Source organism: Manacus candei, unplaced genomic scaffold, assembly GCF_025592945.1.
Source record: "Manacus candei isolate 608988 ecotype Guabito, Panama unplaced genomic scaffold, ASM2559294v1 h1tg000016l, whole genome shotgun sequence".
NCBI classification, from domain to species: Eukaryota; Metazoa; Chordata; class Aves; order Passeriformes; family Pipridae; genus Manacus; species Manacus candei.
Genome location: NW_026138064.1, coordinates 9,102,963 through 9,164,646, shown reverse-complemented (window position 1 = coordinate 9,164,646; position 61,684 = coordinate 9,102,963). Strand labels below are relative to the sequence as shown.

At 42.0% G+C, this 61,684-nt stretch overlaps 1 protein-coding gene across 1 annotated transcript; it reads left to right on the top strand.

The window, feature by feature from the left end:
- The first annotated feature begins 24,834 nt into the window (after positions 1–24,834).
- Positions 24,835–53,641, top strand: PCSK1 (proprotein convertase subtilisin/kexin type 1). Its single transcript, XM_051782516.1, has 14 exons — positions 24,835–25,179; positions 26,616–26,720; positions 30,074–30,184; positions 31,990–32,136; positions 32,594–32,670; positions 34,740–34,828; positions 38,898–39,070; positions 41,233–41,445; positions 42,497–42,597; positions 43,541–43,774; positions 45,101–45,258; positions 46,691–46,824; positions 48,631–48,792; positions 50,872–53,641. Exons 1-14 carry the CDS (start codon positions 24,997–24,999, stop codon positions 51,232–51,234), a joined length of 2,250 nt encoding a protein of 749 aa, XP_051638476.1. The 5' UTR covers positions 24,835–24,996; the 3' UTR covers positions 51,235–53,641.
- The last annotated feature ends 8,043 nt before the right edge of the window (positions 53,642–61,684 follow it).

Genomic DNA, 61,684 nt, shown 5'->3' with positions numbered 1-61,684 from the left:
GTACAGTCTTGGGCCAGGGGGTTGGTTTGAAAGCATGATCAGACTACTTGGGAGAACAACATTCACAGAACAGCTTTTTTTGGAGTCAAATCAAATATAACATTGATATGTAACTTGTTGACCATTAACAAATGGCTTATAAGAAAATGATTCTTTATTACATACCATGTGAGAAGACATATGTCTTTTTTATTGATATTTTGCACAGCCAGGGAATGCAGTCACCATCTAAATGAATTACTGACTATATCCTCTTGGATATGGGGAGTTAAAACAATTTGGTTTTCATGAATAACCCTTTTCCAATAGGATTACCTGACATTACACAACCACAGCATCAGAGTGCACTCACTACACTGCACACTTTTTCCAATACATTTGATCTTCACAGTAACTTTGTGACTATGCAGAACTCTTTATAAATATTTAATTCAAGTTATTCTACAGCACAAGAGCCAGGGAAGAGTGAGAAAGTGACTCACTGTTTCTTAATCAGAGATGAGTGACAAGGCAAATCTGGCGTTGCAGTGGGAGACTGCTTTTGGTGCTAATTAAATCATCCAAGGATAGATCCCATGTGAGCCTATGGATCTCATCCTGGCTCAAGCAGGTGGCTACCCAGGCTGTAGTGGTGTGCACTGAGCATCTGTCACCTCCCTGCTACTGTTCTGGAGCAAAATGCACAATTAGTCTCGTTCTTTGCAAGCAAGGCATTTTGATGCAGACCTCCTACCTTCCAGGCACATGGTTCCACAATTGCAACCAACAGCCACTGTGTTCCTATTCGTTCAGGGAACAAAAATACATTTAATTTTAAAAAAATAAAATCCGGATAGAAAAAAATATTTCTTCTACCATCAGAGTATATGTGAGAAAACAAGGCATGACTGGTCTACTCTAAACAAATAAAAATAATTATAGCAGTAAAATAATGGTAAAAAAAAGTAGGAGTAATTTCATCATAATTTCAAAAGTAGTGAATATTTAATCTTTCAAGAGCTTTAGCCATGACATCGTGGATGGAAATAAGAAATTAAAATTGATCAGACACTAAAATAACTGATTTCTCATTAAACCCTTTGTGCAAGGTACAGCCATTCCTGTGCCCCTCTGGTACAATTTAATTGACTTCTGTTTGTGCTCACATTTTTCTGAAATTTGTTTTCACTGATTTGGTGGCCGATAGCAAATTTATCATATTTGGTTAACTGCAGGAAGGCTTTGAAATAATACCAAGGATGAGCTTTGCTTTTTGAGTTTAGCTGGTTAAATGGGAGCAGTTACTGTGAGTTCCTGGAGAGAAAATGGTAAAAAGACATTTAAATGGCACTTTCCAGCTGGATCTTCTTTGAGGGTTGTTTGTCCACAACCTTCCAGATTGGGGAAGCTCACCCAGAAACAGGCTTGTGCTCATGGGTGTAGGTCTGTTCTCTCTTTGGCTGTGCAGGTCTGTGTGCCTATGTTTGTGTTCTACAGGGGTAAAGGAGGGATCTGAGCTGCCACTGGCATAATCCTGCAGCGGCAGTGCATCAGCTCCTCCACCCACATAAGCTGCAGGAATTTCTTTGCACACAATCCCGGCAAGGGTGGACTTGTACCATGTACTCATGGTCACCTGGATTTTTCCAGGTTTTGTGTAACAGGTGGATTGTCCTCAGGATATGGGGCTTTATGTGCCTTTTGGATGTACGTGGCACTGCTGTGCTCCCACTAGAGGTCACCAAACTCTTCATGAGGGTTCCCATCCCATCCCATCCCATCCCATCCCATCCCATCCCATCCCATCCCATCCCATCCCATCGCCTGGATGAGAAGGTTACAGGCCACATTCACTCGAGCCAGATACAGAGGTGGCTAAGTGGTCTATGAAACTGCTTGGAAAACTTACTATTCATTTTTAATGTAAGTAAGAATTCCTTTTTTAAACAAACAAGCAAACAAAAAACCCAAACATGTCTTCAAATGGCAGCTGGTCAGGGAGTGCTGCAGGACATATCAGGGACAGCAAACTGTGCCCTCTCAATGCTGTATTTTGTGAATTGTTCTTTAAACATTCTTGAAAATGACTTCAAGATGATTTTAGCTATATTTTTTCCCAGAGTTTGTGAAAGTTTCCACTCTGTAGCACAAAAAAGATTTTATTGAAAAATTGCTATGCAAAGGATATCTGAAAAATGACTAATCATCATTGTGTCAGTCTCCTTGACTTCTCTTCATTACATGGCACTTATTTTTTCCTGCATATGAAGGTTTTTCCTCTACTTTACATACCCTGGTAGTAAATTCTGCCTTCAAGCAAAAGTTTGAGCAACAGCCCAGGAGATAAATGAATCTATGGTAAGGTGTACCTTGCTAGAGTAACCATATGTTTCTATTTTTGGATAGCTACATTTTGAGTTGCAGCACCACCCTGGAAGTGATGACTGTTGGGTGACAATTATCATTATGAATTGCTTTTGCAGGTCTTCCAAGCCTGCAATGTGCTATCAAATGATGGGGAAACACTGAAGGGCAAATTCTAGATTAATTCCCACTTTAATTTTAAATTAATAGTGTCTTCATTTCATGGAACTGCACACTAAATGAACCTCCACAATTTCATGAAAAAAAAGCCCCGTTGTTTCCGTTTCTTGTTGATCCTGCTGTCATTTGTCCTGCACCTGCACCAAGAGACAATTTTAATATCTTCTAAAATCCTTATTTAGTTTGATGCTGTAATATCACCCAGGCTCATTATGTACAGCTGCATGACATTGCTATATGCTGCAATGGAACCTTGAAATGGCTACAAAAATCAGAAAAACGTTGTCCATTTTGAGTGCGTTGAAAACACAAATATTTTTAACTCTTCAGGAGGCAGAGGAGCCTGAGCAGCAACAAAAAAAAAGGCAAAATTGCCTGGGCTGTTTTACAGTCAAGGTACTGCTGTTTTATTCCCTGAATAAATGGGAATAAATGCCAAAGGAGGGAAAAAAGGCATTATAAATAGTTGCTGGCAAATGAGAAGGCTGTTGTGCTCAATGCCAGTTTTATGATACGAGGTGAAGCTGGTATGTCACTCCCATAACTTACATGGACACAGACTTTTGCCATTCAATTTTTATTTTTTTTCGTTTATCAGAAGGCATAATTACCCCCCTGAAAGTATGGATCCACCTTCTTTTCCTACCACTTAGTCTCTCTGGCATTTTTGGTTTTTCTAGTGCATATGGTCCATCTGGGCACTTCTCTGGTCCTTATTAATCTTGTGGTTGAGTGCTCACAAGGTTTATAGATTTTTTTCAGTGCATATCTCTTCTTGTCCTTGGCAATTAGAGACCGAGGGAGTCAAAGCACCAGGTCACAGCCACACTGACGCTGTACAGCACAACCAGCAGCAGTATCAAGGCAAGGTGTATGTTATTTTCCAGCTGCAGGGTCAAGTCCATGCTGAAGCTCAACTTTCTTTTCAAGCCAGGCTGCTTGGAAAGAACCATGATATTTAAGAGATCTCAAAAACAGGGTGGAGAAGAAAATCTGTGCATATTTCACCCATAAAATTTACCAACTTTTCTGAGCAAAGTGTTGTATCTTAGGACTAGCACTGCCTAATAGTATTTCCATAAATACATTTTAAAAAAAAAGCATTTCTCCATTTTGAAATATATATTTACTTTATAGGGGAGGTGTTTAGTTCATGTCAGAGATGAAGATTTGAGCTTTCTGAGCTCAGAGTGGCTTTCCCACCACCTACTATGAGGGTAGAAGAGGGCCTTGTCCCAGCTGGAGCACCTACCTGCTACTTCCTTTCACAAGAAAATAGCAGAAGCAGATATCTGAAGAGCATAGAAGTCTTTTATTGTGTGTAGAAATACAGAATATTTCACTTATCTTGACAGCCTTGAAGGTTAAGTTTTCCAACAAGAAATTGTCACTGGTCATGAGGCAGTGGGATTACTAACAAATTGCATGTGGGTAGCCCACACTCTAAACCAATAACTTTTATTTTATATATATGAAAATATATATATATATACACAGACATATATATATCTGTACACACACATATATATACACGAGCCCCCGGCCGAGCCGGCCATGCCAGGCAGGCTCCCCAGCGGCCGCCCCGGAGGAGGGGAGCAGAGAGGAGGTACTTCGGAGTGCACAGAGGTTTGCCAGTCCAATTTGGGCGGGGGGTAAGGGGGGGGAGGGTGAGAGAGGGGGGAGAGGGATGGGGGGGTGTCTGGCGGGCCATCCTGAAGGAGGGGAGAAGGGGGGAGGATCTCCGGAGTGCACAGAGGTCTGCCAGTCCAATTGGGGGGGGGGGGGGAAGGGGGGAAGAGGGGGAGGGGAGGGAGGAGGGGAAGGGAAGGGGGGGAGGCCAAGAAGGGAGGGGAGGGGGGAAAGGAGGGGTAGGGAGGGGGGAAGGGGGGCGAGAAGGGGATGGGACCTCGCTGCCACCGTCCAGGCTTGCTCAGCCCTGGCAGATGAACCTTAGGATTAAAGGGTGGGTTCAGTTCCGCGCATACTGCATCTCACCTAAAAAATCCATTGCGCAGGCTTGAAGGCTTTACCCACATTCACAAAGCCCTGTAGTGATGGGCGAGGGTCGAAACGGCAGGTGAAAGGTGCACTGGGAGCCGCAGACCCAACCCTGCATGCAAGCGGTTCAGGATATTGGTCATTTGAGACTGACCGGAGATGGCAGTCTCTTGGGGCAGCACCCTGAATGACCAAGCAGCCTTTTCAAGGACAGCACTGCTTGCTCCACTCGGAGAGGGGCCTAGAAAAGGTGACCTGAACAAAGCTCATCTCCACCTTCACCCGGTTGGTTAACCGCAGGCCAACGGGCATCTTCTTCCAATGCGGTCACACAAAGATCAAAAGACAAAGGCACACACCTGCCTTCAAAGGTGTACCTAAATTAACTCTTGCATGCTGGAACATCAGAACCATGCTCGATTCTGCTGATAGCGGACATTCTGAGCGTCGGTCTGCCCTAATTGCCCATGAACTGCCTCATCTCAACATCGACATTGCTGCTCTCAGTGAAGTTTGCCTTCACGAGGAAGGCAGCCTCAGAGAACATGGTGCCAGTTACACATTCTTTTGGTCAGGTAAACCCAGAAACGAAAGGCATCTCTCAGGAGTTGGCTTCATGATCAAAAACTCTGTTGTCCCTAAACTCAAAAATCTGCCGACAGGTCACTCTGACCCCATTATCTCCCTACGCCTTCCACTATACAACAAGCGACATGTTGTCCTCTTTAGTATATATGCCCCAACTCTGCAAGCTGACCCTGCTGAAAAAGATATATTTTACACCGACCTGAGCCGCCTTACCCAAAAGGTACCTGCAGATGATAAGATCATTATCCTTGGTGATTTCAACGCCAGAGTAGGTAAGAATTTTGAAGCCTGGAAAGGAATATTAGGCAAGCATGGTGTTGGAAACTGCAACAATAATGGTCAACTTCTGCTAAAATTCTGTGCGGAGCAACAGCTCACCATCACTAATACTATCTTTCAGCAGAAAAACAGTCTGAAGACAACCTGGATACACCCCAGATCCAAGCATTGGCACCTCATTGATTATATCTTGGTGCGACAGAGAGATGTTCGCGATGCCCACCACACCCGCGTGATGCCCAGTGCAGAATGCCAAACAGACCATCGGCTGGTGCGCTGTAAACTCAACTTCAATCTCAAATTCAAACCTAAAAGGGGCAGCATCCCAAGGAGGAGACTCCAAGTTAACAATCTCCAATCAGCCACAGTAAGAGAGATATTCTTCAATCTAGGTTTGAAAACCATTCCACAGATTCTGCAGATTCCTCTCCTGAAACAATTTGGCACCGTATTAAAAACAGCATCCTGCAATCCTCTGAAGAATCCTTAGAATTCTCCCTCAAGAAGAACAAGGACTGGTTTGATGAAAACAATCAAGAGATCCAGGAACTGTTGAGGAAGAAGAGAACCACCCACCAAGCACACCTTGCACTGCCATCCTGTCACGCAAGAAAAACAGCCTTTCGTCTCGCATGCAGCAAGCTCCAACAGAAACTCCGTGACATCCAGAACAAGTGGTGGATTGATCTTGCTGAGAAAACTCAATTATGTGCAGATACAGGTGACCACAAAGGTTTCTATGAGGCCCTGAAAACAGCATACGGGCTACTACCAAGTCCAAAGCCCTCTACTCTGTGCTGATGGTCAAACGCTTCTAACAGATAAAACCTCCATTCTGAATCGATGGTCTGAACATTTTCAGACTCTTTTCAGTCCCAACTGTGTAGTCCAAGACTCAGCAATTCAGTCCATCCCACAACAAATGGTGAAATACGAATCGGATATTGCCCCCAATTTAGGAAAACCCTCAAGGCCATACAGCAGGTGAAAATTGGCAAGGCAGCTGGGGTTGCTGGAATTCCACCTGAAGTCTGGAAACATGGGGGCCTTGCACTCCATGCTAAATTTCATGAGTTTGTGGTGCGCTGTTGGGAACTCGGTGAACTACCATCAGACCTTTGTGATGCAGTCATCATCACTTTGTATAAGAAGAAAGGTACTAAATCAGACTGTTCAAATTACCGTGGTATTACTCTGCTCTCCACTGCTGGCAAAATCCTGGCAAGAATACTCTTGAACAGACTAATACCCGCTATAGCAGAAGGAATTCTACCTGAAAACCAGTGTGGTTTCAGAGCCAACAGGAGTACCACAGACATGGTGTTTGTTCTCAGACAACTGCAAGAGAAGTGTAGGGAACAGAACAAAGGTCTCTATGGAACCTTTGTCGACTTCACCAAGGCTTTTGATACTGTGAGCAGAAAAGGTCTGTGGTAGATTTTGGAACATTTAGGTTGTCCCCCCAAGTTCCTTAAAATGATCATCTCACTCCACAAGGATCAGCACGGCCAAGTCAGATATGGCAATGCACTTTCTGAGCCCTTTCTAATAAAGAATGGCATGAAACAAGGCTGTGTTCTTGCACCAACCCTATTCACAACCTTTTTCAGCATGATGTTCCAAAGGGCCACAGCAGACCTCGATGATCAGGACAGTATCTACATCCGATACCGTACTGATGAAAGCCTATTCAACCTACGGCGACTGAAGGCCCACACCAAGACCTTAAACCATCTTGTCCGGGAGCTGCTTTATGCTGATGACGCCGCCCTTGTCGCCCACACAGAAGCAGCTCTGCAGCGTTTAACATCCTGCTTTGCTGAGGCTGCTGAGCTCTTTGGGCTGGAAGTCAGCTTAAAGAAGACAGAAGTTTTCTATCAACCAGCACCTCAGGAAGTCTTCCATCATCCCCACATCACCATTGGTCAATCAGAGCTCAAATCAGTCCAGCAGTTTAATTACCTAGGTAGCCTCATCTCCTCGGATGGTAAGATTGACGGAGAGACAGACAACAGGTTAGCAGAGGCATATAGTGCCTTCGGAAAGCTTCATAAAAGAGTTTGGTGAAATAAACACTTGAAGAAAAGTACAAAGATCAGTGTTTACAGAGCCATTGTGCTGTCTACTCTTTTATATGGATCTGAATCATGGGTCATCTACCGCCACCACCTGTGACTCCTAGAACACTTCCATCAATGCTGCCTCCGTACAATCCTAAACATCCACTGGTCAGATTATGTGACCAATACATCTGTTCTTGAACAAGCAGCAGTCACAAGTATTGAGGCCATGTTGCTGAGAACACAGCTGCGTTGGGCAGGGCACATCTCCAGGATGAAGGACCACCGCCTCCCTAAGATCTTGCTTTATGGTGAACTTGCCACCGGCTGCTGCATGAGAGGAGCCCCGAAGAGAAGATACAAGGACTCCCTGAAACAACATCTCAGCCTTGGCCATATTGATCATCCTAACTGGTCTACTCTGGCCTCCAATCAGGAAGTCTGGAGACACACCATCTATAATGCTGCTGATGCTTTTGAGAAAGCACACAGGATCACTCTTGAGGAGAAAAGACAACAGAGAAAGAATCGTGCCTTGCAGAGTATACCACCTAAGGAGTCTTTCTGCTGTGCCTTTTGCAACCTGACGTGCCTGTCTTGTATTGGCCTTTTTAGCCACCAGCGCGCTTGCAACAAACGTGGGTAGAGCCCTCCCCAAATCTTCGTTCGCAAAGCCCAGCCATGATGATATATATATATATGGTTGCTGCTCTGCAAAGACACCAGCCACACTGTGCAGCATCATTTATTGCTTTTGCAGTGGAGGCAAAGATGACATTAATAAATGACAAAGAAGCAGATTTCAGTTGTGTCCCAGTGGATAGAAACGGCAAGATGGGCAGTGTAGGGTATGGGCTTTGGCAAATCAGTTTAATTTTCCCTGCTTCTTTATTCTTGAATGATGGATTAAAAAATATAGATCTTTTGTAAAATGCCCTGTAATATCAATTACTAGTATTGCTATAAAATGCACCATGAGAAACGTGACTGCTGTGTCTATGGCCCTTTCTTTTGCCTAGGACATTCACAATAACTTTCATTCCAAATAATGCTGCCTGTTTTAAAGGCTATTTAAAATCTTCTTTTTCTCATTCTCTGTAACAATCATAATTTCAAAATGCTTCTTCTCTTACAACAGAGCATTGAAGTGCTCTGTGCATCAAAGATATTATTGACATATTCACTGGGATATTTTTAGCATAATGGGAAAAATAAATTCTTGAGAAAGGTCAGTTCTTTCACAGTGCTAATTAAATTTCTGCAGAAGGAGATTATATCATGATGGTGACATGCAGGCTCTCCAGAACATCACATAGCAGCTTGAAGCAGGTAGCCTTTGGTAGCTGGGGTGAGAGGGGCTGGCAGGGATGGACATAAATGCTTGACAGATCACCTCTGAGTCATGTAGCAGCAGATTTCCTTCTCTGATGTTTTCATTTCACAAGACAGGGCAAGCAGATGGATCTCTTAAAAAGAGATTTCCTATTAACTGAATGCAGCTCTGGGTACATCCTCTTTAGCAGTAGAATGTGATGATGATGAAGGGATTTGCACAAGGTGATGGTTGTCCATCGCAGCCATCAGGATGCTGTGCTGTCCCAGTGTGCTGCTAACAAACCTTTCAAAAAAACCCCTGAGGGTCTGTGGATTTAGAATGGAGATAAGGAAGAAGGTTTTTTACAATGAGAGTGGTGAGGCACTGGCACAGGTTGTCTAGAGAAGCTATGGATAACCCCCCTCTGAAAAACACTGGAGGTCAGGTTGGACAGGGCTTTGACCAACCTGCTCTAGTAGAAGGTGTAGCTGCCAGTGGCAGGCAGAGGGGAACTGGATGATCTTTAAAGTCCCTTCCAACCCAAACCATCCAGTGATTCTATAACTCTAAGATTCTATTACTTGATGCTTCTGTGCTTCTACAGTTCTATGATTCTCTGATTTTGGAGGAGGAAAATCTAATCTAGGGCCAGATTTTGCGCAAAATGATGTCAACATGACCAGAGAGAGGTGGGACTTAGCATATCTACCTTATTTTATCTCCTGCCCTTAACAAAGCTTAAAGAAGATTTTGAAGGGAATCCTAGAAATTGGGATGCAAAGGTACCTAAATAATAATCCAAGCTGGATTTATGTTCAGCAAAGGAAAGCCCACATTCCTGCCCCTATGTCTGTCACCAGCCAGGCCGTGTCCATGGTTCCTGTGTCCCTCTGCTCACTGTGGCAGAGGGAGTAGGTTGTGAGAGTGGCCTGGGAGACTGAGGTCATCTCAGGTGTGAGCTGACTCAGATCTCTGACTTTCCCTCCCTTGTCAAGGAGCTGTAGCAGTGAACTCTGTCAGTAGCTGTACAACAGGTCTCATCCCCCTCCTCCACCACTTTGCCTGAGTAAACTGGGAGGGAAACTTACAAAATAAGCTTGCCCATGTAAATGTAGTCTGTCATTCAGGTTATGTCAAAGCTTTCTGTGTATCATAACAAATGGTGTGTCTTCTGCAAATTTAATCATCTCTGAATTTTTCAGTAGATAAAAATGCTTTTTTTTCCCCTCCAAAGTTGAATATATTGCTGCTGTTTTCTGGACATTTGTTCACTTTTATTTGGTATCAGCAAAATGCACTGTAGAGCATAGGGTATTAAAGTTCTGAGCAATGGTAGATTGTTGTTTGTCAGTAAATAGCCACCTACTCCTTTCTTTCGAGGGCAAAGATAACTTTGTCCAAGTGGAAAAATTGAGAACATGTTAAGTAAGGTGTTTCAATGCTTGAAAACTAACTTCTAAAGAATATGAGCAATGAAAACTACTCTGGATTGCCTCTGTTAACACACTGCCTGGATGAGGCAAGGCAATGCCCAGAGTATCTGCATCAGGAGATGATCTGTCTGCTGCAGAAGACTGAGAGGAGCAGGCGCACAGCAAAGCCAGCAGCTTCGCAGTCACCAGCACTGGGGCTCAGTCACCCGCAGCCTGACTAGTCATGCCAGGCTTTTCGTGTCTGTACCCCTGTCACATCTCAAAACTTCACCCAGACACCCTGCCACCCTTGCACCCACTGGTGACTGCTGCCACATCCATCCTGTGGTCCTGCTGCGGCCAGCACAGCTCTCTTCATCACTCCTGGCCAGGGACAAGCAGAGGCTTATTTTTCCGAACATGTTCACTGATCCCCTGCAGAGTAGTTTAGCAAAACCTTTGTGGCTGAAGACAGTTTTGGTTGGTTACCAGTTGATGGCACAGGGGCTGTTCCCCCTTCCAGTCAAGAGACTGTCACTTCCTAGCAAGTGTGAACCCATCTTCACGCTTCCATGAGCAGACAGTGCAAGTTGCCTGGTTTGTGTCTGTTCAGTGGGGGATCCATCCTGAGGGGTGAAACTGTCACCGTCTTTCAAGACACAGATTTTAATACAAACCTACACAAAGCATTTTAGTTCTGAACTGAATGACTGCTTTGAACAGAGAAATTAAGAGGATGAAGGAGGGGGGAGAGGGTAGCCTGTGTATCCTGTTGTCATACGCTTCCCAGGGTGGGTGTGATGACTCCATGAGCAAATGAGTCTGTACAAGAAAACCAACAGAATCAAACCAGGTGCTACAGTCATGGACCGAGAAATGGGAGGTTATAGCTGGGGATCCCACAGGGATTGCCTAGGACTTCATTTGGGAAGATTAGATTTAGGATCATTAATTGCTTATGAAACCCTTGAACACATTATGTTTAAATTCAGATTAATTGCCCCAATCTGCAATTAATTTCAAAGCTTCTGATAGCACTTCCTCACTGACACAGACATGAAGGAGGCTTCTGAAGAAAATGTCTGTGGCTGAGCTTTCACCCCACAAATGATGAAGCAACACTCCCAGAATCACGTCATTGGCCTCTGTCCCCTCTAGACATCTTTTCCTAGGCAGGCTTTTCAGGTTGGATGTGCAGGAGAATTGCAGCCCAGCGTTTCTGAGAATGTTTCATGGCAGTGATAATTACATGGTGAAATGCAAACTAACAAGCTGCATCTATTTAGTATTAAGGATTAATGATCTCAGCTTTAGTCTTTGCTTCCCTGCAGGGTGGCAAATCTCACCAAAATCATGCTTCAGTAAATACAAAAAGTGTCATACACAGCCTAGGCAGAGTGTTTATATAGGAATAAGGTTCTTACTCTCCTCACCCATCATCTGGGACCAGACCTAATACTCTGTAGCTTCTGTTGCCTGAGGCAAAACAAAGATGCAAACTTACAGAGTCATGGAATCACAGCATGTTTTGGATTGGAAGGGACCTTAACGACTATCTAGTTCCAAACCCCCACCATGGGCAGGGACACCTTTCACTAGACCAGGTTGCTCAAAGCCTCATCCAGCCTGACCTTGAACATTTCCAGGGATGGGGCAGCCACAGCTTCTCCGGGCAACTTGTGCCAGGGACTCACCATCCTTAGATTAAAAAATTTCCTCCCAATATCCCATCTAACCCTGCCCCCTGTCAGTTTGAAGCCATTCCTTCTGGTCCTTTCACTCCATGCCCTTTTCCCAAGTCCCTCTCCATCTTTCCTGGAACCCCTTTAGGTACTGGAAGGGGTTCTAAGGTCTCCCTGGAGCCTTTTCTTCTCCAGACAACACCCCCAGCTCTCTTAGCCATCACCAGACTTGCCATCACCTGCAGCACAAACACTGCTATGCTCTCCCCACTCCAGGGTTATTTATCTCTGTTTCCAAACTGCCTTCACCTGTTCTTTATCATTGTCCCTTGTACACATTTCATACGGGTCAGATGACGGTTCCTGGGCACTGTGGGCCACACCACACAAAGGACTCATCACCCAATGCTTTCCTTTTGAGTTGTCTCCATTGTGCTGCTTTTTATAGCTAAGATATCGTGCTTCACCCACCTTTGGTCATGACCAGCTGTCTGTGTCTGGACCTTCTCTCTGAATCAGAACACACTGGATACCCTGTCTACTTGATCTTTTGATCTCCTTGGCGTCCATCTCCCAACTGACTGCTGATGGTGGGCTTCTCTTAAGCACCCTGGGACCAGCTGGAGAAGTGGCAGGAGGCAACAAGCTCAAGTGGCAGACACAGGCAGGGACTTGGCTGCTTCTAGCTCAATTTGTCTTTGTGTCCAGGTTTTCAGCCTTTAAAGCTACATGCAGGTACAACATTACAGAAGGGAAAATGTGGTTTAATAGAGTATGTGCAACAGAGGTTATGAAAACAGCTGCCATCCCTGTGGAATTTCTGGTACCCCTACCCCTCCCACATCGCCTCTGCTAGGCAACATGTGTGTAGTGGCTGCTTCAGACCATCATCAAGAAAGAGATCCAGTCCCTCATTCAGTTTGATTTCAGTTTAAAGAGACTTGACACTTCAAAGCAAGCCTCAGTCTCTGTTTGGGGTGACTTGTGTTGGACACTTACCAGAGATGGCAAATCTATCAGTGCTCCAACACACCTGGGAGCTAGAAAAAGACTTCAGAGAACATTATCAGCTCTAATCAGAAATGCAACCAAAACCTTTCAGGTAGGATTTTGCTGGATATTTTTTGTGAAAGCTGCTTGAAAACACTGTTTTTTCTTGTGTCCCTTTGGTAGCCACTGCATGTTGTATTTTATTTTCATGAGTGTGGAACTGAAGTGCTCCCATGGGGGTTTGTACATGCATCCAACTGGTCCAGCTTCCCTATATCAGCTCTGTGGGAAAGGTACACACACTCAGACCTCCTGACAGATCCAGCTTAATCATCTGCAGCCTGTTTTAGCAGGAAAAAAAGGGTGGGATAAAGGAAAAAATGAAGTGACAAAGGAAAAGAGATGTGTTACCTGCTTCATATAGGCAGGAAACACCAGATTTGCCTTGGATGCCAGATTTTGGAGTCCCATTGAGTAACTAAAGAAGAAGTGGATCCCTTCTCTCTTGGAGCACTAGCTGTCTTGTCAGGCTGGCTCCCCAGCTAGGATATCTGTATTCTGGAAGGACGCTAAAGGTTCCTTATTATGTAGTTTCTGTGGCTGCTTGTGTGAGTAAATCTTGTAGTCAGGTGATGCCTGAATAGTTTGGCACATATAATTTACTCAATGTATTCAGATGTAGTGTCCTGAATACTAAGCACAGTTCTCTCACCAATGAAAAGGACTAATTTTAAAAGTTGGGTTTTTTTTTCTTTTCCTTGGCAGTGGGGGTTGTATGTAAATCTTGCACTTGCATGTATGTATTCAAATAAATTGTTCTGGGTTTGTTTTTTTTTTTTAGAAAAAGAAATAATTCAGGCTTGCAATGAGACAACTGGCCTGTCAAGTCAGACTCCAGGGGGAAATATGGGAGGAAATAAAAATGTAGCTCTGGACTGAAATGGATGTGTAATCCCTTTCCTAAAGTGTGCTCTGTCCTACCAGCCCTTGGAGGCAGGGTATTTGAGCTTTTTTCAGACCCTGGGAGGCCGTGCCCAGTCTTTGTCACTCATGTCCAATTCTGTGAACCATCAGTGGCATTGTCATCAACGTGGGAGTGCCCAGGGCTCCTTTCCTTTACACCACTGTTAATCAGGAGCAAATTCACGGAATGAGTGGGAAGTGAGGAATGAGTACAAGAATCAAGCCAACATAGTTTATATGGGAACCTCGATCTTTATGTTGGCTTCCTCTCTCTCTAATTTCATTCTGGGATCATTCCCCTTGGATTCATATAGTGGCTGAGCCCCCTCGAGGATGCAGCCCAGCATGTCTGCTCAGAGAGGCCTCTTGCTGTGGGTACCAGCAGCTCTGTGGGATGAAGCCCACAGGCAAACACATCCACCTGCAGGTGCCCAAGGCGTGACCTCCCATTGACTTTAGGAAAGATCTGCTCCCATGGCCGTGTCTGGCAACGCTTCTGCTCCCTGTCCCTGAGGAACAGCTAGAAACATGTCTGCATCTGCACTGAGAGAACTGGAGGGTGTTTAGTATGCAGAAAGCTTCGCTTAGTTTCTTTTTTTTTTTCTTTCTTTTTTTCCCCCCTTTTTTAATTAGAGAGCTGGAGAGCTCTGTAACACTGAGCAGCTATTAAGGCACAGCCTGTCAGCTGTAGCACTGGCAGGTGGGTATCTACGGGCTGTGTCTTGGGTTTGCTGATAGGGACCTCGCACAAAGAATATCTCCCACCTTCATCAGTCCCTCTGAATCAGCCTGTCAGCTCAGGAGACAGGGAATAAGGCTCAAGCTGTGATTGCAAGCCGCTAGGTCCCTACCGGGGAGCAAAGAGGACAGGAATCTAACCCTGGGCTGATTTCTAATTGGTGAGACAAGAACACATTTGAAATGAGATAGCTGCAATTAGCATGAGAAGCACTACAGCGATCAAGAGAAATGCTTCGCAGTAAGAACAAGCTGTTGCTTCTCTCAGGGGGGAACAAGCAGCAGAAAGGTAGCCTGCCTGAAATGGGCTAGCTGCATCAATTAGACAGAAAGTATACAGCCAGATGTCTCTCCCTTGAAGCATGCAACTGATTTCAAAGGAATCTTGGCTCATTGAAAATATAAATTATTATTATTAATCTGGCACCTTGCTTAACTTAGTGATTTTTCTTTTCCCTTCATGTTGGGATCATTATTTTTGATTACTTCTATAATTTTCAAACGTACATGGAGGAGCACAGGGCCACTGCAACATTTGAGAAGAATGAGACAGCATTTATGAATCCAGCAGTGGAAGCTGATGGTCTACCAGGCAGCTGCTCTCCCAGGCCAGTGGTCCCAATAGGGCAGTGGAGATGTTGGCAGTGACCCCATGTCCTATGGATGGTTGGCCAACACTGCCCTAATTCCTTCACTCATACCTTTCCTCTCAAAAAGAAGTCAACCAGCTTGCAAAAACAATAGGGCTCAGAGGTGCTGTTTACCCCTAGGAATGGGAGGAGAAAAACTTCTAACTACTTTGTAATGGCAGATGGCAACTGAGATCAGAGCTATTACCAAAATTTCTGATAAACACAATTCCTGAAATCAGTGACATGAGTATCCTCCACTAGCACAAAGCTCTTCCCAGAAATCCCACTTCACTTTATTTTCTTCAGTGGTAATTTTAGTCTTCCATATTTAACACAGACTGCAGGTTTCTGATATCTATAGTTTTCTGGTGCCACTTCAGTCATGACACAGCTTGCATGTGACCTGTTCATCCACAGGAATCTGGAGATGAAATTTCAAGCACTTGAAGAACACTGCTTGAGCATATGCTGAATGCAAAGCAGCTGACATTTCTGTAAAAGTTACTTACAAGCAGTACTAATTACCTTATTTTTCTGAAATTTCATGAGCAGCATCAGTGCTTAAAAACCATCAAGACAATCTAGAGAATAAGGTTTTGCTGGAAATGTTGATCAGAGCTCAGAGCTGTAGATGATAAGATCATAGAAAAAGGGACCATAGAAACTGAATTTCTTCTGACAGCCTTCCCACTGCAGCAATTGTGAGTATCATAGAAAAGCAGAGGTTTCCATCTCTAAAAATAAATTCAAACAAGAGCATCTTGAGATATGCTTAGTAGCAGAGTGCAGCAGTAGCTGTAGCACCTCCCTTGATCTCCCCAAGGCTCAAACTGGGAGGATTCAGGCCACTGCCTTTCATATATTGTTTAAATTGAAACACTCAAAACAAGCAGCCAACAAGTGTTCTGACATGAAAAAACTTGCCTTCAGGGCATCTGCTTTCTCACATGCAATTTTCTTTTTCATCCTTCCTACTTGTGCCTTGTTTTCCAGCCCCCTTATTAATACAGCAAGTAAGCATCTGTGATTCTCATCTAGCTCAGATCAAAGGGAAGAGAAAAAGAGGACAGAACCATCATTGCCCTGACAGAGCACAATGGGTCCTTAAAGAGAAAAAAAAAAGGGCCAGGATCAAGCACTTCTTTATGTTACAGGAGTGCAACAGACAAAACTGAATTCACAATGACTTAATGGCCTTGAGCAGAGACCTTAAGCCCGGCACTACCCTAACCCTTTGCTGGATGCAGCAGCAAATCCTGTGGATGATATTGGGGTAACACTGGTGGATGTGTTGTGGTACGAGCAGCAGGGGAGGGGCCACACAATCCCGAAAACCTGCCAGCACCCTTGCTGCTGTATTCCCATTAGATGTTGATGAGGGTTTCTGTCCTCCCCTTAGGCCCCAGACCCACGCATGTGGGCAGTCCCTGGGGCCGCACAAGATAAAAACCAGGCAGGATTGTTGTCCAAGTGACACGCCATGGATTTTCCCTGTTTTAGATGAACATGTGCTTTAAGAGAAATACACATTTAAAGAAATTCTTCATTGCGAGGCTGGTGAGGGACTGGCACTGGTTGTCTAGAGAAGCTATGGATAACCCCCCTCTGAAAAACACTGGAGGTCAGGTTGGACAGGGTTTTGACCAACCTGCTCTAGTAGAAGGTATAGCTGCCAGTGGCAGGCAGAGGGGAACTGGATGATCTTTAAAGTCCCTTCCAACCCAAACCATCCAGTGATTCTATACTCTAAGATTCTATTACTTGATGCTTCTGTGCTACTACAATTCCATGATTCTCTGATTTTGGAGGGGGAAAATCTAGAGCAAAGTTTTACCCAAAATGATGTCAACACAACTACAGAGAGATATGGAACTTAACATATAGCACATGGTGTTATTCTTGGGGATGGTCCTGTGCAGGGCTAAAAGTTGGACTCGATGATCCTTGTGGGTCCCTTGTAACTCAGCATATTCTGTCTGATTCTGCATGTGATATTGACCTTATTTTATCTCCTACCCTTAACAAAGCTTAAAGAAGATTTTGAAGGAAATCCTAGAACTTGGGATGCGAAGGTACCTAAATTATAATCCAAGCTGGATTTATGTTCAGCAAAGGAAAGCCCACATTCCTGCCCCTATGTCTGTCACCAGCCAGGCCGTGTCCATGGTTCCTGTGTCCCTCTACTCACTGTGGCAGAGGGAGTAGGCTGTGAGAGTGGCCTGGGAGACTGAGGTCATCTCAGGTGTGAGCTGACTCAGATCTCTGACTTTCTCTCCCTTGTCAAGGAGCTGTAGCAGTGAACTCTGTCAGCAGCAAATCTCCTTGCCCACATAAATATAGTCTGTCATTCGGGTTATAACAAAACTTTCTGTATATCATAACAAATGGTGTGTCTTCTGCAAATTAAATCATCCCTGAACACTTTCAGTGGATAAAAATGCTTTGGTTTTGTTTTGGTGTGAGATTTTGTTTGTTTATTTGTTTATTTGCCAGACAGGTCCATGTGGCACAGACAATGCCAACAGAATGATAAGCAGTTGCTCTACACCTTCTAAACAGGGTTTCCGAGCATTCTGGGGGAATGCTCCCTTTTGGTTGCATTTGGTTGTTAGGGAACAGTGCCCAGGCAGCAGCCAAATCATCAAAGGGAAGTCAGTGATGCCATCTGAACAATGCACAAATGTCCAAGTACCTGCACGCCCACCATTGGAACCAGGGACACAGGTTCACATGCAGTGACTGCTCTGCCTTGGGTGAGAGACAAAAAGCAAAAAAAAAAAACAAATCCAATTCCAGAAGTGTATTGTAAGAAATAAAATTTTGTATTTCTTACTTGTAAGAAACACAACTTTGCCACTAAAGAGGAAATGGCCGCAAGTTTACACAGGTTTATAAACTGCACTGGAGACACTTTCTAGTGAGTACTAAGGAAAGTCTGGGGCTTGGCAGCTGGGGGATGTGGCTCTGGGGGTTGTGACATCAGAGAGAATGGGTCACATCCCGAGGCAGCCCCAGCCCCAGGCCAGTCGGATTCTGGTGACCAGTGAGTGCACATGCAGGGAGAATGCTGGGCTGGATGGGACCGGGACAGGTGCCCAGGAGGTTTCTGAGCCAGAGCCAGACCCAAAGCTCTGAGGGCAGGGCACTGTAATGCCCTTGGGCTTGGGGAGGAGGAGCTTAGGGGTCTCCTAAGTGGTGCCAGGTGCCCAGAGAGGCTTTGGGGACATGCCAGATGCTTCCAAGCCCCTGTTCACTCAGACCTGCTGAGCCCCCTTTCATCCCACCAGGCCATGTCTTTGACACTTGTGTTTGTCCTGGCTCTGCTGGCCATCAGGCCTGTGATATTTCACCATGACGTGGACACAGAGAAACGGATGCTGGAGTGTGAGGAATTCCTGAGAAATGAGATGGCTCAGATGCTGGAGGCGACTGAGGGGAGCAGGGACACAGTGGAAGGCCTGCTCCTTTCTGCCTTGCAGCAGGATTGGCTGTTTTGGAGCCCTGCAGCAGCAACCCTGGTTCTGCTAACTTGTGGCTGCTGGCTGGCCAGGAGAGGGAAGCGTGCCTCCGCCAGCTGCAGGGAGCAGGAGAGATCCAGCATCCAGAAGAAAGGCAACAAGCAGCAGAAGAAACACAACTGGCTGGCCAAGAGAAGGAAGTGTGCCTCTGCCAGCGTTAGCTCCTTGGCTGTGCCAACCCCATCACCAGTGGACACAGTCAAGGTAAGGCTGGATGGGGCTGTGAGCAACCTGATCTAGTTGAGAATGTCCCTGCTCATTGTGGGAGAATGGGGTCAGACTAGATGGCTTTTAAAGGTCCCCTTCCAACCCCAACTCTTCTGTGGTTCTACAGCAAAACCTGCCTAGCAAGTGCAAGCTCCTGAGGGAGCTAGTGGGTGACCTCCTGGATGACTGCCGAGTACTTTCCAAGAGGAACTTCATGCCAGAGCTGCACCCAGCCACTAGGACAGACTGCCCCTCCGAAACCTGGAGCATCCATGAGAACAGCATCAACTACCGCCTGCTCGTGATCCTGCGGCCACCCCGCGGGCACTCGTTCAGCCTGGGCCCCACAGAGCAGCTGCCAGCAAGTTGCTCTTGCATTCGTGTGGTGCTGGAGTGCATGTGCTCGAGGGAGCAGCTGCTGGGGCAGATGTCCTGTTTTCTCCACCCCACTGGCAAGGATCGCAGCTTGAACCTCCTGGACACCCTGTGCACAGGTGACTACCTGGATGTGGAGAAAGTCGCCTGCTGGGTCCAAATGTTGGTGACATCAGCCTGGCTGCTTTTGCCTCAGTCGCAGCACTGTCAGCTCATGGTGCTGCCCTCCTGCCAGTCCTGCAAGTTCCAGTTGATAGGCATCTCTGGGATGCAGATCACCATGGAGATGGTGTTTGCAGTGCAGCAGGGCAGCTCAGGTGCCTCCCTGAGCCTCGAGTAGGCAGCAGCCAGCACTGCCAGCAGCACAGCATGGCTGGAGAGCAGCATCAGAGACTGATGACATGGTTCACAAGGAGCTCAGCACAACCAGAGCTTGGGCAATCTCTGCCAGCCCAGCTGAACCGTGAAGTGTAGAAGTGTAGAAGTGTAGAAGGATAGAAGTATAGAAAGATAGAAGTGGAGGAGAATAGAAGTGTAGTAGAAGCATAGAGGCACAGAAGAGTAGACCCATAGGACCATAGAAACGTAGAAGAATAGATGTGATAGCAGCAGAGAAGAATAGAACCATAGGACCATAGTGGAGTAGGAGAATAGAGGAGTAGAAGAGTAGAACCATAAAGCATAGAATTGTTTTGGTTGTAGGAGTTCTTAAGAATTATTAATGATATTCCAGGATGGAAGGATAGAAGGAAGAAGGGAAGTAAGAAAGATATGGGAAGATGTCTCCCCCACTGTTTGCCCCTCTGAGAGGAAATGTTGTAATTTTTAAGAGTTCCCAATAGATGACTCATGAAGAATGGAGTTGACACTTGGCTAAACCTACTGAGACTATAAACACACACCTGATGTACCTACTGTGCTGACCGGAACACTCTGCCAGAGCCACCTAGGAAGGAAGAATGAGTTCCTGAGGAAGAGCCTCACTCACCTGCACAACCCTTCCCAGACTTGTGCAAGGTATGGTGAGCCCAGCACAGTCTCTTGCAGCTACAAGATAGGAGATACGTTGTTCACCAAGTGCCTCCTACTAAATAAATCAACTGTTCTTTACAAGTAAAGCAAGCTTTGAAGTGGTTCTTGCAAGTGGACATAAGGAATTTTTCACAATTGACCATTTCAGCAAAAGTTGCTGCGATTTGATTGGAAGAGAAAGAGCTCTACAAATAGCAGTAGAGTAGCTGAAGGGTAACCCAGAACAAGCCAGGTTCCTAGAAATAGATCGTTGTTCACCAACTGCGTCCTGCTGGCTTTGGAGCCTGCAGCCAGCCTTGCCTGGTGTCATTAGGCTTCTGTTTAACTTCACGTGTGGCTAGAGGGCTTGTTTGCCTTTCATTTGTACAGACATGATCAGCTGTTCTCAGCGTTCACCTGTTGTAAAGATGTGTCATGCGCCATTACCCAAGCAAATGTAATGCCCCCAAAGTAAATATGCCCTACAAGTTTGCAGGCAGTAATTGATGGAAAAACAGGTGTTTCCCCTATTCTCTGTGATTACCTACACATATGGCTTCTTTTATACCATTCTTTGGTCACTTTGTAGTGTTGGCTCCTGCAGAAAAAGAAATAATGTTACTGAAAAAGAGTGGGTTTCAAAAGTGTTCTTTGGTCCGTAGCCAGATTAAATAAAAACAGCACAGCCTTTTCTAGTATTTAAGTAATTAAACTACAGCAATGACCACATCCACTTTAGGCATTGAACTGCTTTTCCAGCTACTCTCATTTTAAAACATGGTGCCCTGACTTAGCAAATTAAAGCTACATTTAAAACAAATTCCCACTTGAATGATGAACATTCTCAAATTGGACCTTCTAGATAGAATCAATAAAATAATATTGACACCTGTGTAGCTGGTTGGTTTTATATTTTGCGGCCTGAAGTTTTGTCTTGCAAAAGCATTTAGCTGCTGACAGCTGTGTGAGATCTACTGGTCTTGCAGTGTTAATAACAGGAAGATTTTGTAATGATATGCAGGAAGAAATATCCGTGGTCACTTTATTCACCACATTTTCAACAATGTCTTGTCTTCCTAGGTCAATGCACTTGGAGAAAGAAAAGGAAGTGTCAGAGCAGCCTGAGAGCCACCCTCAAGTGGTGAAGGCTGGTGATACACGGTAGCCAAAACACTTAGTGGAGGACAGGGTTGATGGTTGATCCCTGTCCATTGATCTGTTCCCTCAAGTATGTCTCTGTCTCTGCATCACCCTCTTTCTTTTTTCATCAAAAGTATACCTGCAACATAATAAGAGGATAAAATGATGGCATTCCTCTGAAAACTTCAGAATCTTCTGCTGGTGAAAGTAGTGTTTTTTGGTTTTCCTTATGCCCTGTTCCTGTTTATCTCTGCTCTTTCCTTATTTGCCTCAGCAAGAAAGACAATGGTTTCTCTTCTACAACACTTATAAAGAAGAATGCTAATGTTCTCACTTTATAACTTCCTGTGGTGCTTTCATTTCAGTGACAGCTTTCTCGCTTCATGAGTTTCAGGGTTTTGTGCCTGTGCTTCTCAGTCTGTAATCAACACATTTCTCAGGGTTCTGGCTACCATTCAGAGGTGATGAAGCTTCTGAACTCCCCATCCTTCCCCTGCATATTCCCCTGCAGATTTTGCCCCCTGCACAGTTCTGGCTGATGGGACAGATTTGTGGTCAGAGTGGAAGTGGTGAAGCCACATGGTACAAGGTGATCCTCACACCAGCATCAGCCTCAGCAGTCAGGAACAGGCATCTGGAGAGATGCCACAGCAGTCAAGCAGAACTGGGCTCAAGATTATGGACTTAATCCTTAAATAAGGATCATTAGTTTCAAATGTGTTATCTCTACTAATGAGGAAGGAAATAGGGTGTTATGTGTAAGTGCTTGGCTTTTCAAAACCCCCCTGTCTCCCTTTTTCATGGACAAGTCTTTGAAGGATCAGAAATGCAGGTACAAAAACACACCTACAGCCTGAAACCTTCACATGCCTTTTGACAACAAGGAAGAAAAATCCACTTGGTTAAACTCCTAGCCCTTGTGATTTAGGATTTCATCTTCAGTATTATACTCTGTATTGATGGATATCTTACCTATGTGCAAGGGAACATTTTGCACTTGGTCTACAAGGAGACATGTCAGCTTGGGAAATGCAATGATTCCCACTGAGATATACTGAAAAAAACTAAAGAGCTGCTTTACCAGCAGTTCTGCGACAGATACAAAGAGGTACTTATCAGAATGTGGAACTCTCTTGATATCATGTTAAACTGAAGTTATAAAGGAGAAATAATATTTTTATAGTTGGTCTGGTGTTTGCTTCTGATTTTACACTCAGGCAGAATACCACTGGGTGCATTAGGGGGCTAAATAAATCTTTCACTGATAAACAACAAACCTAAATTTTTTATGAAGTGTGAAACAATTATCTTTGACTCTACCTGATGCTGCTGAGCTATTTTTTTGTGCTATTATTTATTGTGCTATTATTAGATGGGAATGTAGTGGGTTGGGCAGCATCTTTCCTGAGTGGATGGGATGACCAAGTCCATGTAGCACAAAGCTCATTCTGTAGCACAGCTCAGAACTCTGTACCCAGTCCAGTTTCCTGCACAGAAGGATATCCTAATGAACAAACACATGTGAATGAATTAATAATTTAGAAAAGAGTGCCTAGATTTTCAAAACACTATTAGGGATGCAGATGTTCTAACCCCTGTTTAAAGACTTGAGGATATATATTGTCATTATACATACACATGACCCTCATTTCATTTCTGTACAGAGATAATGTTTCTGCACTGTTCCTTAATACCAGATGTAAAAGACAAGCCAAATTGTAGTCTCAGTGATTAGAAATGAGAGATAAAAATTCCTTTGTGTTTTAAGTAGAACAGCAGTGCTATAACTTCACAGGAAAAAACTCCATGGAATCAGAAATTGCTTGGTGACATGACCACATATAAAGAAAGGCTCAGAAACAGTGGTGAGAACGAAACAGAGGGATCTTTAAGGCAGGAAAGTGAAGAAAATGCATTTTTGGCAGTGAACACTGAGAAAATCATGCAGAGAATAAAATAAATTAAAATGAACAGAAACCACATGCCCTGGTTGCTGGCTTGGTTTTGACAAACCTTGACCTGTTGTTTTACCATACTGCAGAAAATGAGTTTGGGTGAACACCAGGATGCTGTGTAGTGCCATTTTATCAGTGTTCTATTCTATATCAATATTTATTGATATTCTCTTGGGTTTGTGGTATACTTACTACACACTCATCCTTTTTTCCCTTCTAGGTCCATTCAGATTCCTATTGTTTTAGGCTCCTACTCAGCAGCAGCAGTGGTTACAATCCCCCAGTCCTTCAGGGAACACATCCCTAAGGGCCCTGGAGATTCTCAGAACCCTGGCACAGTGATGTCTGAGGCTGAGATGTCAGACACTGAAGCACTGGTCTTGCACAATATTTTCCTCTCCTCATTGTCTCATATTTATGTTTTTAGTTATCTTCCCATTTTTAGAAACCAGTGAGGAGTAGGGCAGGCATATCTGTCACTCTGTAATAAACAGGAGGAAAACAGTATTGAAGCACAGATCTAAAAGCAGCTTATTAAAATTTACAGTTTAAAAGTTGGAAGAGTTAAGCAATGAAATATAGTGAACTATAAGCTGAAGCTACTAAAAAATTCATTTTCAGAGGCAAAGGAAAGAGCATTTAGAAAACATTAGAAAACTTTTAGAGGCATTTTCTAACCTGCAGAGATAAACAATGAAACAGTAGATGGAAGGTTAAATAAAACTGAAGGAGCTGGGGAAATGCACATGCAAATGGAAATAAGTGTTTGAGAAACTGAATTATTTGCTGAAAAAATGCAATGTGATGTGATCTATATATATATAGTTTGAAATTATTTTTAAATTAGTAATTGTACAAAATGAGTAAGCATGCTTCAGGATAACTGTATTTGCTACATCATCAGGGTGGGCAGGGGGGCCCATTAAAGCAGCGTATCTGTGGTGTGCCGGAGGTGTCCGGCGTGTTAATCAGGCTATGCCGCCCGATGGATCCCGGGTTATGAGCTTTACTGGATACAAAATGCTGTATTTCCCCCTGCCTTGCCCTCGCACCCAGGCGAGAGGCGACGCGGGGCTGGGGGGAGAACCCGCGACGGGATGGGTGCGAGGGGCGGGCAGGGTCCGCGCTTCTGCCTCGCCTTCGGCTGGGGGTCGGTCCTTTCCATTCCAGTAATGGAAACGATCCTACACCGGCACCGAGCCCCAGCCCCTGCGTTCGGGAAGCCGTCCCCGTCCCCGCGGGGACCAGACGCCCGTCCCGCCGAGCCGCCGCTTCCCCCTCCATCACCCTCCGCCCCCGTCCCCCGGGACTCGCCAGGCTTCGCCCCCGCCCCTCCCGCCCCTCCCGCTGGTTTCCGCGCCCCCCCGGGAAATCACCCCCCCGGCTTGGGGGCCAGGTACACTTGACGTCAGGATGGCTGTCGTCGTTTTGACGTGTAAACACTCATTTCCATTCCGGCTCCGGAGGGTCTGGGAGCCTCGGGCAGCCGCGCCGGCAGGCAGGCAGGCAGGGATCCGCTCCCCGCCATCGCGTAGCAACGCGGCGCTGCAGCCCGCCCGCATCCCGCATCCCGCATCCCGCATCCCTCGTCCCTCCCGCGCCCCGCGGCCATGGCCGGGCGGCGCTGGGCCGGCCCGTGCGTGGCCCTGGCCGTGCTTTTGGCAGCCTGGAGCCTGCCCCGAGGAGGCAGCGCCGAGAGGCTCTTTCTCAACGAGTGGGCAGCGGAGATCCCTGCCGGCCCCGACGCGGCCAGAGCCATCGCGGAGGAGCTGGACTACGACCTCGTGGGGCAGGTACGGCCGGGCGGGGGGCGGCTCCACCACGGGGCTCCTTGCCTTCTCCCCTCCCTCGAACTTGCGCCCAACTGCCGCCCGCGGGGCTTCGGGGAGTTTGGAGCGCCCTCTCCCCCAGAGGGCTCGGGTATGTGTCCGGGTCCGCATCTGGCGCCTGGACGGGGACGGCTCTTCCTGAGGGGACGGGGCAGGGTGATTCGGCCCTTCCTCAGGGGACCAGTCAGGGGCCGGGCAGGGACCTTCCGCTCTCCTTGAGAGGACCGGGCAGGCTCAGGCGGAGGGTCCAGCTCTCTTTGAAGGGGTCCAGGCAGAGCACTTGGCTCTGCCGGAGGAGACTGGACAGAGTCAGGAAGGGCACCCCTCTCTCTTCTGAGGAGACTGACCGGGCGCCTCGCTGTCCCAGAGGGTCCCAGGGCTCCCCGGCTCTCCCCGAGCAGTCCGGGCAGGAGGAGGGCGCGGGCAGTCCCGGCTCCAGCCCCGCACCGCCCCCGCCCCGGCGTCTCCATCGCCATCGCGGGGCTTCTCCTCCAGCCATCCCTCGGGCGCTTTTTTGGGATGCCGTGACGTCAGCGTTGTCAGGGATGAGTAACCGCCTTGAGGGAACAGCCTTGTCTCACCTCCCGGCGAGGGTTCTGTGCCTGGCACCGCGTCCACCCGCGCCGGGACCCCGCTCCGCCCGCGCCTGTCCGGAGCAGTGAGTGGCCGGGGTCGGGGTCAGCCCTGCTCCGAGCGCCTTCCCGCCCCCTGCCCAGCCCCACGTCCAGGCACAGTCGTGTTCTCCAGACTCTCAACCCTCACACGTAAGTGTGACCCCAGCTTCGTGGCTTTGCTCGTTCTGCCTTTGTAGTCGGTGCATTTTGCCTCCACCGATTTTCAACAGCCCGTCCGTGGGGAAGGCGGGTGTTTAAAGCCACCCCAGCTCTCCCAGTGACCGGCTACTGTGCAAGGGAAAATGCCATTGCAGTGGGTGCCCGTACAGACCAGCCCCACAGTGAGGTATCTGCAGCCTCGCAAAGCTTTTTACACCTGTCCAGCTGAACCCCAGGACGAGCAAATGAAACTGGGGTGTGACCACACATATAACCTGCCCTTTGAAATGTGGCCCTATCAAGGTGTGTCCATGAGTGTAAAGGTCACTGCTAAAGGTGATACCTTACCGAGTACTGTAGTAGTCATGACTGCACTTGAGTAGCCTAAATGAAAATATTCCCCCAGTTTCTTCTGACAGCACACTGTGATAAGCACTTGTTACTTACCACAGTGATGAGCACTCCTTACTTGAAGAGTCTTTTCTAGTTCAGATTACAATATCTAAAAGAGAGTTTCTTGCTCCTTTGTCTTTTGAGTGGAATGAATTTGGTCAGATTCTGATTGTTGTTACTTGCTGACTGTGGGGAAATTCCTCTCAGCAGTTAAAGTGTGCCTGTGTCTTACAGATTGGATCACTCAAAAACCACTATCTATTCAGACATAAAAGCCATCCCAGACGATCCCGGAGAAGTGCCATTCATATCACTAAGAGACTTTCTGATGATGAGCGGGTGAGTGTTAAATTTATTCTTTTCTTATCTCCTTTTTTTTCTGTTTTTCTCTGTTTTTTTTTCTGTTGCCTTATTGCTGGATTCATAATGAGGTCACAGGCAGGCTTTCCTCATTTTGCAAGTCTAATATATTCAGCCAATCGTACTCATGGTGAATAATACTTAACTATTCTGTCATTAACAGGCAGAATCTGACCCTCCCTTACCATATATTTTACAAGAACTTTCCAAATTAAGATCACAGATGTTGATGTGTCACTGATAAAAATGTGAACGGGGATCCACAGGGCTTGATTCAAAGTAAAAATCCATAATGCACTAAGTTTAATTAGGCCACGTCTGTGCAATTACTATGAGAATTAGGTTTGATTTAAAGTGGCTGAATATTAAGTAAAAAAACGAAATAGGGAAAAAGGGCTGAGGTTTTGCCTGATTGGCTTCCATGACAAACTAAAGCCCCTTCTCAAAGGATCCATCACACATTCCAGACTTGCCTTCTTTTCTTACACCGGGATCCCACTGCAGTCAGAGAACAGGCACACTGGAGAGCCAGGGATCTCAAGCATGATCCACTGGTGAAAAAGACTCCCAATTTATCTGACCTCTATTTAAGAGAGAAGCATTTCTGTTTGTTAGCATACTGAAAAACTGAGGTTCATGACAAATTTAAGGAGCAGACCAGAATGCTGACAGCCTCTCTCAAAAACTGTTTTCTGTCAAATTTCAGAACAACAAAATTTGATTTACAGGTCAGCATTATTGCAGCAATCATTGTGACAATATGAGCAGTCCAAAACATGAAGTAACCTAATAATAAAAACTGACAATTTACAATATAAGAACAAATCATTTGAGAATGAGTAATTTCCTATCTGGAGGTTTTAGATACAAATGTCAACTAGGAGGAAATATTCTATATGTGGTGAGACAGGGTCTTTGTTTTGCCTATTGTCTTTTAAAACCATACACTCCCATCTATGTCCTTGCAAACATTGATTTAACAGTTAAAGTTGAAATAATTCTAACTTCAAACCCACAGTTTCAATGTAAACTAGTGTTCTAATTTATGCCCATACATATGATCAGATGCCCAATGTCATCATAGTACGATGTTCAAGAACAGAGTTTTGGTTGCAGTTTCTCCCTTTTTTGGACTTAATACATCGAATACATCTCTTACATAGGGAAGAATGACAGTGCTCAATACATTATTTTCTAAAATTGCAGCAGAATGGAAGTGGTTGTGTTACTCACATTGCCACCAGACGTTACTACAGACTTGCATACTTAGATCCAGAAACAGGGCTTCAAAGTGCTGCAGGTGATTTGGTAAATTTACTCCAATTTCCCTTTTATTTACCATCTAATATGCAAATTAACTCTGTGAATGAATGAGATGTAATTATGCATTATGTAAGTGTATAAACACAAAGCAATCATGTAACGTGTAGTTACACGCAGACCTTTGCTCTAAAGAGCTGTTCTTTTTCAGCAACAGCCTGTTTAAAAAGGTTTTAAATTCAGCCTTTGAAAAGGGAAAGAAAAAGGAATCCTGTTTTTTGTTTGTATAATGCCTCCATGAATTTTACGGTATGTTAAGTGTGAAAGCTGTGGTAAAACTTGGCTCTAATCTGAATATTTATCTGCTTCCTATAGTGTTTGTTGTAAAACTGATAAAGGCTGTGAAGGGATATAATTATCCAGTTCCAAAACTTCTGGTGTTTGCACTAGTTTCCAAATCTACTTTTCTTGCAAGTAGATTTGAATCGAGATTGTTTTTACTAATTGATATATCAGGGGCTGGAGATTTGGCACAGCCTTCAGCTTTTGCTGTAGGTGGATGATTGGAACCTCACCCAGCTGCTGAGTGACAAACATTGGGCTTGTTTGTCTGACATATGTGCTCAGGAGTTTCAGCTCATTTCCTTGCTGCACTTGTCCACAGTGAAAAAAAAACCCAAACATGGAAGTTGTCAATTGTTAATTACTGTTGGGTGATGAAGAGGTCAGGCTTTGCTGTGGGCAGGGAAGAGAGACAAATGTAATTGCTTTAACGCATGCACAAGTATGTATAGTGCTAGATATCAACAGGGCAGTTTAAAATACACTTGCATGGGTATATTCATCTTCTATAACTGACTAAGGTTTGTAGGGGTTTTAGGACTAAATATATAGGAAAGAGAATAGTAAACATGCCAGGTGTAGCCACCATTTTAAAGGATTTGTGTCCTGGTGGTGAATTTTCATTAGGCTTTCACTACAAAATTGTATTCTCATCTAATGAATACTTTTTTTGTCATTTTAATTTCTGAGTCATTATTGTTTCATGTATGGCAATAAATGTAAGGATCATAAAGCCGTTCAATCACAGCACATAAAAGGAATGAAATCTATTCAGAGGTTGAAAGCAAAAGGTTAGATCCAAGGCACTCAGCATGTGAGGCTTGTCACAGGATCCTGGCAATCCACTGAACCTGAGTTTGCCTTGGTCGTTCAGAAATTGGGATGAAAAGTACCAACCTTATCTGTGTCAGGGTGACTGTACAGGTACGAACTATGAATAATGTTTTATTCCCATTTCCAAAAGTAGCACACAGCACAGAGAGAGGTATCATAGTCAGGATTTGATTTGAATGGGCTTAGTAATACTTTCAAGGGAGCTGAGTGGGATACATGTTTAAAATACCACCAAGTGACTTAGAGATTGCTCTTTCTGTGCACAAATGCTATGAAATTCATTGTATTACTGCTTTAGAAAAACATGTGGAAAGCATTTTGGCTTTCAGTTGCTTTAAGTGGAATCAAGTCGGTGATGAAGGTAGTCCAATATTCATATCTTACTAATTGATCACACTTCAAAACACCACTCAGAAGGATACTTGAAGGTCTAGCTGGTCTATGAGTAACAGCATCATTATGATTGCTAGACTAAAGCCAGAGATAATCCTTCTTTCCTTTTAACTCCCTGTAGAAATAGAGTGTGAATAAAAGGTAGATAGAGGAAAGAAGCAGGCTATGGTTTTCCTTGTTTTGATGACTACCAGTGCTTAAGATGACCTTCTAGCCATACCACACAGTTTTATTTGACATAAAAGCCTGCATTATGTCACTCACAGGAGTTCTACTGTTAACTTGTACTTCATGATTTTCTATGAATTCATTCATAGAAATGATCTCACCAAGCTCTCTTCCCCATATCATGCTGTACCACAGTATAAACAATCCTTCTCTCCGTATCGACCATTGCTCGTTTTGCTTTAGGCATCAAAATTTCTCCATGTGAGAAAAACCCTTATGCTCTAGAGTCCTAAACCAAGGAGGTTCACTTATCATATTTTTACAAATAATTGTAGGTGTCATGGGCAGAGCAGCAATATGAAAAGAAGCGAACTAAGCGTGCCACTGTGAGAGACTCTGCGGAAAGTCTTTTCAATGATCCTATGTGGAATCAGCAGTGGTATCTGGTAAGAATTTGTTGCATTGTGGAACTGAGGATGATGGATTTTGGTTGTGCTGCATTATTTTGCTGGTAACGAAGCAATTACACTGAAGGGAGTAAATGAAGAGTCCCTTTCATTAGCATATGCTGTAAAAATGAGAGATCTTTGTGCATAATATTTTCAGGCAACCTTCTATTTGTACAAACAACAATAGTGTTGTTTGTACAAAAATTCTAAAAAACAATTTAGGCTGCTGGCTAGGATGGCGATTGATACAAGAAATTTTAACAGTGGAAAGCTACATTTAGGATAATTTTAAAATGTTTGCTGTTGGTGTGTAAGACATCCATTATCATATCTGAACCTGGTCATGTATTTCTTCATTAAAATTGGTAGTGCAGAATGCATAGTTCAGATTAAACCAAAAGCACATTCATGCATGTGCATGAAGCCTTGAGCCTCTTGGACTAGGATTCATGTGTAAGAGGGTCTCTACAGCTCACATATTCAAAAACCTCAGGGAAAATAAATTTCCTGAGCTCTGTAGTTTCTGCCTGCATGTGACAACTCAGAAACACAGTTGATCATTTATGTTTTATATAGTTTCTTTCAAGAGCCCGTGTTTCCATTGTGCTTCTACCTCTTCCTTCAGTCTAGGCTTTATTGCTTTCACTCAGAATAACAATGTGATTATATGTGGGTATAACAAATCAAGAAGAAAGGTCAAGCACAAGTGTTGCCTGATTGGCTGGAAATACTTTTTACTTTTTCAGTTCGGCTTAGAGAAAACAGGCCAAACTCTAGGCTGCTTGTATAATTTCTTATATAATAATTTTCTTCTATAATTCCTTCCTTCCTTCCTCCCTCCCTCCTTCAGTGTATCTTCACATGTCACCAGAAGAAAATCTTATTTGATAGATTTGAGAGAACAAAATATGAAACCTCAAATAATTTCCTGAATGGCAGCAGCCAGAAAAGACAGCATAAAATGAAAGAAATGTCATTCCCATAAAAAATTTCTTTTTCTAAGCCTCGTATTTTATGCAACATTCCTCTGTAAACAAATACATAAAAAACCCTGCAATCAACTAACATAATTAGGCACAGAGAAACAGAAAGAGAATTCTTCTTTTTGCATCTGTGCTTTTACAGGGGTTGTAAGCAAGTTTTCTGAATTAGATGTATGTGTTGCACATTTAGTATTAGAGAGAAAAAATGACCCATTTAGGAGCTACTCTAAAAAAAAATCAACTTGCTGTGGAAGAGAAGTCTATATATGATTCATAGATCCAGTTGCTTTACCACTGGAACAGTAATGAGGGTAGTAAACAGAAAGTTGTGATTCCACACAGTTGCTCCCAACCAAACGACTACTTTAATTGTTTTATCCATTAATTATTTTGCTCTGGCTAACTTTAACGTCAGAGGAGAAAACACATTTGGAGGAAATCCAGCTCACTGTACTGTGGGTACTGTCTTGGCTCCTCATCAAATGAGAAGAACAAGCATTAGCAGGTCTGATTATTAACTCAGTGTTCCAAGGTCCATCAGTGCATCCCTACCATTCCCACATTTCTGCTACCTGCCTCCAGTAAATACAAGATGCTCTTTGTTCAGAGGTGGCCTTCAGGGATCTTCAAGTAGTGGGGTAAACCCTTCAGTGCTACAAGTATTTGAGGAAACTAATTTTTGTTTTATCTTTGAAACATTCAATCAAAATATACAAGTTGAGGATGAGATAGTTTACAGTGTCTTTAAAATATGACTTTGGACCTGTTTATTACAAATGGATAAAATGGTAACATATTTTAATCTTTTCTGTCCCCCAGCAAGATACAAGAATAACTCCATCCCTGCCCAAGCTGGATCTTCATGTTATTCCTGTGTGGCAAAAAGGGATTACAGGCAAGGGAGTTGTTATCACAGTACTGGACGATGGTTTGGAGTGGAATCACACTGACATCTATGCCAACTATGTAAGTTTGAGGACTAGAATGCTATGGAATAAATTAACCAGTTGTAAATTCGATGTACAGACACTCTTCTGCAGCTCCATGTCTGTTCTATAAGTCAGGTTCTACAGTACAGAGACTGGAATATTTGTCTTAGGCATGGTTTGGAACCTGGTCTGTGTCACAGGAAGCTGAATGTTACTTAGCAATGGTAGTGGGGTGGGTATTTTGTTTTTTTATTCGTCCTTCAGTGGATTTAATTCTGAGGTGTATTTGTATACAGTGGTTTAATGTTGAATTATTAAAGCTCCATGAAGAGATTACGGAATTTTTAATGGCCATCAAGTTCTCCCCACTGGATTGCTGCCAGCGTGAGGCTCACCAAGTAAATAAATACAGACTCTAGACCACATTTTGTTACACATTCTAAAAATGGACTTTGTAGTTTTCTGACTTTCTGTTTTTCTTTTTTTACATGTAGGACCCAAATGCAAGTTATGATTTCAATGACAATGATCATGATCCCTTTCCTAGATATGATCCAACAAATGAAAACAAGTGAGTAGCTTTCCAATTGCGTGAAGAGAACAAAACAGTATGATATTAATTTGTGTGTTAGAAGGTACAAATGCAGAAATATCTGTGTATGTCTCCTGTGGCAATTTTGCAATAAGAGGAATAATTTGTGTAACAGAATCCCATGGTGGTTGAGCATGGAAGGGACCTTTGAAGGTCATCTGGTCTGACCCCCTGCTCAAGCAGGGAGACCTAGAGCCAGTTGCTCAGTAGTGCATCTGGATGGCTTTTGAATATTTCCAAAGAGGGAGACTCCACAACCTCTGTGGGAAACCTGTGCCAGCGCTTGGTCACCCTCACAGTAAGGAAATGTTCTTGAATGTTCAGAAGAAACGTCCTGTGTTCCTGTGCACAAGTCTTCTCATGTAACATTGGCATAAACATTAGAATTAAATTCCCAAATGAAGAGCTTCATAGCTGTAATCTCCCTGTGATGTCTTGGATTTGTATGTGGAAGGTATTGATGTGTTTCTGTAAGCTGAAGGGAACAATCTGTGCATGTGACCATGTGTGTTTCTCGAGCGTTACCTCCCTAAGCAGATTTTTACTTCAGTCCTCTGCTTTGGACTGGGAATTTAAAAAAATAAAAAAGTCTCCTATGAAGCCCCTAGAAGAGACTGTCTCTTAGGGGAACCTACCAAGAAACCCATCCCTTCAGATCAGCTCTTGCAGCTAAGGACACCCATTTTCAGTTCTGGCAGTGGCTTTTGGATCGACAGTGCTGAGCTGGAACACTGAACTTCTGTTTCAGTGCATGCAACCACAGGTGACCTCATATGAGTGTGACACATGGGCAAATACTGGAGGAGGTTACATTCACTCCTGTGACAGTTTTTCGGTCTCTTGTGAAGCATGTGGGAGCTTTATTTAGACCCAATTTGGCCTAAATGTCCTTAAGGTAATAACTGAGAAAGTATCAAAAAGCTTGATCACAAGACAACTAACCAGTTCACGTAGTGCATCTCAGAGGAGAGAGGAGTTTTCTCTAATGCCCTTTCTGTAAAGCCAACTCTTTGATACTCAGTGGAGCCTCTTGGTGCGTCTGTCACACCAAGGCCTATCCATTGTGGTTCAGGAATGGATTTTTTCCACAAAGAAGAGAACAGAACAGACCTCCTTACAAGCTGGTGCACAAAAGGAGTCAATTTCTTTGACAAATTAGGATGCCACTACTCAATACAGATAGTAAGAAACTGATGCACTGTTTCCCTGTTGACTATCAGACAATGCTGCAGCATCCACTACATAAATCAGTTTATGGGGGGGGGGGAAAGATCAGCCAAAAGATAAACGCCCCATGAATAAGACATTTGAAAAATTGCATTTCTGCTTTGTTACAGCATTATTTAAGAGCAAGAAGCCATTATCCTCTTGTTACAATGACAGTATCTCTTAAATCTACCTGTATTGCCTCTAATCTTTATTAATATGTAAATGGAATTCAGCCTAGAAGCATTCAGTCATGTCATTGAATAACAATTTGTACTATGACATAATAGTACAAATCTTACAGTTACTCTTATATGAAGGTTTTCTGTATTGTGGAATTACAATAATCTAAAAAAAGAATTGCTTAGAAAATAGTTGGTTACAAGAAAAAAATTGGCAATGGATATGCTTTAAAGGCTCATTTTCTGAATTCCTAAATAAAGGTAGTAATTAAAAAAAGGATATCTAAATGTGTGATTAAAAATTACTTTTATCTTATTTCTGTCTACAGACAGCTTCTTAGCCCCATAATTTTATACTACTTTTGCACTCTTCTAACATACTGGTATCTAATGTGTCTACAGACTTCAGTGTGACTTAGGTAAAATATCATGTCATAACGATGTTCCTTTGATCATTATGTAGATAAAAATTATGTTTCTTGAAGCTTAAGGGAAACAAGTATTTTTGTATCACATAGATACAACTCAAAAGCTGTTCAACAGCTGCACTGCATTAATTTAAAAGAGGACTTCCACCAAATCAAGGTCAATGATGAGTCTTTCTGTACATTACACCAAAGATGTTATGAGATGTTGTTTATTCTTGCTATATTTATTCAGGCATGGGACACGGTGTGCAGGAGAAATTGCCATGCAAGCCAACAACAGAAAATGTGGAGTCGGAGTAGCCTACAACTCCAGAGTTGGAGGTAAGAAAATGAAAATAATTGGATGTCAAATATGAATATGAAATATGAAACAAGACAGATCCTGAGTATTTTCATATACCATTAATCTGAAATATGAATGATTGGTCTTTCTTGGAAAACATGAATCTTGGAATGTTATAAGCTACAAATCCTGTCCAGCTATAGTGCAGTGTTACATCTGTATGACAGCATTTCTTGAACAAACTCTGGAATTTGATTATGAGTAGAATACAGGTAGAATATAAAGCAACAGCAGTGACAATATAGGTGGTGGTGATGATTATGATAATAGCAATAATACTAGTAATAATAATATTAACAGTAATAATACTAAATAATAATAATAATAATAATAATAGCAACAAGCTATATTATACCCAGACTTAAGGCTGTATCTTTTAAGCAATAAGGGACCCACTTTTTAGAACTGGTTATTCTGGAAGGAGGAAACATAGGGGAGGAGAGAGATTGAGTAGACTGAAAGTAAGAATATATAAATTTATACCCATCCTGGCTTGCAGCATATTGTTTCCAGCTACACAATTGCATTCAAAAGGTCACGTCAGTCAGGATATTCAAACTGCTGGGGGTTTTTGTTTCAACACTTTACTTCTCTATTGTCACCATAAGTTAAATTTGAAAACAAGTAGATTCTTGCTTGCCCATCAATCAATGTTGCTTTTTTAAGTGGTGACTAAAAGTTTAATCCATTAGAGGTTTATGAAATAGTCATGATAAAAGTATCAGTTGCAAATGGTTATTTAGCTCAGAGGAAGATATTTGTACAGGCCTAATTTTTCCATTACTCCTTTTTTTTCCTTTTAAACAGTGGGATGAGAGTGGCAATTGACACCCGTAACTGTCGTTCCCACCATTTCAGACTGATGTTTGTAGGTTCCCAGTTACTCTACTGAGCTGTCATAGATGTCAGCCTTGCAGTTTGCCTTTGCCATAATGCATTATGCTGTCATGATCTGTTTAAATAAAATATCTTACTCATAAGACAAAGATGTCAAATTTTCAAAGCAGGGCAAAATGGATGAAGCTGCAGAGATGTCTGAACACCCGCTGTGCCCACATTTTAAGGCTCTTGCATCTACAGAGGAGGTTCTTCCACAGCTATTTGCATATGCTCTGCACTCATTTGCAAATGCAAACTGCAGATCTGTGTGGGGTGATTTATCTAGAAAGTGAAAATGACAGGAGGAAAAGCAGTCCAGCAATCCACATTACCAAGAAAGCAGCTTATACTTGGGTGGGGGAGGAGGAAGAATGGAAAAGCTGAAAGAAATTGTAAGCTGTTAGATGTGACCAGACTGATTAAGATAGGGATGTAACAAAAATATATTCAAAGAGCAGTGGAAGATACGAGAAGTCTTCAAAAGATTCAGATAAATTTGGAGTGGCTAAACACTGGAAGAATTTTTTGATGATACAAGCTCTACAACATTAATTTCTTCAGAAGCTGTTTTTCTTTTCTTTTTAAATCCATGAAATGACACATTGCACACTTCTATTTGATATTAGTACAGGATGACTTCTTTAAGTGGCTGTTTGCTTGTAGCAGTTGCCATACTGAATAAATCCAGTGATGCACAGCCAGTGCCTTCCCTCTGATAATCAGCATCAGCTGCTTTAGGGAAAGAAATCCTGACATCTGGAACACCTTGTTCTCCAACCTTCAGCATCAGAGATTGGTTTAACTTTGCCTTGAGGGGTAAACCAAAATATTCCATTCAAAATTTTTTTTTTCCATGAAAATAATGACTTTAGTAATCCTGAGTGTTCTCAGTAGTCACATCAAGGCCTGGCCCTATTCTGGAACCTTGATTAGTGCCTTCAGTTCTTTATGGCTGTGAGTCTCATAGGCTTTTTAGTGCACTGAGTGAAAAAAAATACTTCTTAATGCCAGTTTTCAAAAGTTACACCTTTCAGTGTCCTTTAACATTCACCTCTTGTTCTGTGCAGAGCTAAGAAACGTGTGTGCAGCGATCACCTTTGGAGTAAAGCAGGATGTATGTATTTTTATGCATACCTAATAGTGTTGGGCTATGATATTTCCATGGTGCTGCCATGGAAATTAAGTGATTAAGTGGCTCCATTTTACAAAGGACTGGGCTGAGAGTTCCTGCACAGTGACGTGTTGCTAAAAATAGCCTTCGGCGAGGCACATACATGTATGTGTCTGAAATTACCTTGGGCTTTGTCTGCTTTTGATTTTGTGAGGCTGATGATAGGAGCAAGAATAGAAGAGAGTTTATGCAAGAGGACATAATTGGAATCTGCTTAGGGGAATATCACTGCAGTCATCAAATCCCTGAGTTGACTCGAACAATCAGGATTTTTGATGATCACAAAGACAAGGCAGCGATTTTTTTCCTTGAACTGTTTTTGTCAGTGTGTGGTCAGTGTTGTGTTTTTTTTTCTTTTTTACATTATTTATCTGCGGAGTGGGCTTTGTCTTTTTCTGTGTGAAGTATCTACATGCTACTCTTCGCATTCCTGGTATCTCATTAGATGTTGCAAGCTCACACCTGGAGCTTGAAGTTGCTTTCACACAGGCAGATCTTTGCTCACAGCATGCTGGTATGAGAGGATTTCACAATTCTGAGCCAGCTGAAAAAAAGAGTAATCAAAGCATTATGAGCTTAAGCCTGTACCTGAGGCATAGGATATACCTCGATGCTTTTCCCAGCTTTGTGAGTGATAGCAGAGCAGTTGAGCGGATTAACTCCTTTTTCTGATTTTTGCCACTAGTGAATATGAAATAATAAAGCTCAGCTTTATCTCAAGTGTATTACGAATATTGAGAGGCTAGCCATTTGAGAAAAGAATTATGCTTGCAATCTTTTTTTTCCTGCTTGATAGCATAAAAAAAAAAGAACAAGAGACTGAACTGCAAGGGTGATGTAGGGTTTTTTTGTTGCCTTTTTTTTGTTGTTTGTTTGTTTTGATCAAATGACCACATTTTGCCTGCTGTGCTTTGGCAAGATCCCCATTTTGTGGAAAATAGCAGAAAATGAGTACTCATAATTCACCAACTGCCAGTGATGGTGCAGCTGCTGTAGCACAAAATGCCAGGTTCAAGAGAACCCAGATATTTTTATTGCTTGTAAACACGGGCTGAATCCTGACTGCTGTTGCTCTTAGACTGCTGCTGTTGCTGTGAGAGCCGTGCCACAGTGGAAATTTTGCCAAACTTCTTCTTTTTGTACCTTTTTCCAGCACTGGACAAGGGTTACGGTCCTGCTGCAGAGCTGTGGTTTTGTGTGGATTGATGGATCCATTGCAGATGAACTGCTGTCTGCAACTGAATTTTAAGTACCACTGAGATCAGGCTTGCTCTGAAGAAGATTAGATCATGCAGTTCCTAATAAATTGTTAATGGCTAGATATCTCTGGATTGCTCATAGTAGAAAAAACCATGGCAGTAAAACAACAGTGAGATTTTTTTCTGTGGTGGAGATTGAAGAGCTACTGAAATAGCAACATCACAAAGACAGCAGAACCTTAATGACTTTGAGATTGAAGAGCTACTGAAATAGCAACATCACAAAGACAGCAGAACCTTAATGACTTTGAGGGCAAAGTGTTTTAATCAGAACACTCAAAACTACATCTTTGAACTAAAACTCCTAGAACTCTTAAAGATAAAAGTAATGCTGGTAAAAGCTATGTTGGTAAAACCTATTTAATTTCAGTGGCATTTCAGTTTGAGAAGTCTTTGTTATAGATGTAACAGAGAAGAAAGAGAATGCAATAAGAAAAAGCAGGAACAGTAAGCAAGACTTTTTTGGGTCTCTCTAGAAGGAGAGAAAGAAATAAATAAGAGGCAAAAAATTTTATTTTTTTTTTATATTTGTAGAGAACACTGAGCTCTGCAAATAAAGCTGTTTCACACTGATAGGGACTGTCTGCTCAGTATTACTTACATGAACAGCAGTAGGCTGTGGCTGCAATAGTTATGGATTAAAATTGCTAGAATCTTTAAAAACAGTTAACAAAGACAAGGAGGAGGGAACAGAAAGTAAATCCAAGCTACTTCTTTTTTTTTTTTTTTCTGTTAAAGGTATCCGAATGCTGGATGGAATAGTCACTGATGCTATTGAAGCCAGTTCCATTGGTTTCAACCCAGAACATGTGGATATTTATAGTGCAAGCTGGGGCCCCAACGATGATGGCAAAACTGTGGAGGGACCTGGGAGACTGGCACAGAAGGCTTTTGAGTATGGGATAAACCAGGTATGATACTTAAAGAGAAAGATAAAGCAAAATGTGGCAGAGAACAGAATTTTAAAATGGTTGATAGCAGGAAAGAAATGAAAATAGTTTGTGCTGTCTTTGCTCAAATATATTTGAAATGGGCAAGATATATTTTAATAGTACAGGTCAGAGACATTTCCAGCCAGACCAGAACTTTTAGGGCTTTCTAAGGTGATTTTAGACTGCAAATCTCCACAGAGAAGGTTTCTTTTTCCATCCTTACTTTTGCTGCCTTTGTCTCACCCTACCCCCACCCTTTTCTACTACTTGTTTTGCACTGAACAGTAATTGGCTTTCTACACTGAAAGCCTATAAAATTTAATAAAAAGATTCTGCTTCGTGAATATTCTGTTATGTGAAATAGTGATGCACTTTAGCACCCTGTGGACGAGCTTGTATTGTGTTAATTGCATTAATTTATAAATTGGTTTGTATCATGATCCAGTTAAAATGAATATAGTAAAAATACATGATGAAGAGTATTGGAAGCAATGTTTTTACACTTTTTTTTTTTTGATGTTACACTCTTTAGATCTGGTTGGATGATAAATATGGTGCAAACTGAGAGCTGCCAGGTATTTATTAATAAACTACTCTTGCTCTTGGCAGTGAGGTGAAAAGATACCTAAAGGTACTCATATAGAGAGGAAGACTAAATCAGGGAGAAATGGAGGAAAGCTTGAAGGACAGAGGCAAAGAGAGAATTTTGGATAAAGGGCAGTTAACATTAGCAAACAGAAGGGGAGAAGGAGAGAAGAATGAAGAGTCTGACAGCTGACAAAGATACTCTGAGAGAAGAATGGAAACCAGGGAGAGTGGTCTGGTAACGAACAAAGATCTAAGCCTATAAGTAGGCAGCAAGAGAAGAGAGAGGTGATAATTAAGTGATAATTGGCAACAATTGTTCAGTGGTCTTACTCTGGAGAAGCAGGTTCTTTGGCGAAGAATGTATCCTTTTTTACAATTTGTTCTATTTCCCATGGAGAGCAAACTTACTCATTTGTTTGTCAGACTTCCTTTTGCAAGGCTCTGGCTTGTCTCCATTCTGCTTAAAGTTAGTCAAGTAGGGACTGGCAACAACTCTAGTGCCTGGATCCTTCATTGCTGTGCTGGTAAAGCACCTGAGCACAGACTTAACCTTAAGCATCTAACAGGTGTTAGTATCACTCTAAGTGAAGTCAGACCAGGTGTTTAGATACACCAGTGCTTTTCCAAAGTGCAGCCTTTATTCTCAAAGATACTATATCATTTTCAGTAGTTGACATGGCTTGTCCATCCCAAGACAGCAGTTACAATATCTTTAAAAGTATCATGCTTTTAATGTTTTAAGTGCTGTGAATTTCCTAGCACTTGCATGAATAGCTTAAAATCTCACCTGAGTTGGATGATAAAAATCTGTATTTCAACTATTTTTTCTAGTGAATGTACATATAGTAATAATGAACATATATTAATAATGAACAACATACGAACTTTTGCTCGTCACATGAAACAGATTTTTTTCCTCTGGAGGCCTAGCACAGTTTAAGACTGGATAGGGTGATTTGTGCTTAGGGTAATAGCTGTGGTGGTTTACATGCTGTCAGCTGCCAGCATCAAGTGTTGGTTGCTGCTCTCTCATTGCACTGTGGACACCAGAGCAGGGAATGAGTGTGGTTGTGTCTGGAGACTGGTGATGCTGAATGACAGATCTGTGAGGGAAAGGGCGATTTCAATGTGGACATCATTTGTGCTGCTAACCCATACCTCTGTGATTACAGGAAAGGCAAATGAAGTAACCTCTGATGAACTTGCTATGTCTTAAAAATAAATGGGCATTTTTCCTAGAAATGGTCAGGATCAAAACATCAGCATGAGGGAAGATTTACCCGTTGAACACAGGCTCCTTTTCACCTAAAAACCTCTTCTAAGGAAAGCTGCTACACCTGGAACACTAAACCTTGGCCAGTCCAACTAATGGATGTGCTGCAGGGTGATAAGTAGGATGTGTCAAACAGCTGATTTCTTCTGTCTCTGTCTTCTACAGTGCTTATGGAAATTTGTCCTTTTCTGTCTGAGAATGTTTGGTGTATTAGGTTTTTTGGGATAACCACTCAGGGTCTGAAATCTCTTTGATAACTAGTCATTTCTGTTTTCCCTAGGGCCGAAACGGGAAAGGCTCCATTTTCGTGTGGGCTTCAGGGAATGGAGGTCGCCAGGGTGACAACTGTGACTGTGATGGTTACACTGATAGTATCTACACAATCTCCATTAGCAGTGCTTCTCAGCAAGGGCTTTCTCCCTGGTATGCAGAGAAGTGCTCTTCAACTCTGGCCACAGCATACAGCAGTGGGGATTATACTGACCAAAGAATTGTAGGTTGTTTTTACCAGTTTCAGAACAAACAGAAATGTATTGCATATGCAAATAACAAATGAAACCTCTTAAATGCTTGGTTTCAAGTGCCTGCTTTGTGTAATGTGTGACTTGCTTAGTGCTTTTGCCTTGAAACTTTGAGGGATTTGTAATCCTAAGTGTGATCATATCCCTGAAACATCTACTGTAAAGCAATGGTTAGAGAAAATCGTTGTGTCAATGCAGTTAAGTCAACATGCTGAATTTGTCTGCTATTTGTGAATGCTGTTTGTGTATGAGAGAGGCCTCTGCATGGTTTGATATGGTACCATTGTTCAGAAAGGGCAAATGAAAAGAGATTTAGAGTAAAAGGAAAAAGAACCTGTGATGTAGGGGTCTCTGATACACCTTGTGTAAGAGCAACAGCAGCAATAATTACTTCCAAACCTATAAAAGGTATTCGGCAAGCAAACATATCAGTCTGTGTGCCTTTCTTGTGCTGAAGAAAATTGCTGTGATAAAATAATGTCATTCTAAGTTAGACAGGAGATTAGTCTTTCTTAAGCGGCTTCTCTTTATTGTTGAGATGTAGATACATAGGATGATGAATTTGGTATTTAATTTCCAAATAAAACACATATTTCATTGCAAATTATAGTTCTTCTGCTGAAGAGGGAGCAGAACACCAGTACTAACCCTATGAGTAATTTTCCAGCAAGCAGTAATTTTAAATGTTCTAGGCCCAACACAATGATCTGTTTTTATGATTCACCAGTAAGCCTGAAACACTTATTGTGAAATCTTAGAATAAAATAAGATATTCAGTGTGGGAGTATTTTGTTCCAACACAAAGCGTTTTGATACAAAAATTATAGTTGAAGTAAAAGGAGTGGATTGAAATATGAACAGATTTAAACATCCATCACTTTTTCTTCTGGTGAGGTGTATATTAATATGCACCAAGTAAAGGATACATAGTTATGTTTGTGAGTGTGGATATGACTGTACTTGCAATTGTTTATTCACATAATCTGGGAATTTTTTGTTTGGTTTGTTTTTTTTTTCTATCAGACAAGTGTTGATCTTCACAATGAATGTACAGAAACTCACACTGGGACCTCTGCATCTGCACCTCTGGCTGCAGGGATTTTTGCTCTAGCACTGGAAGCAAAGTAAGATGACACACCACTACCTTTTGAAACCCCTGTCCCTCAGCCACCCCACCATCTTCCCTGAAATATTGTCTGTTTGAAGTGGCACCACCTCATGCTATAGCTCCACTTTTTATCAGTCAGACTTGCTCAGCCTGATGACAAAAACAAGCAGCAACTTGCCTCAACACCTTCCTAGAAAAGTAGAATCAACGGAACTGAAGCCTGAGGAATTGAATGACTGAGGAATATTAGTCCATTTTGTGTATTGGCAACAGTGTTTACTGATTTTGGGTCAAATGCACTTAAAATGAAGCTGCACATGGATCAGGAGAACATAATTTGAAGACAATAGTTTGCAAGATTTTAAATTAGGTCTTCATTCAATTTGCAGAAGATTTTCTGCCAATGATTAGGCATAAAATGGAAGGTGCCCAAGCTTGTTTGTCAGAGCAAGCAGGGAGCAGCCAGGTTTGGATCCTGTAGGGCAGGTGGAATGTAGAATGTGGGGAAGGTAAGAAGGGATAGCACAGTGGCTTTTCCACAGAAAATACTTTAGGTAGAAATTCACAGACTTGGATGGTGTGGATTCGGTTCCATTTTCTGTTGCATACCCCTTTGGTGACATAAGCCAAGACGCTCAGATGTTTTAAAGGGTGGAGTTAATCACAGAATCAAATACCCAGTGAAATTTCAAAGTCCAGGTTCTATAAAGACTGGTGGGGACTACTAGTACTGGTAGCTAACTTTAAATGCCAGGACGATTTTGAAGGATTGGACTATAATCTTGCTAGATACCTGTTTTTCTTGTCTACCTGGAGAAGTATTGTGAGGATAAGTGTGTGACATGCTGTGTATTTGAAAATAATGGGATGCCATATACCTTCAAACCATGTTCTATGGCAGACTAATACTTGAGAGAAAAGTGCCCTAAAACAACTAACCAGGATCATTTTCTCAACAGCCCAGACCTAACGTGGAGGGATATGCAACACTTGGTAGTGTGGACCTCGGAGTATGATCCACTGTCTGGAAACCCAGGATGGAAAAAGAATGGAGCGGGACTGATGGTCAACAGTCGATTTGGGTTTGGACTACTGAATGCCAATGCATTGGTAGATTTAGCTGATCCCAAAAGATGGAAAGGTGTACCAGAAAAGAGAGAGTGTATTGTCAGAGACCAGAGCTTTGAACCAAGGTAAGAATTTGCATTAGCAGTTACCAAGCTTATGTCTATCTTAGTAAAGCCTGAAGGATCATATTCTTCATAGATTGCCCTCAACCAGGCTAAGGGATTTCTTTTGGTTCACTTAGTTTTGCCTTACTGTATTCCTCAGAGGGTAGGCAAGGAGCATTTGCTTCTTGTTTTTTTAGTGTAAGACTGATGGAAATTACTAGAGTGAAGGATTCTTTAAGGCAGAACCCAGTCAGCTAAAGTGTGAATGTTTAGACAGTATCAGAAGATAGACAAAAAGATAGTGAAGTCTCCTAGGGATTTAAAAAAAAATATCTGTAATGGGTCTTAGCAATTCTTCTCCTTTGACAGGCATGGGATATGTTGAAATCAAGGTGATAGATTAAGCTTCACTCATATATGTAGCATTTCTTTTATGAAAAACAAGTGTCCCAAAGTCTCACTGAAAAGTCTTACCAGCCACATTCACATGTGCTCACAGCATAGTGAGCCTAAACTGAGCTAAACATGCACATAAATTATAATTAGTCACTGAGTTGGTTAATCAATAAGGATATATGGGCTGTTTTTGTCTCCACTTGTTCATTTATGTATTTGTTGTCTAGAAAAAATTATCTGTTTCAAAGGCTGAAATTATACCGTGTCAATGCACCGTGTCTGCAGAAACATATTGCAGTGTTTTGGAGAGTCACTGCTTGGTAGCCTTATTATTTATTTTATTATCAATTTGCTTTTATGAGGTCTCTCTTTTCCACAGGAAGTTGACACAGTACTGATGTATGTAATACTTGCTGCTTATGTATTTTTATGGCAGTCCTGTGTGTTACATTATAAACAAAAATCCCATGATTCTGAGTTCTGAATTATTTATGTGGAGGCTTAGATATCCGTTCTCTTTGGAAGTAATGGGAATTGTGCAGAGAAGCTGTCTGTGCAGAGCATGAACAGAAGATGTTAGCTTTTTTTTTCCTTGAGGTGGCATTGATTGCAAAGGACCAGGACAGGTTGCTGCTGTCATATTTTAGCTCTATGATAACAGTTCTTCTGGAAATTTGTATAAGGCAACAAAGTCTAAGTCTGATACAGCTGTGCGATGTAGCTGCCTGCAAAGACTGATTTTTTTTGCAATCCACTTCAATACTATCTGTGCTTCCAAAACTTCCCATGGTTTTCATAGAAGCATTCGAAAGAATATCAAATGTAGAATTTGTCTTTACTTCTTTCTTCCTCAACATTCTGAAATTTTAAATCTGTCATTTACACCTCACATCACGATCCAGAATCAAAGGTTCCTCTGAATAATCAAAGAACTGCTGTAACTTTTGCCAGATTATTAAGAGCAAACGAAGAAGTCATCATTGAAATTCCCACAAAAGCCTGTGAGGGCCAAGAGAACTCCATTGTATCTCTGGAGCATGTGCAGCTTGAGGCAACGATCGAGTATTCCCGTAGAGGTGATCTTCATGTCACACTGGTATCTCCATCAGGTACAGGAGGCAAAGACACACCTTGTTTGTGTTGCTCTAATGTGTAGCATTTATTCGATTAAAAAACACCTCTATGTTCTTCGGTGGCTTTAAAAAGAGCTATATATATCACTGGACAAATCCAGTGAGGGGAGTGTGAGGATAAAGAATTCTGGGAACCACAGGAACCGCTCTTCAGCCTTCACCCATTTGAAAATCCTACTTTAGAAAATAAAGGCATGGTACGTTTTCATTCTGGCAACAGGACCTGTGAAAACTGAAGGTTCCTGGCAAACAACAAATTATGGTTCAATAATGCTTATCAGACTTCCTGTGATTTAGTAGACTAATGGAAAACTGAGAAAATATAACTCCTTAGATTTCATGTTACTGCATCTCCACATTTGTGTATTTAGAAACACACTGCCTCTGTTAGGCACCTTAGTACAAATATGCTAAATGAGCTAGACTATGGCAAGCTGTCCTGACAATACCCTGAAATAACACCATAAGGAGAAAAAAAAAAAAAAAAGAATTAGTATAAACAACTTTGTAGACAGTAAGGTCTGTTAGATTAACTGGTATTATTAGGAAAAAAAAAGACAAGATTTCAGATATGAATTTAAACATCAGACTGATCTAATTTTTCTGTTTCTAGGTAGTAATAAGCAAATACTGCTGCCCCCACTTTAGCATCATTTGCTTTCATGGCTAAGCTGTTTTTCCCTTGTTTCTTGCTAGTTTTCCACTTTCCTGCAAAACGTTACTAGCAAATTTATGTAATTCCTTTTCTGTATTTATGGTGTTATGTTTAAATATATTTATAAATTATGACAAGACTCCTTGGAGCTTCTCTGCTCCTTATTATGTAAATAGAGCTCCCTTGCTTTCTCCTTAGAAGCAAACTAAGCCCAACGAATTTCCTACCATGCAGTATAATCTCTTTTTTTCTGCAGAAATACTTTGTGAACTGCAGCATTATTGTAATAATAACTATTTCACCCTGTTGGAGGAACATTTCAGGCTGTAACAATTTACATCCAGTCAACAAAAAAAAAAAAATACAGTGAGGGAATCAGGACAAGGCTGTGGTTTCACAATACTACAGGAGCTGGTTTGCCTTCAAAACTTCCATTTCAAAAGTTTATTGAACTGTTCATCAGTGGAAAACACCAATCGTGTCTGACTTCTGCTTCTTTATGTGCATTCACTGCTTTTTTTGTGTTAGAGATAGAACACTGATCAAGATGTGCCTTTTTAGTGTGACCTAGTAGTTTGCGTGCTCTTAAATACTGCAGTGAAAATAATTAAAGGAACCACTGTTAAGGGAACCACTGTTAAATAGTGCATTTTCCAGGTTACCTATGCACTAGGTAGAGTGCAAGTTGAACAATTTGAAAAGTAAAAGCAGACATGTATGAACAACCCTACTGTTGATCTTGCACTCACACAGGGACCAGCACTGTCTTACTGGCTGAGAGAGAGAGAGATAAATCTCCCAATGGCTTCAAGAACTGGGACTTCATGTCTGTTCATACATGGGGAGAAAACCCAACAGGAACCTGGGTTTTAAGAATTACTGATATGGTAAGTGTGTCTGTGTGTTAATTAGCTATGTTTGGAAGCTAACACAAATAAAATCATCAATAACCACTGCAAAGCATGTTGAATTATGAGCCTTCTCATTAACTGATCTTAATGAGAGTTTCTTTAAAATATCTGTAAGGATTAAAGTAAAAAAATAGAGTCACATTTTCTTGTTCTTTACTCAAATGCAATTGACATTGACACGTACCTGTCAAAAACAATTTCATGTCTGTTTTTCTCAGACATACGTCACTGGAAGAAATCACTTAATATAGTTTTCTGTGATTCATGGAGTGAAATACACAATCAAATTAACATGTAGTTAACTGCAAATTTTTTTCTGCAGAAAAGAACACGGCATGGATCTAGTCTTCTCTTGATCCACAAGCACAGTTTTCATTAACTCAAACCCTTTTGAATTATTCAATTTCTGATGATCTCAGTGAGCTATTCTGATGCATACCTTTCCCTGATTTCTTTCTGAGAGTAACTACTGCTGAACAATGTTTAAGGGTTAAAGCCAAGAAGTCTACAGATATGAAATAAATCAGTTTATTAAAACCACTTGGGGATATGAGTTACAACAGCGAGACACCAGAATAAAGCTGCTTGGTAGGCAACTGAAAAAACATTTCCTTCAAAGAGAGAGTGATCAAACACATTCATCTCACTGAGGTTGTCTGTCCATAAGCTTGTCATTAGAGGTTGGATCTTAGCAGAAACTGAATGCTTCCTGTTAGACTCTGAGCCTGCAGCCCCTATTGGCCTCAAATTGTAAACAGGAGGCTACTGCCAATTGCTGAGCAGATGGACAAGGCAGTAGAAGTAATATTATTATCAATAGTGTAGTGTTAATGCTGCAGGGTTATAGATAACCCCATGGTTACAGATATCCTATTCTTTGAACGCATTTTTTGGGGAAAAAATGTTAAGAAGAGCATTTTATTTGTAAATATTTCTCATTTTTCTTTTCAAGTGAGAGCTTCCTGAAACTCCTCATAAACTAGAATTTTTGTCCTCAACACATAGTATACTCTTTGCTCAACTTTTAGGATTTTGTGATTCCTGAAAAAGCTTTCATGTTAATGACCTTACTGACATCACAGATTCCCATGCAGAGCTATTCATAGGTTGTAGTTATGAGTAGCCTTAACTGTCATGTAAGTTGTGTAGGTAAACTTTAGTCTAGACTTCTCTTAGAAAATAAGAGCTTCAGCAGCCATCTTCAGTCACGAAATGAATGAGCAAAAATTCTGAAAGCAGCTTTGGTCAAATAAAGTTTAAGTGTTCCATGTACTTGTCCCTTCCACTTTCTACTTTTGAAGTACTGCTACCAAAATTTATGTATAAGCATTTGTTGCTCACTTCCACACACTGTGTTTCAGATTGCTGTTGCACACCACTGGAGAATGTTATTTCACATTACCATTTCCAGTGGTAACTTTAATAAGGAAATTGCCAAGGAATGTCTTAGTGAGCAAATTTTAATAGTGCAAGGTACCAGTTAAGTAATTTTTAGCATTGTGTGTTACGTCAAAATTCCATCAATGCTTACATGATTAATTAATAATTATGTTACATCAAAATGTAAATATGTGGAGTGGTTAAGCCATTGTATTAAATCCCACTTTCTGATATATAGTCTCTAATATATCCTTGTTTTTGTGCCTATGAATCATTGTCTAAATTTAGATATTGAAAGCCTTAGAGTTTGCTTTAGTAATTTCTGTCTACTTTAAAATCAAGTGTCTTGTTTTATCTTCTTATGTCCTGAGAACCTATTCTAATGCCATGCTTGTTTTTTAGTCCAGACGAATACAAAATGAAGGAAGGATTGTAAATTGGAAACTGATTTTGCATGGCACTGCTACCCAGCCTGAACACATGAAGCAGCCACGTTTATATACATCCTACAATGCTGTGCAAAATGACAGAAGAGGAGTGGAGAAGATGACAGACTTTGTAGAGGTAGTATTACAATAATTTTTTTCCTTACGCATTTTTCAATTTATAAGAAAATGTTATTTTTTCCTAGTAAGACATATTCATTCTCTATTCATTTCATCTAACCCTTGACCACTTTTGCGTTGTGTATCTTAATTTTGTCAATGTTAAAAATTGATATTTTTATTATTCTCTGTTTTCATATACCAAAATATAAGGGGTTTAGGATGGTAACAGGATTTTGCTACTCAAGCAGGGAAATCTGTAGCTAGTGCAGTTGAGTGGTAAAAGGAGGGAGGAAGACGCCTTTGGCAGACACGCTAAATTTATGTAATTCTACTGAGAACAAGTGTTGCATCCAAGAGCAGCTTTGCCTGTTTCCAGGGAGTTTGGAAGGAAGTTTGTAACATAAGTCAAAAGTCAGAGACTCACTTATTCAGGTGGTTTGGTTCAGTGGATCTGTTGCTGCCTGCTTCTTGATCACCCCCTCTCTACCCTTTAGGCAGAGTGCTGTAAACGTAGAGGCAGAGGGACAATGGGTTTCAGGATGCACAGAATGGCAGTATTGTACATTTTCACGGCGCTTAATTTTGTCAAGAGCGTCCGAATTCTTTATTAGTCCTATCACATCAAATTGTCTCCCCATTAGGTAATTAGGATATCCATAAAGTTGGTTAAACTCTCTTCCTGAGGTAGGTTATGAAAGAGAAGATTGAGGGAGACATGATTATGGTCTTTAAATGCATGACGTAAGTGTCAGCAGATCTGGCATCCATGGGCAAGAAAATAAAAGTTGTAGTGGGTTGGTTTCTTGGATTTTTTAGGCCTTCCTTAGCAACGGGGTCAGAGATCTAAGGAAGTATTCCATATCATCCCTTTCCGTAACACAGCATATAAAAGGCACAGATAAGAGGCCTTCGCTCTTCTCTCTTCTGGTGGCTGAAGGCGACAGGTCTCTCTGCAGACAGGCTTTGCCTGTATGGGCCAGGGCCTGCTGCTCAGACCTGCCCTTATCTCGGGTCTCTCCGGGAGGCGTGGGGGAGTTGGCTGCTGCCTCACACAGTTCTGCTGTCCCGATCAGGGAAGTATTTAATCCGCTTTTTTTTGTACTTATCCGCTAGCTCTCTATTAATAGGTATATTTGGAGGATATTTGTTTTTAGTTTTTATCCCTGTTTCCCCCTCCCTTTTCCCTTTTTCCCCCTCGGGAGCTCCCTATTGTGTGTACAATATATATATATATTCAAATAATATATATAATTGTAAATATATGTAAATATATATTTTTGGTATAATTCAGTTGATTTCAGTTTCTCTCAGTTTGTGTAGTTTTTTTAACTTTGCCTAAAGGGGAAGCGGGGGAAAGGCTTTCACTGAGCGTTTGGCGACTTGGTGGGAAGCCAGCTCAAAATTGCTCAAAGTGGATCCAGAAAGTACTATAGGAGAAGATAGGTGGACATGGTAGAGAACAAATGAGGATAAAATGAGTGTTCAGTTAGAAAGACAATTTTAGGGTAAACTGGGAAGCTATACAGGCACATACTCCTGTTGAAAAAGATCATGCCTCTCACCAGCTGCTCTGTGCATCTGAATTTGAGATTGGTTTTCCAAAGTTTCCAAGGTATCATGGCCACGCATTAGCTGTACTTCACTGTCTTTTTCTCAAGTGAGATCATCTACAGAGAAGGTTGTATGGAAGCACTGGTTCAATCCTTTTCACAAGGATATGTGGCACAGTCAGAGCTGCTCTCAGCACTCCATGTATATTTCCTTAATTTAGGCTGCTGAGGAGTTGTGTCCCAGATATATCTCTAAAGACTGGGACAAATTTTGGTGTAAAATTACATGTTGTATCCTGCCAATGCGGAATATGAATTTGTAACTACCTATCTTGTGGAGGGACTTGATACTTTATACAATACAATTCTCTCAGTAGTTTGTTTCAGTTGATAATGGTCTGGTTGTTTTCTAGATGCCATGTGATTACTGAATGAAAAAATAGCTTCTGCTCACATGTAAATGGAGATCCCTAACCAGAGCAAACCTGAAACTGGTCAATTTTCCATCGACACCTAACCTTTTTTTATGCTAATCTGTATTCTAGGACCATACCACACTGGAGAACCTGAGTGAAAAACCCAAAATCACAGAAGATACCAGTAGCAGCAGTGACAAAGCAGAAGATAAAATCCCATCACAGGCTATGCTACATTTACTGCGAAGTGCTTTTAGCAGACAGATGAATCAGAAGCAACTGCCAAAGAAGACTGCAAGTGAGAAGTTAAATATTCCATATGAACACTTCTATCAAGCCCTCAAAAAATTGAACAAGCCTTCCCAGTTGAGAGGCTCAGAAGAAAGTCTGTACAGTGACTACGTTGATCTTTTTTACAATGCCAAACCTTACAAGCATAGAGATGATAGACTGCTGCAAGCCTTGGTTGATATCATAAATGAAGGAAACTAAACTGTAGGGTGTGGCACTGAGTTGGAAATATTCATTTTCCCCACCTGTAGTTTTTTTTTCCAAAGTCTGTGTATGCTCTACTTGTGATTGCTGCTTTGATTGCTTCATATTTAGTACCAATATCAAGGAAGGGAAAAAACAGGTGTGAGCGGATAAGGCGGGAAACTGACACTTTTTAGTAATATCTTTTTTCAAAACCTTTTTTCATTACCATCAGAGTAGAATTGCCCCCTCAGGCATGAAATGCAATATTATTCCCCTGAAAACCCTAGTGCTCTATTTTAAACAGTTTTCACATTACTTATTCTTCCACCCTCTTCACTTAAGCATGCAGTAGGATTCAAAACCTGAATTAACAAGCAGTTTTGAACCAAACTGCCAAAGCTATGGGGATATATTCTTATCTGTGGATTTGTCGTGAATATTGCAGTCTCTGTTATATTTGTCACTTATTCCTATTTAATACTTGCAGACAGTACTGCTTCTGTCATAGGTGCTTTGTTCCTCCTCCAAACAACAATGCTCCCTTGCCCTTCTGTTCTCCTGTAAAGGAACATCTGGGAGGCTGGAGTTGGACTGGGGCATCAGTGAAGACTGATGAAGTTATTCACAATTTAGACTACAGACAGACAGACATACACTAATATAAAAGAGTCCCAAATGAGACATCCCAGACCATGGGATGTCATTTTCTCCACCTAACTTTTAAATACCTAATTGAAGTGCCTGAATCATGAGCCTAGAATTTCTAGGCAGTGTGTAGTTAATGAGGACAGAGTCTCCTATATAGATAGCACTTGGCTTTCTTTACACCTGTTATGAATTACCTGATGGAGTACTGATATATTTGTGTCAATTATATAAGTTTTGGGGACCAACGTTCTACCTGTGGGTCATCAGTTAGGTTTCTGAAGTAACATAACTGCCTTCTGACATGGCTACACCTTGCAGTATTCAGAACAGCAAAGCTGGGATCGCTTTGTCCTTTCCTTGAACTGTGACCAAGGTGGATCAGAAAGAGTATCTGTAGTAGATTGTAACACTTCCCAAAAATCTAGGAAGTCAAGGCAAAATGGACTAGGAGAGGTGTGAGACTAAAAAAAATACCCTGTGAAGGGTGTGCATGGAATGCGGAGTGGGAGGGAGAGGAATAGAAAGAAGGAGAAAGTGGAAGAGGATAAGGCAGGTGGTTGTCAGAAAGCAGTTAGGGTGACTAACTCCCTAACTTTACCAGACAAGCAGTTTTCCACAGATACTTCTTTAAAGACTAAGGCAAGAGTGACATATTATTTTTCTTTTCATAATTGAAAAAAAAGAAAAAAAAAGAAAGCCATGTTGGATGCTCAGAAACTGTAGGGGATCTAGAACAAGGAAATGAAGATTTCCAGGGGATAGTTATCTCATTGCAGTGCTAAAGAAAATCCAAAAAAGTGCTGACTGCTTTTTACTTTTCTGCCTCTCTCGTCTGCTGTTTAAGTGTGTTCTACAGACTCCCTAGAATTATTTGATTCTTCTTCACTGTCTATTCCCTAAAATGATGTGTCTCCAAGACAGGAATTTAACATTTTGCTCATAATTCAGTTTGGATGGAGATTTTTCAAAATTCAGAATAAATTCTGTAATTTAAATGTAAATCCCTGCAGTGATCCAAATCAGAAAGGTTTCTTTTGCTGTCCTTTATGCAAAAGCTTTCTGGCAATGCATATTTAATGAACAAGCAAAACAAGAAAATTTCTAATTGCTGCTATTACAGAAGGAGAGCACTTATTTTCACTAATGTTTAATTTTCAGAATATAACAATGTGGTGAGGTAAGGACCACTTTTAGTCCTGTGCCATGGAGCTCAGAGGCTGGTTCTCTCAGATAACAACTAATTTAGCCAATCCTTATTCGGGTATGTTACAGTGAGGAAAGTACTAGCAACAGTCCATCAGTCCTGAAAGACATTTTCGGGTTAAAAGGGTGGGAAACAAAAGACGCTCCTTTGTTTTAAGATCAGTTCCTATGCTGTAGCCAGAGTTTCGCCAGAAGACAAGTTTAAAACCTCTGTTGAATGTTTCCAACCCAGATCAGCTTGTATAGGAGTAAATTAATTTTATTGTTAGTCTTTCCTTGGTGCCTCTGTGGGTTTTGTGAAAAATGTGAAAGTAAAAAAAAGTTTTCTCTCAGAATTTTAAATTATATTTTCGTTACAGGTATTTATAATATAGTAAAGATTTTATTGAACAGATAGAATTTTAAAAGGCATAATAAATTATATTGAAGAACCAGATTTTTTCTTGGGAAAGAGACAATTTCATCCAATAAAGGTATTTTTTAAAAGGCATGTTACAACAGCAACTGCAACATGTATGTGATGTGATGTTAAAATTTGTCTACTAGTAGCATAATACAGTGTGTTAGCAGAGCTCAGTGTGTGGTCTTAAAATTTGTGAAGAAAACAGTAAGATGAAGTCAAGTTATTGACTTAAAAGGACTGGGAAGTAGAGTTTAGAATGAAAGACAATGGCTCGAGGAAATAACCAGGGGTTGGGTGGGAAAAATGTGTAATGTATAGAAGATTAAGACTTTCAGGAGGTTTCTTCACTGGGAACACTCACATGGTTACTTTTCACACCTGCAGCCAAGTAAGATTTGCTGTGGACGTCAATGACACCAGAACTGTCTGTAATTCACACTTGGTGGCTCTAAGTTACCACATTCTGCCTATTTCACATTCAGATGTGTGTCAGAAGCACTACAATGAAATAGTACAGCAGAATGGCTCAGGAGGTCAAATTAAACACACAGGTCTTCCACTTCCTTGCATGAAAGCAGAACCAGTTGAAATATGTGTTGTTCCCTTTCACAACTACTCACATTTCTCGTCAGTAGAGAAACAAGACCTTACACATCCTTGTATACTGGAAATAGTTGTGGGGAACTGCTTTTGGGGGAGCTGTTTGGTGGTCTATGAGGAGTGGGCTCTGTGGGCACTGTGTAGTCATACACACAATTTGGAGTGTTCCCTGCGCTGCTCCAACCTACACTGATGCCCAGATATGATCAGGAAGATGCAGTCACCCCCACAGAACCCCCTTCTCACACTGTTTATCTGGAAGGACATCATGTTTGAGCAAACAGATATGAATGACTCTGCCTTCTAAAGCTTTAACTTCTTGGGGACTTACAGACCATACCCAGATTTATTTGCTTCTTGAGTCTCAAGTAACCACTGCTCAATTACAATATCTGCTTTGTCAAATGCCCTAAAGATAATTACAACACTTTCTGTGCTTTCAGTAAGATACATTTCTATAATAGAAATACTTTTAGTAATTGTACATAGAAAATGGATTTCTGAAGTAGCATTAAAAAAAAAGAAATCTAAATCTACATTAGAGCAAATTACCTTCCACACTAAACAATGTTTTTTCTTTCAGTTTGGCTGGGTTTTGAAGTAGTATGCTTCATTTAAGCTTTCTAGCTTTATCTGCTTTGAGTTACCCAAGCAGAGTTTCTAGTCAGTCCTGTCTTGTAGCTCCAAACTTGTAAATTTAGTTTTCTTACCTCTCCCAGAGACACTTCACTCTGAAAACAACCATAAGTGTTTTCAGTAAATAGAAAGCTATTTGAAGAGAGAAAAGGGGAACTTAAAAATAAAATACTGGCTCTAGTATTGTATTTATTACTGCATTATCTTAGTGTCAGAAATTAGGAAAGAACATAGTCTGTTTATTAAAAGAGCGGAATCATGGGAAGGGGAAACATCTGATTATTCCGTAACTTGGTACAGACCACTCCGTGGAGGTGACAGCGACACCTAAATCCGTGAGCATCAGAGCAACAGGACGAGCTGTGCTGTCCCTGAGAGACTCTCCCACTGCAGTTTTCCAAACACTACAAACCTAAGGAAAGTTGTCTTCTGAGTTAGTTCAGCTTGGAAAATAGTCATAGCTAAAAAATTACAGTGAAAAAAACCCACTTGTTTTTATGCAACACCACCTTTGCTTTTATGCAGAGTACCTCCAGAGCCTAAAACCTTTTTGTTTGATCTAGTCTTTCCTTTCAGGAAGTCCAGTTCCAGTGCTCCAAGGAGACATGCCACTCACAACAGCGTTTTAGAAAGAGAAAACTCTAGAAATGTGTATTTTGCTCTGAATCAATTGCTTGGCTAGCTAACATTTCTAACTGCAGACTGAAAAAGTTCAAACTCCAACCCCACTAGGCACTAATACAGATAATTTCTGTAAATATTGTTCTATTTAATTACTCAAGTACTCATTAAAAATATCTCTTCTCTTATTGCAGTTTGTGAGGATAATGTAACCAGAAAGAACCAGGAATTTTGCTCCCAGCAAAGCAGTAAATGCCTACTGGAAAAAAAGATAGGTCTAACATGTTCCAAGTTCCATTAAGATACCAGACAAAAATAAATAGATAATATGTGAAAGTGGGTGTTTATCAGGAAAATATATCTTAATGGTTATATCATTTCAGCCATTTGACTACCTCCAATCAAATGTAGCTAAGCATATATCTCTTTCTTTCTGATGTCTATTCTTTCCCTAAAGCAAATGAATTGGCTGCTGTTACATGTAGCATTTTGTTTGACTACAGCCACATTATCAAGTCAATGTTTCAAACCATAAACATGCAGCATAATGCAGTACCATATATTCTGATAAGGAAACTCACTTAGAACTGAGGGCAGGCAGCTTTGCATATGCTGATGCACAAAGTGCTCATGTGAAACAGATCTATAAATGTTAGGCACAGAGAGCCATATGCCAGCTCCATCAGACCTGGCAAATTACTGCTCTACTTCGTAATGTTGGTGGTGGGATGCAGAGCATCACAAATACCTGGGAAGGCAAAGCGAAGTTCAGTTCCACAGTTCAACAGGGAGCTCAGCTGCCTTCATGATAATTCACAGTCTGTGAGTTATATACTGAAAACCAAGGATTTGGGAAGAAGCTGTAGCTATGACTTTCTCCTCTTTTGCACTGTATTTCTTACACCCTACCTCAAAGTGGTGCACCATACTTGAATGAAACTTTTCTGAAATTACCTCTAGATATTAAAAACACTGCTTAAACAGTAGTTTCAGGCATCAGACTGTGTGAAGATAGTGCAATTCATTGCTTTCACTTTTACATAGAAAAAATATACATACATGTTTACATGACTCCATGTAAAGTCTCTTTGGTGGTAGAACATAGCAACTTCTGGCAGCAAGAAGGAAGAAGCTGCAGCATGAATTTGCTAGAACAGAGGTTAAACCTAAATTTCAGCTTGGATTTTTTATCACAGTAGTACTGGTATTGCAGGTTGTTTTGGAGAGGGATAGAGGAGGAAGGGAGATTTGTTGATTTGCTAATCCCTTTAACGGCTGGGGTACATTTTCCTAAAGGATTCTGTGTTTCTGCAGTTGCACTAATGGAAAAATAACACTACTCTTATTATGCAAAAGATAGCCATAACTCTGTAGGGAGCTTAGAACAGTCTAGACAGGTAAGTAATGATGGCTTTGTAACACAACAGGAAAGTGTGTATGGGGCTCGGTAAATGCAGGATCTGGGGTCTCTAGTGAAAGCACCACAGTAAAGATTCCTTTGTGACTTTGAGCAGCAAATTTGGAACTCTTCAAGGAGGATAATTATAGTACTCTGAATATTTATTTATGTTACCATTAAAATGAATAGCTGTGGTCCTTCAGAGCACCTATAGGATTCAAAGGTTATTCTGAGTCACACTATGGAGGAGCCAGTGTACACGACTGCTCAGCTGGGAATCACACTCCTAATTCCGGCACTGAATTTACATGTCTAAAGTTAGGGAGTGAGAATGTTGTCCTCATCTCTTCCCCTCTCTTTCTCCCAGACTGGTGCTGAGCCGTGCTGAGCACTCCTGAAGCCCCATGCATTCAGACAATGGGGCTCTCTAGTCTAGTGGTGGCTACAGAAAATTTACAGGGCTCTCCCATTTCTGTCCAAGATTGTTCTCTGCAAAGACCACCTGTGATGCCCCAGGCTGGAGGAAAACCTACTCAGAAAACAAAAGGTATTCTTCACTTTAGCAAGTCATCTAAGCATGTACTGCAGGTGATGTAAAACCTTAAACTTGTGCTTAAAATTATTTGCTTGTTTAAATCACTCTCCTGTCCTGCTTTAAGCATATGTATGGGATGAAGTACCTGACTGAGCACTTGGCTGAAAACCAAAGGATTGCTCCTGCGTGGTACTTCTGCACAGAAAAGGGAGATATGATGTCAAAGTTCTGGTCAGTTATGGCAAATATCTACTTGCAATTCTATATCAAGTGCATGAGTCATGCCTGGATTTGCATACAGTGTGCCACCGAGTTTCATGAGTTTCTTACACTGCAGTGTACTGGGTCTCAACCTGGTATGGTGAATCACCTTCCCTCCAGAGAGTGTGTGCAAACTCTTCTTTATCAGGGAAACAACACTTGCAGAGCCCCAGGCAAGCCTCGTGCATTTGGAGACCTTACATGTTCTTACTGCACATCAGATGATCAGACATTTCGAGCCCGCGTAACCTTACTCTTCTAATGAAGTTCAGGGAATAGGTCTCCATTTAGAAGAAGTTAGACTTAGTATATTATAATAATTAATTCAGTTTCATATTATGGGGCTGTACAGATGCATCGGGATTGAAGAACAGTCTGAAGACACGTGCTTTGTCATAAATTTTGAGTAACTCCTCCGTGCTCACTCCAAATGCCCTCATGTACCTGAGAAATGAAAATAAATAGATGTGAGTTGGGTATTATTCCATGGGGTAGAGGAAAGGAAGAGAAAAGAAAAAAATGACAGACTAGAAACAGACCCAGGCAGGAAAGAGTGCATTTTGTGCTTTTCCATTCTCTTTATTCAAGCAGTTCTCAGCTACAGTATCCTGGCTTCAAAGGACAAATTTTAGAGATCTTTCTGCTGCTCATGACGATGAGTCAGATATGGTTTGCTTTGTGACAGAATTAATTGCTTTCTTGATCTCTCATGTCTCTCTTTCCTATCAGAATTCTAATTATAAAATCCAAAGCCCTGCATTTCCAGCTATTCAAGGTTCATCAGCTCTGCAGTTTGTGTTAATGATCTCAGTTCCTTGACTTCACCCCTGTAATTTTATACTAACTGGGAACCTAAACTGTTATCCATTTTTAGCAACAGTCATAAACATGCACCTACCTTTAGAGATGCTTAGAATTCACTTTTCTCGGAAAAGATAATGGTAATTATGTCAGCTCAGCTTGTTGCACTGTTCAAAAACCCTACACAAACCTATCAGAAGCATGATAGGTGCACACATTCTTGTGAAGGTGCGTTGATGGAAGAGTCTGCTTTTGATGAAACTTTTGAAGGAAAAAGAGAAGGAGGGGCCCAGCTTCCTTCACCTTTCAATGGCATCTGAGGACCTTTCAGTGGCATCAGATTCTTTTCAAAACCCAGTCCACATTGTATCTCTCTGTAACAAAATATCCCTGTGTGGATTGTCAAGTGTGATTAGGGAATTATGCACTAAACTGAGTGTCATCACCGTCTGTCAGCTCAAAGCTGAGGCCCAGCCTCCAAATGCCTTCTGTTTGCACCTGCAGTGTGTGGAGTCATACAGTTAGTTTCTGTGTGTGTGTGTGTGAGTAACAGTGGAAGAGGAAGAGATCTGATTTACTGCACTGCACGCAGCATTGCACCTCATGTCTAGATCACCCTGCCTCCGTGCAGGGCCCGATCATCGCCTCCTCTTCTGAGTCGCACTAGTGGAGCTGTGTAGGCGAACACCAGGACTATGAGGCTCGGAAAGAGCAGCTTTAGACGCGGGTCCGTTGCAGCGGCGACTTCCGGGATCGAGCGAAGCAGAAAAACAACGAGTACTTGCGTTTTTCATCGTATAGGTTCTCTCCCTGAGCTGTGTATTCTTCCCCCGACCCGCGCAGCCCCCCACTCGGAGCCACGCTGTCTCCCCTCCCCGACCGCGGACTCCTCCCCCGCACATCAGGAGAGGCTGTCTCGCCCGCCTCTCCCCCAGTCCCTGTTTCTGTTACTGGGACGCGGTCCGCTTGTATCTCCCATTGGTCAGTGGAGCTCTCAAGCCACACCCTTCCCCCATACCTTGACCCAATCACAGCCCTTCTTCTTGCCCTCCCCTCGAGCCCATATAAACCGCGGGAGTTTCGAAAAAAAGGTCTTTTCGCCACGGAACACCGAGTGGAAACTTGGTCACTCTCTCCTCCTGCCAAAGGGGGACCGCGTGACTGAATTCCTCTCCGGGAAACCCAGCGGAGAGTCCACACACAGATCCGTTAGAGCTGATCTGCTCAGGCTCCATTTCATTCATCAGTACTGCTGTCACTCAGAAATAACCAGTTAACAACCTCATAGGAATTATACACGTAAAAAGAATGAGCTTTTTGCTACATGGAGGCATCCTCTTTGCCCTCAACTCTCAGTGAATGGTTGAAGGCATGTTTCCTTTAAAGAGTGCCCCTGTCGAAGTGATCACACCATGTACAAGAACTTAGCAAAAGCGTGTATTTTTCCCTAACCTGGGAAAGCTGAAATAACCTGTGAAACACTGAGTAATTCTTGCAGTATTGGCAGAAGCAGGGTCACTCTTCACAGCCTAAAGTGTCCTGCCAAAATGCCCAAATAAAATGTAATTTCTCCCTGCTGATCTCCACCCTACCTACAGTTAGCTAAGATTTCACGGCTGCTCGGCAGTGTTTTCTGGTATGGCTTGTGCAGGTGCACTTATTGTCAATGAAACAGTGATGCTGTCAATGTAGCTCGTTAATTCTCCAACACAAATTATATCAGAAAAACACTTGTTTTCCTGGTATGCATTTTCACCAAAACATTCTAGCAATCCAAGTATATCTTACCTCTTTTACATTTAAGTGGGCACATTGTGTTTTGTATCCCTGTGCATTTTTATTGCAGTGAAATTAATGACAAAACACAGTGTCTCATGCATTTAATTCTCATTACCATCACTAGGATCTGCACAATGTTTGTAAGCCTTGCAGGTCTTGTATCATGTGGGAATATACTGGTTCTCTCGTAGGTACCAAAGCAGACTCCAGACCATAACCAACCTTAAAAAAAAAAGACATCCTCAGGACTAGAAAGCTGTAAATCAGCCAGGAGCTGTGACATGTGAAACAGAACTACCCAGACTGAAGGGCGTGGTCATTATCCTCTAGAATTACACATAATATACACATGGGTGTATTTCTATATAAATCAGTGTAAACTTTGCAGAGGTAAGCATCACTAACTCCTCCTTTGGGTAGCATTAGTTTTCCTGCAGTGACAATGCTTCACACTTGTTTGTAGACAGCTTGAGAGTAGGGTGCCACAGCCCCCTTGTTCCAGCACATCTCCGGGTTTTCAGTTTTTTCCCAGCTCACAAGTGGCCAGGAGAAAGATCATAGGATCATAGAATCATGGAATACAATGAGTTGGGAGGGATTATCAAGACTAATTCTTGGCCCTGCACAGGACACCCCAAGAGTCACACCATATGCCTGAAAGTGTTGTCCAAATGAATGAAACACCTCTGCCTTGTCTCTGTCCCTGTTTGTGAGGTGACCATCTTCATCATGTAATGGGCTGATGTTATTTCTACATTGCCTTTTGCCATTAATATATTTGAAAATCTCTTTTTAGACGAACATCAGCACTTCAGCTCACCAGAAAAGTAACATAGGAGGAGTAAGATCACCTTTTGTTTACCCTGGAGGAGGGAAGGCTGAGTCATGTTCGGATACACCTCATGTTTAATGGCTTGCTGTGCCATCTGTGTGACTGCTGCTCAAAAGCCTTTCGATCCAGGGTTATTCTTGGCACACCCTAAGTACTACTGCTGACAAATAGGTTGCTTGGAAGCCCTTCAACCAGATTAAAATGTTATTATGACATTTTTAGATTCAGGTAATATATGAATCCACATATACTTTTCTCTGCTTGATAGTACTCTGGCTTTATCCCGATAAACACAGCCTGAGCAAGATGAAGCTGTGCTGTATGAGGCAGCTGGTAGATGGTAGATGGGATGTGTGGGACAGTTCTTCCTCTGAGTAGACTGGAGAATGAAGAAAGAAGAAGGATGAAGGTGGGGTATGGGTGTAAGACAACAAAGGAGTGTTTGTCAGAGATTTCTCTGTGCATATAGATCCAGCCAGTCCAGTGATCATCACTCATTGTCACTGTCCAGTTACCCAACAGCTGTTCTTACGATTTGGAGTGGCAAAGACCACACCTGTGGTTATGGCATTTGTGTTTGGTCCTCTTGTCATTACTTAAGCATAAGCAGGAAATATGGAGGAGATGGAAACATGGTCAGGCCACTTGGAATGAATATAAAGAGGTTGTTAGAGTGAGTAGAAATGAGACGAGGAAGGCCAAGGCATGACTGGAATTAAATCTGACCAAGGATGTCGAAAACTGTCT

What these genes read in the sequence shown, in the direction of transcription:
- PCSK1 (XM_051782516.1), top strand. Translation starts at nt 24,997, where the DNA reads ATGGCCGGGCGGCGCTGGGCCGGCCCGTGCGTGGCCCTGGCCGTGCTT. An exon ending in CTGACATCTATGCCAACTAT is followed by an intron (nt 32,137 to 32,593) that starts GTAAGTTTGAGG and finishes TTTTACATGTAG; the next exon opens with GACCCAAATGCAAGTTATGA. An exon ending in ATTATACTGACCAAAGAATT is followed by an intron (nt 41,446 to 42,496) that starts GTAGGTTGTTTT and finishes TTTTTCTATCAG; the next exon opens with ACAAGTGTTGATCTTCACAA.